This window comes from Trichechus manatus, unplaced genomic scaffold (assembly GCF_000243295.1).
Source record: "Trichechus manatus latirostris isolate Lorelei unplaced genomic scaffold, TriManLat1.0 scaffold00027, whole genome shotgun sequence".
Taxonomy (NCBI): domain Eukaryota; kingdom Metazoa; phylum Chordata; class Mammalia; order Sirenia; family Trichechidae; genus Trichechus; species Trichechus manatus.
In genome coordinates, this window is record NW_004443963.1 from 22,320,200 (window position 1) to 22,391,087 (window position 70,888).

A 70,888-nucleotide genomic window follows, 5' to 3' on the forward strand; every position below is an offset into this window, starting at 1 on the left:
GGGAGTTGGGACACTCAAGTTGTTCCTCGGTCTGTGGTCTGGCTCTTGGGCCAGTGGTCCCCTTCCAGTGCTCACAGACTTCAAGGAGAAGTCACTTCTTTTTCCCTTGGGAACGACTAGTGATGGGGGAATTACTTTCTTGGTCTAATATCTCCCTTTGGTAGGGAGTTAGTCCTCATGGACAAGTGTTGAGAAGGGGTGGACATCGGGGCGGGGTGGGGGGGCATGTTCCTGCCCAAGGTGTAGGGTGGTTGGGTAGAGCAAAGGAGACTGATGTTTACTAAACACCCTGTAACTATTTGTCAGCCCCCGCATACCTGACCTCACCCTAGAGGTGAGGGAAAACAGGTCAAGAGAGACTAAGTGACTTGCCCAAATCATAAAGTTAGAAAGTGGCAAAGTTGGAATCTGAACTCTGATATGCCCGAAGACAAATCTTAACCCCTTTCTGTTGGCTGTACACTTTCTGAAAAGGGAGAAGGGACTTTCTGAAAGGGGAGTTTGGTATATACGTACCAGGATCACGGGGTAGCTAGAAGGTGGGGGGGTGGGGAAGAGGCCAAGTGGGAATTTTTCAGTTAGGAAAGACTTCCTGGAGGAGGAAAGTATAGATCAGGATTCAGATAGGAAGGAAATGAGGATAGAAAGTGGAGAGAAAGAAGAGAGTCCCGTGTTTGCCAAGGAAGGAGAGGAAGAAAGGACCCATATAAAGGCTGGATGAGGGCAGGGGATATGAATCAGATTTGTCTTGGATTTGCCTTGTTTCCACCAAGTAAAATTAGTTAACGTTTATTGAGGGCTTACTACATGCTAGGCACATGTATTAACTTATTTAATGCCCACAACAACCCTGAAAAATGGCTTTCTTAGTTTTATTTCCAAAAGAGTCATTTGAGGCTCAGAGAGCTTAATCCCTACTTAAGGTCACACAATTGGTAGGTAGCTGGGTTTGCCTGACACCAGAACCCATGCTTAGCTTAGCATCCCTGGCCTGGTCTTGTCTTCCATTCCTATTTCAGGTCACCTTGTACCACCACATTTGTAGCCATACCTAGTGACTGGGAGAAAGGGGATAGAGAGTGGGGTAAAATCAATAGAGGGAGTGGCAGGTTGGTGATGGGGACAGAAACTCTCCTCATGTCCACATAAGGAAGATGGATAGAAAGGTATTCTCTCTGAAGGGAGGCTTCCAAGTCATTTTGTTGGGACTGCTGATCTTTGGAAGAATGGCAGGCATTTAACTGGGGATCACACATTGTTTTCTGAGTTGTAGACTCTTTTTTCCCTCCTCTGGGAGGGGAAGAGAAAGAGGGCAACTCAAGCATGGGGTTTTTGGGCCCAGGATTAAGACTGCTAGCTGTCCACTAAAATCCATTCTTCTTTTGTTGCGTGAGGGTAGAGTTATCACTGGGCACAGAGCCACCCAGCTGGAGACTTCATTTCCCAGATGTCTTTGCTGTCTGCCAGGTATGGCCAGAGGGGAATAGGAGCTGAGTGATGTGATCAGAGCTGTAGGACATTGAGTAAGGTCTCCTTTTTGTTCTTTTTCATGAACTGGAACCAGATGTGCCTGAGACTGAGCTTTGACCATGCAATTGTGGAGAAATCTCTAAGATGGCAGAGTGACAATATGAAAGGAACCCAAGCCCCTGACTGACCAGGTGGATCAGGCATGCCTGCCATCTGGGACTGCTCCTTTCCAGACTACTACGTGAAAAATAAACTTCTGTTTTCTACATGCTACTGTGTTTTGGAGGCTTTTTTGTTACAGCAGTTTTTCCATTTTTCCATCATCCTTACTAGTATACCTTCTCACATCAGATTTGTCAGTTCAAACTTTCCAACATGGTTACATCAGAGTATAAACCAGTTGCTGAAGAATTGACTCTGACTCATGGTGACCTCATGTGGGTCAGAGTAGAACTGTGCTACACGGGGTTTTCAATGGCTGATTTTTTGGAAGTAGATCGCCACGCTTTCTTCTGAGGTGCCTGTGGGTGGACTTGAACCTCCAACCTTTAGGTTAGCAGCCAAGTGTGTTAACCATTTTCACTACCCAGGGACTCCATCTGATCATAGAATAATTATAATAATAACATTTATTGAGTGCCAGAGAAGATGCTAAGGACTCTAAGCACGTTATTATGATTCTCATGACAGTCCTCTGAGATCAGTGTTGTTATTATTTTAATTTATAAAGGAGAGCTGGAGACTGAGCACAGAGAAAATAAGTAATGTGCCAGTGGACACACAGTAAGTGGTAGAGCTGGGATTTGAACCCACGGAATGTGCTGAGCTTCCATTCTTCACCATGGGGCAAATCCCTTCCTAAGGACAGAGCTGGAAGGGACCTTGGAGGTCATCCTGTACTTGGCTGAGTCCCTTCACAGTTACCACAGGGGCCTGGGCATTTGGGGCTCACATCCTCACCCACACTTTAATTCAAGAAGCTCAGCAGGGCACCCGTGCTATATGTTGGGCTGCTACATAAGATATTATTAGAAGAAAGGACCCCACAGCTAAAATCAGTTTGAAAACCCCTGATAAGTTTAATCCTCTTATCTTAGAGATGAGGCCATTAAGGCTCAGAGAGAGGAAGTGACTTGCTTAAGGTCACATGATTTGTTTTTCTGTCAGTTTTTTATAGATCCAAGACATGTTCTCTTGCCATCACATCAGGCTGCTTCCACAAGCCAAGAAGTACAAAAATAACCAGCTCCAAGCAGAGGGACACATGTCTCCTCTATTAATGCTTTGTGACAGCCAAGCCACGTTTCTCTAACTTCCCCTCTGTCCTTTCCATCTATGTTGGATCTCAGCTTGGGAGACCTGCCTCCCTTGGGCCTGGGGAAAGAGTGGGCTGCACATTTTCTCCACCCCTCTCATCATCCAGATGGTCAAAAATGCAGAGAAAAAGGAAAGCTGGAGCCAGAGCCAGCAAAGGAATGTCTCTGACTCCCTCAAGTCTTTCCACATTTATATCTGAAATCTAAAGTCCCTCTTCTCTCCAGGCCTCTTCCTAGTAGCCCACCAGGGAGGAGAAGGGGGAAAACTGACATAAATTTCCCTTATTTATACAAGAAGACAGAATGTTTCTTGTGCCAGAAAAAACACAGAGAGGGAGCTGTCAGGGGAGAAGGGACCCAGCCCCAAATCTTCTGGGGTCAATTTATCTTCTCAAACCATGGCTTGGGAGGTACCATAATGTTGCTTGTATGAGATGTAGGTTTTGGCTTGGGGGGCAGCCAGGACAGACAGGCCTGGCCTTTGTTTCTGATCGTGGCTTCCTGCTCCAGCTCAACTGCCCCTCTTCCGCTTTATTCTCGTGTCTCTAGGAGCCTGGACCATATAGAATGAGGCTTGTGGGCAGGACTGGGTGTGTCTTATGTATGGAAGCGCCCAACACCCATGCAAGCAAGGTCTTAGGATATGTCCTCTTTTGTGTTTATTACATACATTAAGCTGGAATTTCCTCCCTCAATTACAGTTACTGAGGCGGGATATTCTCTTCTTTATCAATTCTCTTTATCATTGTTACTTTTGTCACTTTTCGTTTTGTTCAGATTTAAGGACTCAGACCTTTCTCCTGGGGTTTCAGAGAAGCCAGAGTTGATGAGTAGATGTCTTCCCACTGAGGAAGAGATTCCCTGAGGCTGGTCTTGAGTGATCCTCCAATATCTCACAGCTGAGGGAAGGCCGGTGGAGGCTCCAGGGTCAAGGGAAAGTGATGTTCTTGGAGGTGTAACTGGGCCCAAACCCAGGCCTCCTGCCCCACCTCCTTACCTGGCCTATTTCAATCTTGCAGATATGCTTTGAGCTCAGTCCATTCACTCGCCTAGCAAGTGTTTACTGAGCATCCGGCGAACCCAGCTGACACTGTTCCTGCCCTTGTGAACCTTGCAGCTCTAATGGTGAGAGTAAGACAAATACAAGTGAACAAAATAATGGCAAGTTGTACAAGCTCTGTAAACACTTAGTGAATGAATGAATAAGTGAATGAATGAGTACTTGCTATGTGCTCTGGAAAGAAAATGTGAACAAATCACAGCTATAAGTCACTTTCTGTTACTACCACATTTTTGAGTCTGGAAGTGAGCACCTCACCAGCCCTAGGAGGGGATGGTGTGCAGATCACCCAAAATACTGGACCTTGTAATAATAGCCACCATTTATCGGACGAACCAATATACCAAAGGATTTATGTATCTCGTTTATTTGCCCTCTCTGAATTAGGCATAATTATCTCCCTTTTAAAGATGAAAAAACTGAGGCTCAGAGAGGTTAAGTAACTACTCCAACTCACACAGGTAGCAATAAGTGGCAGAACATTTGTACTTGACTCTTGGATGTGTATTTGTTTTTATGTCTTTTGTTCTGGGAATGTCCAGCCTTTCACGATAAATACTGACATCTCTTTCTGAGGCCCCGACACAGAAGGAGCTGGCCACCCTACCCTCCTGCTCCTCTGCCTCAAAGACAAAGCCGATTGAGGAAGAGGCACCAGCCCGCTGTCTCACAGCTTGCTGTCCTGTGGCTATACCTGCCTTGTGGTAGGAAGGGAAGGGCCAGTTTTACTTTCCAAGACCATTTCCTTCCAGCCCTTGCTAAGCTGCCCATTATGTGTGGGAGGGACCATGAAAGGCCTGGATGTTGTCAACAAGACACTTGAACAAGCCAAAGAGCAAGTGATGTTGACAAGAAGGGGACCTCAACAAGCCAGATAATCAAAAGTTGATGATTGACAGCCTTTTAGCATCCCCTCCACTCGCTGCTAAATGAGGCCTCTTACATGATCTTGATGACAAATAACAAACTGTAACGCGTTATGATTTTTGCGTACATTGGCTCACTTCTCACAGCAAACCTAAGAGGCATCTAAGGCTGGGCTTATTACAGAAAAAGAGTTTGTGGGACTAGAATCCAAGTGTCTTGCTCAATTTTATGTAACAAAACCTACGTAGGGCTTACTATGAACCATGTACTCTACTACATATTTCTTGACTATTAACTCATCTACTCTTTTCCACAACCAAACGATGTAACTATTAGTATTATCCACATTTGTTAGGCGAGGAGACTGAGGCATAGCAATCAAGCATGTTGCCCAAGGTCATACAGCCAGCAAGTAGTAGAGCAGGGATTATGAACCCAGCCACCTGGACCTGGGGTCTGTGTGCGTAACCACTAAAGCAGGTGGGCTTGGCATAGTGACTACACTTGGGAACCCTAGTTGGTTTTCCTGGTGATCCCCTTCCCCTTCCCCCTGCCTCCCTCAGTCTTTATGGCCCATTGGAAAAAGCCAGCCAGAGCTGTGGCTCCCAGGGTGACGATCCTTCAGCTGCCTCCTTGGCACTGTGACTCTCTCCTCCCATCTCTTGCCAAGGGCTCCAGCTGGGAATGCCAAAGACAGTTTGCAATGGATCAAGATATCTCCGGAGAAAGAGCTCACAGGGAGGCTGCTGTGAAAAATGAAGTAACTTGCTGTTCCCCCATCAAGAGGAGCCAAATGAAGTCACTGTACATTTGAGCGGGTGCTATCAAAGCACAGCCTTCCGGCCAGTTTGGAGACATACATAGGCTCGTGTGGCCAGGGACTGAATGGCTGCATGGAAAATCTGAGGTAGTGGATGACTGAAATAAAAACTTCTATGGGAGTGTTGTGTGTCATTCATTGAATAGTGTTCCTTGATGTGGCCCGGGGTTTGTGTGCACATGAGCTTTGAAGGGCTTGTTCATTCATTGACTTGTTTATCCATTCACTTATTTATTCAATAAATTCTGATTATGCACCTCAGAGGCCCTGTGCTAGGTGTTGAGGGAGAACAAGACAAAATCTTTGCCCCGTAGGGGCTCATAGTTTAGAGAGGAAAGGCGGGAGCAGGGCTCACGTGCTTTATATCAAATGCTGAGGAAGGAGAGTCATTTAGCACGGCCACTGACACCCCCACCCCCAGTGTAGTCCTTCTGTTTTCCTCCCCATGCTGGGAGTGAGCAGCCCCATGCGTGGGTGCATTCCTACATCCCTCAAGCTCCTCTTTGCCTGGATCCTACCTTCCTGTGAGCTGGGTCGTTTGTGTCAAAGAAGGAGTCTCAGATCTCCTTCCTTGGCAATCATTGGTTGGTTGCAGGCAGGACAGAGGTGGCAATAAAACAGCAAAGGTAAAGCTTCAGTGATGGAGCAGGGAGACACAGGGGTGAGGTGGGATGGGGATTATTTACCATTTGCCTTCCAGACCTATTCTCAATGCTGCTCCATGCCTGGGAGGCCAATCTGTCCAGACTGTATCACCCAGGTTCCCCACCCTTTTGCTTCTAGTGGGGTTTGGCCAAGGGAGATCCTGGCAGAAAGGGAGAAAGAGGAATCAGGGTGTTTGTTTTCCCCTGCCTCCCTTCATGTCTGGCTAAGGTCCTGGCAGGGATCGTGGTTTCTCTGTGGCCGCAGCTTAGCCGGCTGTCCCCTTTCCTATGACCCCAGCTGTCACAAGGCTCTGGTAGCACCATTTCCATCTGTTGCCCTCTTGGAGCTGCCTAGCGCCTCACTAGTCCTTACTGGTTCCCTTAATCCTGTCTGCAAGGTCCCTGGGTGGCACGGTTTGCACTTAACTACTAACCTAAAGGTTGGCATTTCGAACCCATTGAGCACTGCCATGGAAGAAAGACCTGCCGATCCGCTTGCATAAAGATTACAGCCAAGAAAACTCTATGAAGAAGTTCTACTCTGTAACACACGGGGTCGCCATGAATCAGAATCGACTTGATGGCAACGGGTATTTTTGGTTTTGGTAATCCTGTCTACATCTTTTTAAGTTGTCATGTCATCAAACTCTTCTCAGTGAAGCCCTTTTGAGTGTTGTTTCCTGTAGGAGCCCTGACTGGCCCACTTGGGTGCAGAGGTGGGGGGATGGGGCTCTGAGTTAGTGCATTACCCCTCTTCTCCAGGGGATTCCCAGAGGAAGAGAGAGGATTTAGAAGAATGCATGAAGGACAACTCTCTACTGAGGGTTTCCATTAAGGGATAAGGAATCACTGCCTCTAGCTCCCTTGAAAACAGAATAATGAAGAGGCAGTGTGGGAAGACTTGTGGTTGGGCCAAAGGGAAAGAAACGGACAAGTATGAGGACCTGCTCTGTGCTTGTGACTTCGACAAGCTTTCTCTTTAAACCTTCCTAGTCCCTTCATCCCTCCAGGTACACTTACCCTGATTTTATAGGTGAGAAGATTGTGGTTCAGAGAGGCAAAAGGGGAGCAGAACAGGAGCTTCACGCTGTCTCAGTTTCCTACTCTTGTAATCTTGTAAGAAAAGCCTCACCCCTGTGATCAAGGGATTGGGAGGGTGATGGACATGTCTTGGCTTAACTGGCAGCATAGCACTGGAAAACTGGAGTCAGGCTGCATGGATTTGAATCCTGGATCCACCCCTTACTAGCTGTGGGCATGTTACTTGACCACTCTGTGCCTTTGTTTTCCCTTTGTAAAAATGGGGATGATGATAACAATAATAGGGTTGTGGAAAGGGTTAAGTGAGTTCGTGGTTATGAAGTGCTAAGGAACAGTGGCTGGCACACAAAACCCACTGCTACTGAGTCAATCCAATTCATAACGAGCCCATAGGGTTTCCAAGGCTGTAAATCTCTACGGAAGCAGACTGCCACATCTTTCTCCTACAGAGCCACTAGTGGCTTCCAGTCGCCAAGTAAGGTTAGCAGTCGATTGCTTTAACCACTGCGCCACCAGGGCTCCTTAGTAAGCACTATATATGTATTTAAAAAAATGGAGCCTATATACCACAATGGAGTTCCTGGGTGGTGCAAATGGTGAACGTGTTCGGCTGCTAACTGGAAGGCTGGAGGTATGAGTCCACCCAGAAGCCGCTCAGAAGAAAGGCCTGGTGACCTACTTCAAAAAATCAGCCATTGAAAACCCTATGGAACACAGTTCTATTCTGACACACATAGAATTGCCATGAGTAGGAATCGGCTTGATGGCAACTTGTTTTTTTAAAACATATCACAATAAAAAGAAAATAGAGCCTCATGCACTTTCTACCTCCCCCCACCCTTTGCCCTCTTATCTCCCACCTCTCCTGCTTCTTTCCAAGCCCTGAAAAACGGTGAATGACCGGGGAGCCCCTTGACAAGTATGTTGATCTCCCAGCCCTTTGTGAACATGATTTGCCCTACCCTGCCCCCAGGCATCAGTTTGGAGAGGGCAACAAGGACCAGAGACTGCTAGCTGGGTCACCAACAGTAGAGCCCTATGCTCAGTGGGGTTAGCCTCTCTGCTTGCAAAATGGCCTTCTACCTCTAGCCTCCTCAACTTCCCGGAGCTGCAGGAGGCCTGAGAGCTCTTGGTAACAGCACATTAAGGCCCTGTTTGTGGGAACTTTAATTTAAATACAAATTAGAGGCGGCAAATGACCCTGGCAGCCAAATAAGCCATCCCGGGAGAGCAAGGAATAAGCCAAGAGAATCAGCAGAGATAAGGCCTGAGTTTAAACTACTGTAGATATCCAGAAACCTGGAACACGTGAAGGTTGGGAGTTTTGAATGAAGAATCCCAGAAACCCCACATCCCCAGAGGACTGGGAAAGTCACTCTTACTGCCCAGCTGCTCTGTTCTGGGCTCCACGTGAGCCCCTCTTCTCCCCTCAGTCTCTATATTTCCTATCTTTTTGCCAAACTCCAACCTGATTCCTGACTCCATCCCCCACTCCCCTACTGTTTTGGATAACTTGATTCCTTTACTTTGACTCTCATCCTTTTCTGTGATCTACCACTGAGAAAGTTCTACTTGTTATCTAACCTCCATCTACTCTACTACAGTTGTAGCCTGATATACCCTGCTTGTTGGTAGCTCAGCGGGTTTCTATTCAGGGGGCAAATGTGTGTTGTAGTGAAAATAACCTGAATGCTAAAAGACCTGGGTTTACTTCTCTGGGTCTCAGTTTCCTCATCTGTGAGAGAGAGGATCTCTAAGCCCTTGTGAGCTCTGTGAGGACAAGAGCATCCCAGGAAGTCTCTACCATCCCATAACCCAGGCATTTTCCACTGTTCTAGAAACATGCTTGGCTGTTTTGGGGGGAACGACAGGCAAGCCCATCGATTCCTTTGTGGGAAGGGTCTCCAGGCTTTGCTCCTACCCCTCCACACATAGCCCAAGCCCAGGCCCAGGAGACAGGCTGCTTTTCCAGTTCTGCCCGAGCCTGCTGAGCTGAGCTCTGTGGGGCTGTGGCTGCCGAGATGTTGTCACTGTCCTCCGGAGTGGGAGAGACATATGTTCCCTCTGTCACAGCACCTGTGAGAGTGGCTGAGGGATGGTAACCCCCAAGAGGACAGAGTTCCACCCTCTCTGACTTAAAGTGAAGACAGAGGGGGCATGCCATCACAGCCTCAAAGCCCCCATGGGATGGGAAGCTGCTGTCCTTCATAGTGTGTAAACTAACACACCTTGGCCTCAGCAAAAGGGAAGAGGGTCAAACCACAGGCGGGATTTTCAGGCTGGGTGCTAGAGCAGACTGTGGCACCGAGAGGCCATCCAAAAAGAAAATCCATGACTCTTGCTCTTAAAGGATGTCTGTGAGTCCTGGGCCACCGGCAAGGGTGGGGGTGATGATTCTGTGACTCAGGAGTCAGAAGGTCCCTGTGACTGGAATATAAGGATCTTGGCATTTTCCCTGGCCCATGGTTCTTAGACAGAGGTGGGCAGTTGCCATGAGGGCCCAGGGCCCAGCTGCGTCCCTATCATGCCTGCTTTCCCCCTCCCGTGTGTCTGGCTGCCCCTGGAGCCCCAGGCCTGCCCGCCATCTGGGCAGCTCAGAGGACAGCCCACTGCCAAGGGGGTGCCAGCATTGATTTATAGCCTGCAATGTTGGCAGGCTTGGGCTGTGTGCTGGGAACCTCCTTTGCTCAGGGAAGAGGCACTCCTCTTAAAGGAGCAGCGTAGCCGGACGCAGGAATGTCCAGGATGGGAACTGAGGTGTTGAGGGGGCTGGTAAGGAAGGCCGCCCACTCATTAGGACTCTGGGTGACTGTCATTTCCTGGGAAGCTTCCTGACCACACATCACACTCCTCATAAAATACTTCTCCTGCAGCCCAACTGTAACAAATTAGTTTAATATCAGTCTCTTCTGATAGACTATAAACTCCATGAGGGCAGGAATCAGAGATGTTGTGTTCATCACTGTATATTCAGCATCCAGCACAGTGCCTGGCATATAACAGGCTCAATAAGAATTTAAGCATAGGAAAAAAATAAATAACTGAAGGTCGTTACCCATGAGATTCAGGTAAGACCATGTGCCTTCTGACTGCCTGGCTTGGTTTTCAAAACCCCTTAGTACCTGTCTCTTTCCCCAGGACCTGTCCTAGGATCCCTTGCCCATCCCTGTCATATCAACTTGGGACCAACGGGGCCAATCTGTTATCCAGATTTATTTGCCCCCCTCCCACTTTCTTTGGGTCACTTCCCTTATCTCCTCCACACAATATTCTTTTTCTTCCCATTTTCCTTCCTCCTAGAAGCTTCCTCGGATTGCTTAGGGCCCCAGTCCCTGATTCATACAACTCGTTCCCCCACAGCTTCTCAGCATGGAAGTACTTCATTTATTAATTCATTCTTTCAGCAATATTGACTGAGCATCTACTACGTGGTAGGCACTGGGGGCTGAGGATTCACTAATGAACGGGCAGGTGTGATGCCTGAGTTCAGGGAGCCTACATTTCAGGGTGTGAGACAGACAAAAACACCAGTAAGCCAACAAGTACATACATAAATGCAAGTTGTGACGCCTGTTATGAAGGGGGCTAAGGAAAGGGTAGAGAGGGTAGGGTGGGAATCCATTTTAAATTAGGTGGTCGGAGAAGGCTTCTCTGAGGAAGTGCCGTGAGAGCTCAGATTGAAGGGTGAGAAGGAGCCGTGTGAAGACAAGGGGAAGGAAAACAGCATTCCAGAAGTGGCTGTGTCACCTAACAGAATCAATCCCCTGGGGCGGGGGGAGGTGGCTTTTCCAAACCACACACTCCCTCCTACCTTTTCCACATTCTGAAAATTCCTAGCAGCATCAGCATCACCTGGGAGCTGACAGCAGTTTCGAAATGCAGACTCTCAGGCCCTGCCCTAGATCTACTGAATCAAAATCTGCTTTTTAACAAGATCCCCAGGTCATTTGTCTGCACAATGATTTTTGAAAACTATCAATTTAGATACATTTTAAAGATGGAACAGGGTGTAAAAATTTGAAGGAGATTTGTAGGGGGGCTGGGTTGCAGGGGGTGGTTGCTGGAGAGTTTAGATGGGGTGTGAGAGTGTGCATGAATTTGAGTATGTGTGTGTGCATACCCACACAAGCACACGTGTGTGTGTGTGTGTGTGTGTGTGTGTATCTCCAGTCCTGCTGACTGTGAATTCTTTGAGGCTTTACATCTCCAGGTCTTTTCCTTTCCGTGGATGTGGATTACCAGAGGATACATCTTCACTCTACTGTGACAACAGCCCCACTTTGACCTGCAGCTGAGTCAAATGGAATCTGCCAGCTTCTGGGTGGTGGGGACACCTCTGAAGTGAGGCAAGGCAAGGAGATCCCCTGTTCCTGACCCCTGGCAATCCATTTATCTGACCTGAGTCGCATAAAGGCGTTCTGATGAGCCCAATCGCTGGCTAATGGTTATGAGCTAAGACCTGGGGATTTATGGCTGAGGCCTCAGTGGCCACGGACAGGAGCAAGGCTGTGCAGCAGGAAACCAGGCTCTGCATGGCTTCAGTTCAGGAAAGCCTGTGCTGGGGACCACAGTGGGACTTCCCACCCTACCCTGCATTTCTGCATTTGGGGCAAAGAGCAATGCCTGGTGGAGGAGGTGGGGTTCAGGAGAGAAAAGATCTCTGGCTGCAGATGTCCCAGGGCTGAAGGGAGAATGTCTAGGAAACTGGTCAAGGGTCCCTGGGCCCGCCCTGGCTCAGGGGCCAAGCCAGGGGTTAGGGGACACTGGAGAACCGAGTAAAAAGGAGCACTGGAATTGGGGCCAAACTGGGGTTCAAATCCTGGGTCTGTTATTTACCAGTGTGTGACTCTAGACAAATGATTTCACCTCCCTGAGCCTCAGTTTCCACAACTGTAGGTGGGGACTGTAATACAATCTCATAGGTCTGTGAGACTTAAATGAGATAATGTTGATGAAAGGCACTAGAATACTAATTGTGTGTATTTAAGTGGGTTGAGAGATGGATTCTCATTCCAGCTCTGCCACCATTTTGCTGGGATTCCAGCACTGACTCTGTTACCAATGGCTTTGTGACCTGGGGCACATCACATAGCCTTTCTGGGCCTCAGCTGCTACATAGATAGATACTAAAAGGGGGCTGGACTCGATGTTCTTTTCGCCTCTTCCAGCTCTGCTATTGTGTGCTTCTAATGAGAAGTCCTTGGGTTGGAAATGGAGAGTTAGATGGTGTGGGCCTCATCCTGCCCATGCAGAAGGTATCACTGCAGCTTGGGATAGGGGCCATGGTTGGGGAGGAGGAGGCTGAGTCAGAGCAGCCCCTCCCTCAGTGGTACCATCCTGTGAGTACAACCCTGGCCGGTGCTGGGCACACTGTTGGGGAACTCTGGGTCAGCAGGGGTGATCAAGAAACGCCCTGTGGAGGGGTAGGGAACCAGCTGGGCATTGATGGAAATGCCAGAACCACTCGTGTCTTTTGCAGGTGGGTTTTCAGCCCACCCCCTCCCCAGCCTGCCCAAGACACACACACACACACACACACACACACACACACACACACACAGCAGGACCCTATAGTCTAACCTGATAGGAGAAGTGAGCCCAGAGGAGTAGGAAAACACTCCCAAATGATACAGGTAGAGACCTGAGGATTTCTAAGCCAAAGAGCAGAACAGGATCCTCAGCCTTTCCCTTATCTCTTTATCCCATTCTGGGAATCTCCTGAAGCCAGTCACTGTGGGAGACAGACATGGCTCCCAACCCAGTCCCCACAGCCCCCACTCCTCTTCCATGTTTTGCCCCAGTCTACCCCTTATATGCTTGCATCCTAATCATGAAACCCTGGAGACCTCTAGGGGCCCAGACAACAGCCAATTCAGTGAGGTTTACTGAGCACATGCTATGTGCCAGGCACTGAGGCAGGAGCAAGGTATAAGGAGGGAATTACGCCCAACCCCTGTCCTCAAGATGTCACAGCTAATGGGGGACACACTTTAAATAATGACAACACATTTCTAAGGGACAATAGGTAGCCAATCTTTATGAGGGAGGGAGGAGTAAAGAAAGATGCTTGTGCTGCTTTTTAACAAGTTTTGTTGTAGAAAATTGAAAACATACTAAGACAGGCCAGTATAAGAAAGCCTTTTGTCCTCACCACAGAGTTCAGCAGCGCCCGGCCACCCACTCTCCACATGCCAGCATTAACTTTTGATTGAGCTGGGCTGATTATGAGGGAGGAACAGCAACCCCATATGTAGACAAATGATGGAAGGACACTTCAGGCAAAGGGTAATGGTATGCCCAGAGGCAAGAAGCAATTCTTGTTGCTGCTACATCAAATCCAGACTGGGGGAGTGGGACAAGATGCCGCCCCCACCGCACAGGTTGGCCCTTCGGCTATCTTTCACAGTCTGACTTGTCACTCTTTGGAACTCCTAGTCTTTCGGGCAACTCCGCTGCAGAGTCAGGGAGGCATAGAGCAGGCCTTTTGAGAGCAGCGGGTGAGGCGTGCTCAGACGGAAGGCCCCGCAAAGGCCGCGGGCGTCGGCAGGCCTGGAGGACGTGCGCCTAGCTGGCTGCAGGGCCACGGGCGGGCGGGGTGGGGGGGCGGAACGCACAGGCCCTGCCGGGCACCGCGGGCGCAGTCGGGCCCTCTGCCCAGCGTCGGCGCGCGGCCTTAAATATTACTCCGGAGTTTTCAATTATCTCTTCTTAATGGATTTGCAGGGGCTCTTTCATCAAGCGCGGGATGGCTGGGTGTGGGGGTGTGGGGGTGTGGGGAGCGCGCGCGGCACGGGCTGGAGCTGGGAAAATGGCCCATATTTCAATATTAAAGCCCTTTACGATCGTCAGCAGCATGAAAGATGCTGCAAATAAAACGGAGCCGCCCGCGCCAGCCTCTCCATCTCGCAAGTTTTAATTAACGTTGAGGGGGAGGCGGCTGCTGGGCCGGGGTCGGAGCCCTGCCGGCGGCGGATCGCGGGACCTCCTGGATCCCCGGGTCCCGAGCGTCAGGCACAGGGATCCTGGCGGCCCGGCCTGGCGGAGGGGGCGCGTGGTGGGTCCGGAGTCCAGGATGAGGCTGCGGAAAATGCCGGTAAAGGTGGCGCAGGCGGGGAAGGTAGTGGAAGAGGCTGGAAGGTTTCTGAGTCTGACCGGGAGACAGACATTGCATAAGTGAGGGAAAATGGATACTGTTATCAAAGGAGAGCAGGCTTCACCCCAGCCCTTCCTTCTGCCTTTCTTCTTCCGCTAACAGCTCTCCCCCAAATACTCCCATGGGCTACTTACGCGCGCCCGCGCGCGCGCGCAGACACACACACAGACACAGACACACCCCCACACACACACCCACGCACACGCACCTCATCCCCTCCCCCCCACCCCCGCCCCATGGCACCCTGCGGCCCTTGTTGCGAGGAGGCAGGCATATTTCCTGTGACCTCAGCAGCTGGGGGTCCCCACCTCTCGTGGCTCCTGTCCTGGGCCGTCTGCTTTCTCCATCATGCCCTCGGCCTGCCGGCGGGCTGGGCCCCAATCTCCAGGCGCGCTGAGTAGCGCTCACAGAAGCGCCACTGTTCTGCCTTGGCAGAGGCCTGGCCCGACAGCTTGTGCCTGAGCAGCAGACCCATCCGTCAGGCGGGAAGGATGGCGCGACATCCGGCTGCCCGCTCTGAGGACTCCCCCGGGAGCCACCTCTGGCCTTGGCCCAGATTCCTCGCTTTCCCTCTTCCAACTCCCCCAACCCTTCCCCCAACTGCCAATTCTGTACATACATTGTCTCCAGCCCCACCTCCCCTACACCCACGGCCTGGGACCTGAGACCAAGAAGAACCACCTCCTCTTAAGGGTCACACTTGGAAGAAGTCCTTCCCCTACTTGCATCCACATGGCAGGGCAGAACTCTTCAGTTTAAGTTAGCCAGTTAGCACTCAGCGTTAAATCAAGGACTTTGGGGAAAACCCTATAAAGTGGAGGAATTAGAAAAATAATATAAATAAAAGGCATGGTCTTTATTCTTGAAAATTTATAGGCCCTTTATGCAGTTTATGATGAAAATTGATGTGTTTAGAAACGGTTTTCAGAAATCAAATCCTCTTCTCGTTGTGCTAAAGAACTTTCTATTTGCAAACACCAGGATGATAAATTCTATGTTAAAGCAAAAACAGAAAAAAAATCCTCCTCTTTTTGGTGTATATTTTTTCTTCTTGTCAATTTGTGATAACCATCTATCAAGCCCGCTTATAATAGTGTATGCTTGTGCAGAGTGGTTAGGAAGCCAGAACACACACCCAACACAGTGTAGGAAACGAGTACTAACTGAGTTTGCAAGCGCTGTTGGGATGTTGAGTAATGGGAGAAGGGGGTAAAAATGAAAACATATTTAGTTTAATCAAGGAGGAGAAGAGACTGGATTTGGAAGTAGAATGGTGATATGAACTTTAAAAGAAAGTTCTAGATGGGGAGACTGGTTCTAAAATGGGACAGAATTTATATTTTATTTCAGGTTGAGGAGCAGAGACAATTGGCTGCTGCACATCTTTCCTGAGAATACAATAAGATGAAAGAAGACTCGTGTGATAGCAGGAAGAATTGAGGGTGGACAGTGGGAACTTGGGTAATGCTGGAGATTGAAGTCAGTGGGGAGGAGCTCTGAAGCACTACTTCTCTGGAGGAGTTCTCCTGTAGCTGGGACAGGGAGGGTTGCCTGGGCTCAGAGACTCAAACACGCTTTCTGTTGTACCATGAGAAGATTTGGGTGTATGGTCATCACAGGCAGGAAGGGCCCCACAGCACCAGCCACCAGCCCTGTTACAAGTTGGAGGAGGAGGGAGAGAGAAGCAGGGATTCTCTCCTACCTACCTGAGGACCAGTCACTCAGTTCAACAAATATTCATTGAGCACCTACTATGTGCCAAGCACTATAACAAGGCACTGAGGATCCAGAGATGATCAGGGCGCAGTCTCTGTCAACAAGGTGTTCACAGCCTAGCGGGGGACAGATTTCATTCATTCATTCTATCATTTGATCAAAACAAACAAACAAAAGCATCGAACACTTAACTATGCATCAGGAGGATATCAGGTGCTAGAGATGCAAATATGAACGAAACAGGCTCCGTCCCTGCCCTCTGGGAGCACACTGTTTGGTACAGAATGCAGGTACATATACAGGCAGTTATAATGCAGGGTGATGTGTGCTGAGAAAGGGAAAGGACAGTTGTCATGGGGATGGCATCTGAGGGGCACCCATCCTAGTCTGTGAAAGGGGAAGCAAGGATGATGTTGAAGAGGCAACACCAAATCTGTCTCAAGGGATGTGCAGAAGTCAGTTGCGAGATGCTGTGGGGAGGATATCTGGGCCCAGAGTTCGTGTGCATGCTCAGCATCCCACCAGGAGCTTGGGGCCAAACCAGGCCCAGGTCGAGCTTCCTCTCTTTAGTCACAGGATGGCACTGGCCTGCGCTAAAGCAGCTCTTCCAACACCAGCAGGGAAGCCAGACAATAATCTTACCAGAGCCAGACCAGGGAATGAGGTTATCAGTTTTCCTTATTTTGCTGGGAAGCTTCTGCCTCAGGGCTGGGCTACTTGGGGAAGCTAGGGTGGGGGGAGGGCTCTGTGGAGGGTCTTACTCTTTCCACCTCCCCCTCGCTGATAACAGTTTTGAAACAAACCAGATTTTAAATAAAAAGAAACAGGTGATCTGTCTTTCTAGCTGCCGCTGAATACAAACCAGTACAAAAAAGAATCACCCTCCCCAGAAACAATTCTGCCTCCCAGGTCCACACTAACCATCCCACCACGACCCAAACCATGTCCCTGTAGCTGAGTCTGGAAATGAAGTAGCAAAGCAGGAAAGGGCATTCAGGAGAGGGGAACAGGCACAGAGGCAAGGGAGACTGTGGCTCTTTGGGGAACTTCAGTTTAGAGAGATGAGGCTGCAGAGGAGGTTGGCACATGCTCATAAAGGGCCCAATATTCAAGGCTTAAGGAGGTGGAGACAGTGATGGACTCAAGGGCTTTATGGTTTAAATTTTGACAAGTTTTCCTACAACACAGAAAATACAGAGAATCATGTAACACTCTTGTACCCATTGCCCATACTTGAGGTTTTGTTAAACTTGAGGTTTTGTTAACATTTTGTCAGCTTTGCTCTTGAGGTTTCAAAATAAAATAAACAGGTCATTACAGATAAAGTTGAAGTTTGTCTCCCTCCCCAGTTCTACTTACCTCCCTCCCCAGAGGCACCACCATCATGAATTTAGAGCGATTCTTTCAGCCTCTGTTTTTATATTTTTACCACATACATAGATCCATGAATAACATAATATTGCTTCAATGCTTTAAAGAAAAAAGATGTTCAACTGTTATTATATCATTTACAACTTGCTTTTTTCACTCCATTTTTTTTTTTTTTTTTTTTTTTTTTGAGGTTTTTCCCTGTTGGTATACATCAACCAAGTTCATTTGAACTTTTTGGCAAAGTAGTGACAAGGGCAGAACTGGATTTGGAAAGATCACTCTTTTGTTTTTTTTTTTTGATTTTTTTTTTTTTAATTGTACTTCAGGTGAAGGCTTACAGAACAAATAGTTTCTCATGAAACAGTAGTACACATCTTGTTTTATGACATTGGTTAACAACCCCACAACGTATCAACCCTCTAACTTCTCAACCTTTTTTTTTTTGGTGAAAATACACATAGCCAAAGATACACCATTTCAAAAATTTCTACATGGAAAGATCACTCTTGCTGCCAAGTGGAGGATTCCAGGTGACAGGGGAGGACTGAAGATGGTGACAGTAGGGAAGAGGGTCGGAGGTTAATAGATGGTCAGAAGGTAGAATCACATCATAGTCACTGATGGCAAGCCCCATGAGGGCAGGGACTTGTTCTGTACCTGCTGTTCTTCAGCACCATGAAAAGGGCGTGGCTTGTTGAAGATGCTCAATAAGTATTTGTTGATCAAGAGAAGTCGATAGAGGTGGAGGAATCCAGAATGACTCCCAGATGTCTGGTCAGTGTGACTGACTGGGTGATGGTGCCAGTCTTCAAGATGAGGGTCCCTGGAGGAGAAGTCAGATTGCAGGGAAAGATGCATCCAGATGCCGTTTTCTGGCCCAGAAAAAACGAAGCTGCATTGCAGCAGGAGGGATCAACGTTAGAGAGCAGAAAGGACTCCCAGTTCTCAGGATTAGAAATCCTAGAGCTGGTAGTTGTTGCAGGCTATACATCCTGAAGGATTCTCAGGGACCTAGAGGTTTCGGAGGTGGAGTGGGGGTTAGTCCTGCTGGGGGCAAAGGGATAGTTGAAAAACAACAACAACAAAAACAAAAACCAGTTTCTTCAGAAGTCCGGGAGGGCGAGACCAGGCTTCTGCATTTCCTACAATGAGTGCCTTGTTGCTCTTTGTGCAGTGGGTACCCACAGCTCATTAGCCAAGGCAGAGGAGGAGGAAGAAGGTATAATAAGTGATTCTAGAATCATAAAGACCTTGTCAGATGCCCACACTCTCGACTTTGCTCCCACTCCATATTCATCAACAAGATGGACGTGCGGGGTGCTCACAATCACTTCCTAAGGACTTATTCTTGGCCAAATTCAGTCTCTTTATTCAGCAAAAGATGTGAAATATAACCTGATTTTCTGCTTTTAAGATCCAGGCTTCTGGCCCCTCACCTGGCAGGGCTGCCCTCTGCAAAGAGCTCCCTCTCAGACCTTCAAAGCGACTGTTACCCCCCTCCCTTCCTCACCCCACCACCACCTGCCCCAGGCCTAGCCATCACCCCACTGTCTGCTGCTAACTCACCTTTAAACAGTCTCTTGCCTTACACCTCCACTCAGCTTTGTTCCTCTTCTCTGACACACTCCCCTCCCCTGGATGCCTTCCCTGCCCCATCCTTGCCATTTCACCTGGCACTGATTTCCAGAACTGAGTCTCCATGCTCATAGTTCTGTCCTTCTCTATCTTAGTCTCTCTTTTCAGCTCCTCATCTGAGCCTTTGATAGCTCTGCTGCAGAGTTCTTTTGGTCCTGGGTATGGTTAAGTGTCATTTCTATATTTCATCCCTGGATTCAGGGGCAGGAATGCTTTTGCCATTCGTAATCTCTCTCTCTTGGGGGAACCAGAAGAGTCACTTCCGTTTTGTCTGATCTGGCAGAGTAAGGCATGCCCTTCTTTCAGAAATGGAGCTGCCACGGATCTAAGCCACTTGGCTCTCTTTCCCAGGAGTACTTGCGATTTTGATTTGTTCTTTATTCAAGGAATTTTAAATATCATGGAACAATGGAGTAAGTGGAGGGAAAAATCTTGGAGGGGCTGGTGAGGATCTGGTCAGATCACCTCTCCATGAGCCTCCACTTGAAGGGGTGATGGGATCCATTGGAAAGGCCTCCTGTCCTCTGGATCCAACCCTGAGAGTCACCAAAGGACCAACCTAATGGTCCTCAAACCAGGCTGTGGCCAATCCCCTTCCACCCCAAACTCCTGAGAATTTCTGATCTTTGTCAGAGCAACACAACCTGCAGAATCCCACCTCCCTAAACCACCATACTGAGCAGAGCACTAAACCATAAGAGAACCAGACTATGCAGATTTCCAACTTAAATAGGTGTTGACTCAGCATGGACCTCAAAGTCATGTGACTTGCCCAGCTAACCAGGGTTCTTCCTCTTCCTTTTTTGCCTATTTGAACTGTTAGCTTTCTCTACAATTAGCATATTTTCATGGGTTGAATAGTGTTCCTCAAAAATATGTGTCAACTTGGCTAGGTCATGATTCCCTGTATTATATGGTTGTCCTCCATTGTGTTATCTGATGTGATTGTCCTATGTGTTGTAAATCCTAATCGCTGCCTATGGTTAATGAGGCAACTAGGTTACGTTAAAAAGGATTAGGGTGGGATGACCTGATTAACACCCTTACTCAGGTCACAGCCCTGATCTGATGTAAGGAGAGTTTCCCTGGGATGTGGCCTGCATCACCTTTTATCTTACAAGAGATAAAAGGAGACAGAAGCAAGCAGAGAAGTTAGAAGGACCTCATACCACCGTGAAAGAAGCGCTGAAGTGCTGGGAGTGGAGTATGTCTTTGGACTCAGTGTCCTTGAGCTGAGAAGCTCCTAGACCAGGGGAAGACTGATGACAAGGACCTTTCCCCAGAACTGATAGAGAGAGAAAGACTTCCCTGGGAGCTGGTACCCAGAATTCAAACTTCTAGCATCCTAGACTATGAGAGAATCAATTTCTGTTTGTTAAAGCCACCCACTTGAGGTATTTCTGTTACAGCAGAACTAGATAACAAGACACATATATTACTTGTACTTAAAAAAAAAAAACTGTGGAAAGGCTAGCAGTTAGGAATGTGGCTTTAGGGGGCCATAGTGATGGACACTGCCACGTTAGGTAACGGAGGTCCAATTAAGCGTCTTCTGTGGATGTTTTAATGAGACAAGGGCCCTTTATAAACAGGGAAGCCTTGAGCCCTGAGCAGCCTCAAGGCTGGGCCGACAGGGGACCTGCAGGACAATCGAGGGGGGTACTTTAAAAAGAGGCAACTAAAAAAAGCAAGACTTTGTTCAAAAAGAAGTCAAAAGCAAGGCCTGGTGATTAGATTCCCTCCACAATAATAAAACTTAAAAGTATCTAAGTCACAGGCAGCCTTTAGATTTTTCCTTAAGAATCCAACCAGTTGTAAGCGTTCTGCTGTGTAGCCTTCTGTAAAGTGTGACTATTCATCTGATTGATGATTAGTGGTTTAGTTAGTAATTATTAAACAGGAAAGAATTAGAAACAAATTGTCACAAATTTAAACTGAATACACCATGTTCTTAATGCTAAACTTGAAGGTGAAGCAATGGGGAGTGGTATACTTAGTGTTATTTGTTTGTTTTGTTGTTTTAAAGAGCGAAGAAGTCAGGAGTTCGGGCTCTTGTCCAGGCTCTGACCCCAACACACAGATTCTCAAATTTTTCTGCCAAAGTCCTTTTTTAAAAATTTTTTTTATTGTACTTTAGGTAAAGACAGAACAAATAGTTTCTCATTAGACAGTCAGTACACATATTGTTTTATGACGTTGGTTAACAACCCCACGACATGCCAACACTCTCCCTTCTTGACCTTGGAGAAACCGTTTTTTTTTTTTTTTTTTTGGTGAAAATATACATCATTTCAAAAATTTCTACGTGTACAATTCAGTGACATTGATTATGTTCTTCCAGTTGTGCTGCTATTCTCGCTATCCTCTTCCAAATTATTCCATCACCATTGTCTTCAACTCACTGTCCTCTAGGCTTCCCATCAAACCTTGAGTTGCTGTTGTCAATTTGATCTCACATAGATAATTCTTTTTGTTGTTGTTATACTTTAAATGAAGGTTTGCAGAACAAAATAGTTTCTCATTAAACAGTTAGTACACATATTGCCCTATGACGATGGTTAACAACCCCACGACATGTCAGCACTGTCCTTACTCAACCTTGAGTTCCCTATCACCAGCTTTCCTGTCCCCTCCTGCCTTCTAGTCCTCATCCTTGGACTGCTGTGCCTCATTAGTCCCATTTTGTTTTATGGGGCTGTCCAATCCTTGGCTGAATGGTGAACCTCGGGAGTGACTTCACCACTGAGCTAAAAGGGTGTCCAGAGGCCATACTCTTGGGGTTTCTCCAGTCTCTGTCAGGCCAGTAAATCTGGTCTTTTTTTGTGTATTAGAATTTTGTTCTACATCCTTCGCCAGCTCTGTCCAGAACCCTCTGTTGTGATCCCGGTCAGAGCAGTCAGTGGTGGTAGCTGGACACCATCTAGCTGTACTGGACTCAGTCTGGTGGAGGCCTTGGTAGCTGTTGTTCGTTAGTCCTTTGGACTAATCTTTTCCTTGTATCCTGTTCTCTTCATTCTCCCTTGCCCCCGAAGAGGTGAGACCAGTGGAATATCTTAGATTCTGCCAAAGTCCTTTAGATATTAGGGAAAGGAGAGTGAATTTGGACCTCAGGGATCTGGGGACGTAGCCTCAAGGACCCTCATCAAGACCAAATTCCTTCGAGGCCTTAAGTGTTAGTTTTAAAATTATGAAAACTTTGCACTTTATTACATAATATGTTTTATGTGTCTTAATATAAAAATGATGCTTTAAACTATTTGCCATCAAAAAATCTCTGTGGTCCTCAGAAGTCCTTTTGTACCTTGTCACACCCTCACCATGCAGCCACTCTAGTGTGGCCCTAGGACACTTGCACCCCAGGTGAAGAGTGCCACAATTGTGGCCCCAAGTGTTTTTTTTTTTTTGTCAAACTTCCCTGCCACTCTCCCATGTTACCATTACATCTTTAATGATAACCATTAAGTGAGAACTTGCTATGTGCCAGGCTTCACGCCAGATGCTTACTGCATCATGGCATTTAAATTCTCACAACTACCAGAAATTCAGAGAGGTGAAGTGACTTTCCTAAGGGTACACAGCTATAAAGTGGCAGGGCAAGGGTTCAAATGCTAGTCTGTTTGGCTCCAAAGCACATTGTCACCACCTGCTGCCTTTTGGGGAGCCAAGGCTGGAACACCTGGCTGAGTGAGCAGTGGCCTGTTGGGTAAGGAGACTATTGTGGTACATCTAGAAAGAGCATGAGTGTAATACAGGAAGAGTCAGAAAAGCTAGGTTTAGGTCTAGCTCTGCCCTTGACTAGCTATTGGTTCTTGAGGGAATCCCTTAACCTCTGGATCTTCATCTGTAAAATGGGATGAAAAAGGTCTATGAAGGGACAATGGGAAAGAAATGAGCCTTAGAGTCAATATCCTAGGTTCCTTCTTGCTCTGCTGCTTACCAGCTATGTCATCTTAAGCAAGTCATTAAGTCTTTGAGCCTCTGCTTCCTAATCTCAAAAATGTGGAAATAACACCCATCTCACAGGGCTGCTGTGTAGATTAAAAATGGTATAAGTAAAACACCTGGCACAGAGTTTGGCACATAGTAGTTGCTTAATAAATGCTTCCCACTAATAGTTGTCATCATTGTAAATCGTGCTATTAGCAGTAGAACTCATATTAAGAAATCGTGACTATTAAAATGAGAGAAATGTGTGAAAGAAAACTACAAAGTAAGGCAATCCCCTAAAAATAAGGAACTGGAGAAAGGTCTACCTTAAAGCATCCCAAAATAGTTCTGCTGGCTGAAGGCCTGGAGTTCCCTTTTGTTGAGAAAACTCTAACATAAGTTGAAGCCAGAGAGGGAGCCACAGCTCATGTTCTTTTTTCTACCCTTTCTCCATGGCCCCAGTAGGAACATTCCTCCATCCCATCCCCACCTGAGCCAGTACCCGGCATCCAGAACACATCTATGTTAAGTTCTTCTAGGAAAGAAAGCAAACGTCTCCTGGAAACTGAGGTTGGCCTAGAGAAAGGATGCCTGGGACAGGTTGAGGTGGGGGCCAGGGGATGAGCAGGGAGGATCAAGGTCCCTCTGCCAAGCCAGTTTGGAGGACAGAACCAGACATTCCACGAAGTGAAACTCAAGGTCCCCTCCAGCTTTAACGTTGGTTAAGTCCGAGTCAGTGACTCAGCCAGTCTGCCCTAGTTCCTCGGTCCAAAAGACCACCCAAGGCAAGACCAGCATCTCTGTGAACTTGTGTGGTCTCCACCTTGGCAGCCACACACAGGCACTTGCCAAAGTCTCAGTGATGGGGACTCTTTCTAAAGGAACTCTCGGGATTTGACAAAAGACCACTTTTCAGTCTTCCTGTTGGGGCCTGGAGTTCAGCCTGGAGGGAGTTTTTCAAAGCAGGTGGACTTCCCAAGTGACCAAGTTGCTGTAGGTGGGATAGGTTCTCCTCTCCCTGGGCCCCTTTCTCCTAAGCTGATGTCCCAGCCATCTTGTCCAGTTTGGAAAGCAGATTATTTATGGTTTATTTTTGACACCAAATCATCGCTGACCAAGTTTCATCAATTTGTCACTGTTTTTATTGTCAGCAATTGCCCATAACTGGAGCACATTTAAAATGTCATTGATCTTGGTATTACAGTGTCATAATCTGACAGTAATAGGTGTAGCCAGCACAGGAAGCCCAGGCCCTGAGATTGATGGCGTTCAGCACACCAATTATATTCTGTCCATCTGAGTGATAAAAGAGTACGTAGGAGGCATTCAATAGATAAATTAGATATCACTCCCAATTATGTCCCTTTATTTTATGGAGTCACATGCTCCCCTTAGAACTTTTTTCTTCATTTGGCCTATAAAGGGGGCATTGCTTGATCCCCAAAGACCAGGGCTGCCTCCTCCGCCCACCCCACTTTGAGTTCAATCCTGATCCTTCCCTACCTTCTTGTAGTCTCACCTGCGCTCTCCTTGGAACTCATCTGGCAGCCTCCCCAGTGCAATGAGTGGGCACAGGTGTGGAGGAAAGGAGGTACAGATTCCCCTGTGTCTGAGAGGGATGGGATCTGGCCTTTGAGAAGGACTAAGAGGGCTGATGATTCCTTTTCTCATGTGGAACTGGTGAAAGGAATGAGATTGGGGGAGGAGTCATTAAATGGGTTAAGATCCTCTCGTCCCAAACACCAACAGAGTTTCCAAAGTAGGACAACTGGTAAATGGCTATAGCTGGGGAGGAGGATGATGATAAAGTTTGCAGTCCTCAGGAAAAAAATTCATCCATCTGCCTGCCTCTGCTCTAGCTTGAATTGAGCCAATTCAAACCTTTCCTCAGAAGAACCTCCCAGAACCTCCCACATACCCATTCCAGTCTGGATCAAATTGACTTCCTTGACTTCTAGCTCTGCCCTTGTGGTAGCAGCATGATCTGGCTTTCCTGGGGAAGGAAGATGGCTCCCTGCTCTGGACAGCAAGCCCCAAGAGCTGCTCACATTTACAGAAGGGAGCTCACCTGAGGCAGGGATGTACTTAGCCAGAAATGAGAGAGAGGGAATAGAGGTAGAGTGAGGGGGTAAATTTATTTGAGCGCTGGCTTATAAGCCCCTTAAACTCTGAGGACACCTTGACCTGGTCCAGACCCCTGTCCCCTCATCTTCCCAAGTCCCCCTGAATCCAGCAGGAAACACAGAGGAGGCCAAGACACCAGGTGGTAAACGGTGATCCAGATCCATTTATTGAACTTTGAAAGAGAAAGTGTCCATGGGTTTGGCTGTTCCCCATAGTCTGTTCCCATCACAACTGTTATAAGTAACCCTGGCACTAAGTGCCCTGTTACACTGAGGGGAAGTAGCTCTTATAGTGTGAAACCTGAGAATATGGGTCGGGGAGGAGGGGGGATGGGAGACCGGGGAGAGAGATGGGGAGCCATCCCCCCAAGGCTTCTTAAGTATTCCCCTGAGCTGGTGATAGATGAATTTTTCTGGAGCAATGGATGACATTTCAAGTGAACTGTTTATAGGAAACGAGTGTGATTTAAACAACGTCTTGGCCGATAAACACCGGCCTGATCAGGGGAGAGAGCAAGGCGAGGAGTAGAGGAATCAAAGGCCCGGAGGCCCCCAGTCCAGTGTTAAGTAGCTCTCTGAAGCTCTGCTCAAACACACATACTAGCTCTGGTCTTAACATGTTTTTAAGAGCTGGTTATGATTTCCTTGAGGGTGGCTCAGATTAAGACTAGAGTGGAGCCCCCAGCTGAGAGCCTTCAATAACTGTCCATCACATCCTCTTTAGACACAGCAGACTTCTCCCCTTGGCTCAGGGAGACTGTGATTGCTGCTCTGTTTGTCAGCCTGCTCCCAGGTAGCACTAGGGCCTGTCTGCCCTACATTGGTCCTACCCTGGGTGCTAGAGCAGGTCCTAGGGACAGGAAATTATCCTCCACCTCACAGAGCTCTCAGTCTTCAAGGAAAGAGAAAACACACAACTAGAAAAGAAGAGAGAAAGTGAAGAGAGCAAAGGGATGGAAGCCAATGAAAGGAAAACTATCACTAAATTTTGTTGGTTCTACTTTCAAAATACATCCAGAATCTAAGCCCTTCTCACCACGTCCACTGTTGCCATCCTGGTCCACTCATCTCTTACTTGGATTAATGCAATAACCTCTGAAAAGTCTCCCTGCATCTTCCCTTGGTCCCTGAAACCTATTCTCAACAAATAAGATAGAATGACCATTTAAAAACTTAATTCCAATCATGTCTTTCCTCCCTGTTTCATTCAGAATAAAAATCAAAGTCCTTAAGATAGCCTACGAGGCCCTACACAATCTGGTAACTCCTTACCTCTCTGATGTCATTCCCTACTGTTCTCCACCTCGTTCATTCCACTGCAGCCATACTGGCCTCCGGTTCCACAAACTCTCTAGGCCTGCTCCTGCCTCAGGGCCATTGCACCAGCTATTCCCGCTGCTTGGAATAGTCTTCTCCAAGATATCTGTGAGGCTTACTTACTCTCTCACCTCTAAGTCTTTGCTTAAATACCATCTTCTCAAGAGACCCCCTGACTACCATATTTAAATTACAGACTTCTCTTCCATCCTGATCCCCCTTTCCCTGATTTTTTCTGTGTAGCGCAAATGTTTAAGTGCTTGACTACTAGCCAAAATGTTGGTGGTTCAAACCTACCCAGAGCCGCCTCAGAAGATAGACCTGGCAATCGTCTTTCAAAAGGTCACAGCCTTGAAAACCCTATGGAGCAATTCTGCTCTGCACATACGAGCTCACCATGAGTCAGAACTGACTCAGCAGCAACTAACAACAGCATCACCTTCTAATGCACTAAGTAATTTACTGATTTAGTAAGTAAATTATTATCTGTCTGTCCCTGCTAGAACATAAACTTCACAAGGGCAGGGGTCTTTGTCTGTTTTGTTCACCAATATATCCTAAGAACTGGGAATAGAGTTCAACAATAATTGCTCAATGAGTAAATATAAAGGATGAGGTTAATGAGGGCAGGGTTTGGAGGCGAGTGCAAGGGAAGGTCATCCCAGGCTTGGGGTTAACTTGTGCCTTATCTCACAGCAAGCCATGTGTGAGGATCTGGGGGCTGGGGAGATGAGCACAAGCGCAGGCATTGGGCTAGGGCATCACCAAAACTGGGGAGATTCAATCAGCAAAGGGGTCAGCCTAGATTTACCCCCTGATTTGGTGGTAGACTAGGTTTTCAGTTGGGATTTCAAGAAAAGAAAAAACACACAACCTAGGGAAAATGAGAGAAAGTGAAGAGAGCTAAGGGATGGAAGCCAAGGAAGAGAAAAACGTTACAAACTCCCGTTGGCTTTTCTTTCAAAATACAACCAGAATCCAGAGCCTTCTCACCATGTCCACCATTCCCTGAAGTCTTGTGGAAGATGGCGGAAGGGCTCTTCCGTGAAGCTGTCATACTCCATGACCGAAGTGTGCTGTTGGGTAACAATACAAAGGGATATGACAGGTAAGAATGAGGGTTGGAAATGAGGTAGTGGACAAGGAATTCAGAGGCCTTTAAGGTAGAGGGAAGGTAGCTGAGACAGCAAAGTGGTCACGGGTCTTCTAAGTCTGGGAAAAAAAGAGCGAGGTGGAATTATAGGGCCTGGAAAAAGACTACGTATGTAAGTCAGGGGAGGGGAAAAGAGTCATCAGAGGTTCTCATCTCAAAGACGATGCTCCATCTCCACCCAGGGCAGAATCCAAGCCACAGGCTGCACCTAAAGTAGAAGGAATTGGAGTTTTAGGCATCATGAAAGACTTCTCAACAGTGCAACAGGTGGTACAGGGAAGGCGTGGAGCCTTGTTCTCTGGAGAATTTGAGCAGGACCCAATTGGTTGCATGCCTCAGCCAGGCTAATGCTGAGGGCCCTAGGGGTCTTCTAGGCCCTAGGATGGAAGTGTGGGGGAGTAGAGCCCTGGAGAGGGTTCCTGCCTCAGCCTGGCCCCCAATCCTATCCTCTTACCTGCGAGGTTTCTGAGCTCCCAAAGTGTGCAGCCATTTGCCCTCTCTCCTGCCCGAGTATTTCTGCATCTTTTTAGAGTAGGAAGAGGAAACGGAGACTATTTGGTACTCCAAGGTCCCACCCACCAGTCTAGGTATGTTCCTTTACCACCTTTCCTCAAAACATCAGTGCTCAACTAAGCTTGTGATGCCTTCAGGGCATGAGCTAGGGTAAGTATAAATTACCTTTGGAGGGTTATACAAGATGCTCGTTACTGTGGTTACTCTGGACAGAGGACTCAGATGGTCTGGGGGTCCTGAGGATGGGAGGGAGACTTACTTGTCATGTGTAACTTTTGGTGCCTTTTGAGTTTTGAACCATGTACGTGTATTTCCTATTTGAAAAAAAAAAAAATTAAAATCAGACAACAGCAATAACAACAAAGACTAGATCCAGGGAAATGGGAACTTGATGCCTACAATTGTTATCCTGAGGACACTGGCCTCAGCCTTCTTGCTCACAAGCATTTTCCTCCTCATCTGGCATCTTCATTCAGTACAGGTTCAGAAGGGGGGCGTGGCTGGTCTGATGATGCAAGGGTTAGCAAAAGTCTGGCAGTCAAGTATCTAGTCCCTTGGTGTCAGCTTTCTCTTCTGTTCTTCAGTGGCCCAGTCTCCCCCTTGACCTCTTAAGTTATTTGTAGGACTGTATATGCTATAAACCAGCCTTTAATGAGAAAATTTAAAAGCTGCATGGTCTCAAATGCCATCTTTCCCAGGAAGTCCTCTCTTTACAGAGCTCTCCTGTCCCCTGATGTGGTGTCTGGTAGTTCATCCTCTCCTACCCTGCCTCCCTCCTCTCCACCACCCTCCAACACAGTGTGGCTCTCCACTAAAACTTGACCCTGTCCCTGATGAGACATGTGACTTTGAGCCAGTCATTTAACCTTTCTATGACTCTATTTCTGCATCTATAATTGAGGATCATGACCTTCCTCCCATGGCTCTTCATTCATCTATTTGTACAACAAGCATGTATTCTGTACCAGGTGCTGAACCCAGCACTGAGGATCACATGAGATAATGTATGTGAAGTTAGTAGAGAAATACAGAGAATTATTGCCAAGGCCTCCCTCCTTGGATGCTTTCTGGGCTGGGTACTCCAGCCCCCTCATCTGGCATGCCCCTGGAGGAACTATTTCATAGTCTACTACCAGCCTCTCAACTTCTAGCACTGCTCTTGGGGTGAGGCTGACATCCTGCTCAGGACAAAGTGTCAGGAGCTGCAGAAACAGCCTTTTTCCCAGACCTTTTCACTGGTTAGATCCCAAGGGCATCACTTTGCCTGCAAGAAGGAATAATGCTGACATTTGTCTGTGGTATTTAGTCTAGGACTTCAGGAGTGTCTACCTCTCTTGCTCCGTGGAAGCCCCATCCCTGGTGGTTGGGACTGGAAGAGGGAATGGAACCCGTTCATGTCCTAGCTCTGTTCAGGCCTCTGCGCTCTCCTTTCCTGATGCCCATGTCTCCTTGGGGAGGCCTGGTGGTACAGTTGTTAAACTCTCAGCTGCTAATCAAAAGGTCAGTGGTTCGAACTCACCAGCCGCTCCTCAGAAGAAAGATATGGCAGTCTGCTTCCGTAAAGATTTACAGCCTTAGAAACCCTATGGGGCAGTTCTACTCTGTCCCATAAAGAATCGACTCAATGGCTGTTGGTTTGATTTCAGTTATACCTCTTTGGGGACTGGCACAGAGGCTAAGATTCTGGGACTTAAAACTCTCACATTTGCCTTCCTCCAAATGTAACTTGGGTTGTAGAGGAAAAACAGTCGTTTCTTTAAAACAACAACAACCACCTCAGAGTATATAGGAGCTTGTTTAAGATAGAGGAAAGAGAAATTTCCAGAGCTCTTGGAGGATGTTTCCACTCCCTGCCTGGCCACTGAGGAGGGGTATTTGTAGAAAAATGTGCTGTTTCAGCCCTTGCTATGACAAAATCCTGAGTCAAGGTGATGATGATAGGCCACGTGCAGTGAGGAAGAATCAATTTTAGACATAGGGAGGCACTTTCTGATTGTCAGGGAATGTGTTTAAGGAAAGAGGTCATGGAGGGTTAGATGGAACCTCTCAGACACAGTCCTCCCGGAGGCAGGAGAATGGGTGAGATGATTTGGGAGCTGCAAGGGATTCAGGGATTCCATGATGTTACAGGCGGGCACTGACTAGGGAGGAAGCCAGAGAGATGTCAGTTCATCTATGTCTAGAGCACAAACCCTATGGGCAGGGCCCAGGTTATCTTGAGCCCCCAGTATGCACAGCACACAGGCCAGATAGGAGAATCTGACTGGAGAGGACTTGTCTTTCCCTGGAAGATGGTACCATCTCCACACTTGGGAAAGCACAGCTGCTTTAGTACAGCAAAACTGGTTCCAGACTATAGGCCCTAAAATTATTTCTTCATATCCAACCTCAACTCTGCTCACTATGGCTCCATGTGATCTCACTCCAACCTGTGGGATTTGCTCATCCCCAGAGAACAAATCAAGCAAATAAGGGCCTTGCTTTCAGCCTAAAGTGGTGGCCATGGGAGGTAGAACAATTTGGCCAAACTGTCAAATACCTGGTTCAGCTCCAAGGTAGTCCCACGGAGGCCAGGGAGAGGGGGCTTTTCCACACACTCCCTGAGGATATTAAGTAGAACAGCAGAGTGCAAGGGGTGTGTTCATGGCTAGGAGAGGTAAGGTCAGGGAACCAATCCTGGCTGAGGGTAAGGAAGTGCCTCTAGATGTTAGGAACCTCTACCCTACCCCACCCCATCGCCAACCCCCAAGAAAGACTGCAGCTTCTGGAGGGCAGGAACTGATCCTGAGCCATCTCAGCAGCCCCAGCGCCCAGCACAGAGCAGATGCTCAGCAAAGGTGGGCTGAAAGAATCCAGAAGCCTGGGGGCCAAGAGCTGACTCAGCTAGTAGCTGGAGTGGGTCTTTGGAGCAGGGATTCCCCTTTCTGGACTTCAGTTTCTTCATCTGTAAAATGAAGGAGTTGCACTAGATTATCTCTAAGGTTTTTCCATCCCTGATAATCTATGACTTTCTATTTCCCTGTTCTCTCGTCTTTTCCTTTCCAATTCTCTCTCCCTCTACATTCTCTCTTTTTTTACTCCTTTAAATCCTTCTCTCCTACTTAACCTATATTTTCGTCACTCTCCTTCTCAGTCTCTTCCCTCCCAGCCCACTTTCTCTTGTTTTCCTCTTTACAGGTGTTTCTCTTTCTCCCGGGGTCCCTCTCTGTTGCCTTCCGTGTTCTGGGTGTCCTCCTCCTCGTTGCCCGCTTCCCTCCAGTTCTAGTGCGCCCCGCATCGACCTTGGACGCCAGAAGGGGGAGATTGAGGGAAGAGGAGGGGTCTCGAAGCACCCTCTCCCCCTACCCGCGCAACGCCCTAACGTCTGCTACCCGTCCCCCCCCCCCCGCCCGCCCCACGCCCCGCGCGGGGCGGGACGGGACGGGACAGACGGACGGACGGAGGGCCCCCCCGAGCAGCGTGGCCAGCCCGCCCCTCTGGCAGCAGCGGGAGCCTCACTGCGCCCTCGCCCCACGCTAATGCGATCTGGAGAGACCCCGGCGGGCGGCGGGCAGTCTGGGCCTAGCGTCCCCGGCAGCGCTGATGGATGGTCCCCTGACAGTAATCACAGAATGAGGACGCGCTGACGACGCTTTCACCCGAGGCTCCGCGGCTGCTTGGCGAGCCCCAGAGTCCCTCCTTTCGCAGCGCTTGCCTCCTGGGCACTCTCCCATCCCGTTCAACTTTGGGGAGGCTTGAGACCTAGGGTAAGGGCCTGTGTGGGAGCTTTCTCTGCTGTCTCCCTTATGGCACTGGTTTCTGTTTTGGACCCTCCTCCTAGGTTCCCACGCTCTGTCTGTGATTCTGAACCAGTTACGTATCTTTTTGAGCCTAGTTTACCGTTCTGTAAAATGGGAAATGGTCTTTCTAAGCCTGGAAGGAGAGTGTTGGGAGCCAAGGAGAAAATACTGAAGAAAGTTACCACTCTCCCTTAAGTAAAAATCTTTACTTTTAGGTTATAGTGCTCAGAATAATCAGGGCTAAATATATAAGGCTGAATAAGAGCTGAGTGGATATATGCACACAAAATATACACTTATACACATATCATAGTGTTTGTAGGTTGTCTAATAAATACATCTGAACATAAGGGATGCAATATCAGTACTGCTCAGACTGCCCTTAAAAAGAAGAACATCAGTGCAGATATATCTCCAGGGAGGTGGCTGCCTCAAGCAGGACTTTCTCTAGTCTACTAAAGCACACCGCCAGTCTAAAGCCTCATCCCCATCCAGTGGTCCCCTTCAATCCAGGGATAGGCTGACTAAGGAGTCTGGTCTGAAGAAAGTTCCTTCTTGGAGAAGTGTTCCTGGACGATTTCCCAACCCCTCACCCACTTCCAGATGACTGAGTTCTAGGGCTCCCCCTTCCTCCACACTGCCCCCCCCCCCCGCCATGCCCAGGATTCCCCTTGGGCATGGGCCCTATGGAAGGGCTAGGGGCAAGGATCCAGGACCAATTACAATTCTAAGAGCACACCCAGACGCCTCCTCATTCCCTTTTAACCTTTCCCTCTCGTCAGAAGCCAAATTGAGTTAGCCTTGAGTTTTGATTTAATTCCCGAAATGGAGTCATAATCTGCTTAGTGTCCTTTTTCCCAAGTCCTGGGTACTGAAGTGTGTGTGAAGCAGGGGAGGACTTAATGAGAGAGCAGCACTGTGGCCTCTGGAGAATCCTCATGCACTGTCACCCCACAACAACACTACAGAGAAGGAGACACCATGACTCTGAGTCACTGAGTGCCGCTAGTGGCATGACGGTGATGGTGATAATGAAGATCACAGCTAACATTTACTGGGTGCTTACTATGTGCCAGGACTAAGCTAGGCACTGTACTTACTTACGGTATTTCTTACTTAATTTCACAACTATCTTCCAGGTAGGTACTGTTAATATTTCCAATTTACAGACAAAGAAACTGAGGCTTAGAGAGGTTAAGTACCTTTTGCCAAATCCTACAGCTATTAATTAAATGGCAGAGCCCAAAACTGAACCTACATAGACTACAGAGACCGTGCTCTTAACCACTTATTGGCTGTATGAGCCTGGACAAGATTCTACTACAGATACTACTATGTACCTTGTTCCCTCATTTACAAAAGACAGGTACAAATGGAGATAGTTATATACCCGCTTCATATGGCGGTTGTGCTGATTCAGTGAGATAAGACATTCACAGTATTCCCAGTAAGCTTTCAGTTTTTGGTTGCTGGTTTATCATCATCCAAATAGGTGCCCTAAACATTGGGGTAGGGTTGGGCAAGAGAAGGTATGCAATGCAATGCAATGCAATGGGTATTAATTATGAATTGTCACTGCTGATAACAATAGTTATCATGTATGGAGAGCCTACTAGGCATAAGCAATTCTACAAAGTAACTATTGCTATGCCTGTTTTACAGATGAAGAAACTGAGTTTCAGAGAAATTAAGGAAATTGACTAAAGCACACAGTTGGTAAGTGGAGAACAGAGCTTTATTCAAACACTGAGCCCTTGGACTCCATAACTTGCTGCTCCCAGCTCCCCCAGGGTCACCAGAGACTGACCTCTCCTGAGGGAGATCAGGGCTGAGGCCAAGTAACACCCTCTCCCACCTGTGACTTGGTTTTCTCCAGGTGAGCAATGTTTTCTTAAAGGAACAGGAGGAAAGCAAATAAAGAAGCAACTAAGTTTCTCCTTCCTCCAAAGCCAATGCAGAGCCCTCCCTCCCCCCTCACCCACCCTCCTTCCCCCTCCTCACTCCCCTGTTTCCTCTTTGCTCAAGTTTGTGGCCATTAAATAGAAGAGAAGAAAGTTTGAACCAGGCATGAAATATTTATCAGTTAATTACAATATGCAGATTCTGTTCTAGGGGGTGATTTATCTTTTTGGAAATATAGGAAAAGATCCTGGAGACTTGTATCCTAATTGCTTGGCCCGTTATTGTATCAACTAGGTAGAAACTCTATTTACTATGTGACTACAAATTTTCCCAATACTGGGGGCAGCTGGTGGTCTAGGGACCATATGCTTGTCTGAAGAGCTAGAGGCCTCTGAGTGGTCAATTTTTTCATTCCCCTGTCTATTCTCGGAGTGGCCCCTTTGTAAATCCTAATTGTTGTTGTTAGATGCCTTTGAGTCGGTTCTGATTCATAAATGACTCACAGTGACCCTAAAGAACAGAGTAGAACTGTCCCATAGAATTTCCAAGGAAAATTGGACTTGATAGCAGCCAAGCTCTTAACCACTATGCCACCAGGGTTCCTTATAGCTATAGAAAATAAAAAGAGTGAGAGGCTCTGAAATTCTAAGATCTCAAAAAAAAAAAAAAAGACTCCTCTATAACACCCTACTGAAGCAATGTGGCTGGTGAAGGGGTGCCCCATGTTGAGAAGAAGGTCTCAGCTCTAAGTCTCCTTCCTGTTCCTGCTCTTCAGTCATACACAGGTGAGGAGCAGAGGTGATACCTTCTCGGGCACAGATTCTTATTCCCTGGCTGTACATTAGCATCACCTGGGGAGTTGAAAAAAAATCCAGAATGCCTAGGCCCTACCCTAGACTAACGCAATTAGAACCTCTGGGGGTGGGACCCAGGCATCAGCATTTTTAAAGCCCCCCAGGGTGTTCCAATGTGCAGCCCAAGTTGAGAACCTTAGTTCTAGAATTAACAGAAGAATATAGCTGCCTGGTAAATGGGCCCTGCTTATTGGCAAGATATGTAATTTTTATTGTTCCCTTTCAGGTGCTAGAGAAGGCAATTCCTTCACTTTTTTTGGAATCCAAAGAGCATCCCTTTCTCTCCTCACAAGAAGCGTCTAGTATTAATAATTACCATTAATCAAGCCCCTGTTGAATGCTTGGATCTATGTAAATATAATTTGATCTACACAACAACTCTAGAAGATCAGTGGTTTGTGTCCATTTTATGGATGGCTCAGAAAGGTTAAGTAACTTACCTAAGGCTGCACAATTAACAAATGACAAATCTGAGATTTGAATCCAAAACCTGTACTTTTAACCATATGGTCTCTCAGTTTCTCAAGACTGGAAGGGAAATATTTCAAAGCCATTATCCGAAGGATGTAGGAAACATCTTGGGAGGAGGGAAAGGAGAAATGAAGCAAGGAGCAGTGTAGAAAGGCAGATAAGGGCTACAAGTAGAAGACAGGCATGGAGGAAGGAACGGTGGTGAGTGGCAGAGACTGAAGAGGGTGTGTCAGGATGAAATGTGGTACACAAAGGAGGGTATGTCCAGTAGGGATCTGTGTGGGAGTGGTGTAGTGCCTGTGGAGAAAGCTGGGGAATAGGGTTCAAGAATGGGATCTCGTGGCCAGAATGTCAGGAACAGCGAGTAGTGCCCACCATGGGTTGGGTAGCTGGGGAAGGGGAGGGGCCTTGTGTCAGTGGAGTGGTCTTTGTGAGGCAAGCAGCAGTGAGGAATGCCCAGCCATGAATACTAAGGGCAAGAAGAAGAGAAAGGGCCAGAGGGGGCTGGGTGATGTTTAGCTGCTGGGGTGATTAATGGGGGTGAACTGAGGGTGAAACTCAAATCCTTCGAATGGAGATGGTGGGGAATGGTTGTCCAAGAACAACAGTGCACTGTTTCATCAAGAAAGCCAATGTCCAGAGGAGGGGCGGGTGGGGAGGATGCCTGTTGAAGTTGCTTCTTCCTTTTTTTTCCCAAGATCTCTTTATTTACCATCAAACAGTAAATTAAAATATACTCGCCAGCTCCAGGGGACTTTCTGGACTGGCTTTCTACCTACCCCCTGGCTTGGGGAGGGGGGGAAACCAAGGGATGCAGAGAGGTTTGGGATGGAAGTTGAGGTAATTCCATGGACCACCCCATTGGCAGGGAGGGAGCTGGTGATAGGATGGCTGGGCTACTGGCTTTGCTTTGGACCAGACAGGCAATGAAAGATGCATTGGTTTTGGGTCCCTGAATGTCTCTGGAAGGTTGTGGCATTTTTAGAGCTAAGTTCTTAGAGCAGCCCCTGCCTCAGGAAGAGGAAAAGGACTCCTTTTGAGTAAGAGAGAGAGAGTTGGGGGAATGAGCAGGGAAGGTTTCCAGTGGTCCTGGTTTCAGGGTGTTGAGCTGGGTTTGAAGAATGGAGGTGAAACCTGTGGGATGTAGCAGAGAGCCCTGGTTTGATTCCCTCTCTCACTTCTACTTCTATCTCTTTCTCTAGTTGCAGCTGTCTGGAGCTGTCTTTCTCCCCCTTGCCCTCCCCACCTGTATTTCCAGAGGACAAGAGAGGGGGACAAGGAGGATGAAAAGAATTGTTTCAGTGCTGGGGGAAGCAAGCTGCTGGTAGGGATTTAGATGGAAATTATCTCATGGGATAGGAGCAATTTTCTCTCTCTCTAGGCCTTTACAGATGTGAAACACCTGGCAGATCCTACTTCCCAACCCCCAACCAGCCAAGGATATGGTGTGTCCTGAAGCCTGTGCCTTCCACAAGGGGGCGGGATGAGGGAAAAGGGAGATCAGGAGAAGGAGCCAGGTGTGAATTCAGGGGCCCCCAGGGTGGCTGAGGGAGACTAGCAGCTCCTTAGGGTAGAGGAGGCAGAATGCCCATTCTTGACCCCAGATTGCTTGGGTATTGAGCTTGTTATCTCTGCTTAATTCCTATTTTTACACAGAGCTTGGCCAAGCTGCTTCATCTGTTGGAGTCTCACTCCCAGTCCCCACTCTCTCTCTCTAGAAGACAAGTCTACAAAGCACTTTGAAATCTGAAGTTAATGGGAGGTGGTTGTATTGAGCACAGATACTTGACTAGTAATGAGACAACCATCCCACACAGGGACAAGGCCTCAGTTTGCTTGTGACAGAGGGCAGGGGCTAACAGAGGCTGTCCTCTGCCTCAAGGAGGAGAAGGAAATAAATGGTCCCACTAGAGAGCAATGGTCACAATCAACAGTTTTAATTATGAATTTTTAATTCATAATTATTCCAGACTTGCAGATAAGCACAAGCCACTGAAATTATTTCCCAAGGAGGAGCACAGTCAGAAGGTGAGGGAAGGGGATTTGAGTGCAGTCATTACTTCTAGAGGCTGTTAAATTCATTCCTCTGCTTCCCAACCAGAACCTGGAAGAGATTCATTAGCTTCCTTGGCCCACTCTTCCTAACAGCTACCCATCCCACCCCACCCCCTAAGCTTTTAAACACAGTGCCATACTGCCTCTCTGTTGTTTCTGAGGCCAGAGGGCTATCCTTCTCCCTGCCAAAATGACCTCAGAACCCAGACTATGGCTTTCTCTCTGTTGCCTGTTCCTCATTCTGCTGTGTATGCGTAGAGTGCCCCACAGGAGGGGCTGGCGCTGGGTGTACGTGCATGGGTGGGTTCAGCCATCTTCCTGGATCTTTTCCCTCTCCCTCCTCCCTTCTTATGGGCATTGCCTAGGAGCCATGATATTGCCTTAGAAGACCTCTCCAACTCTACACTGCAAAAGAAATACGGAGTGCCCCTTCTAGGGGTCTGGGCTTGAGGGTCTGGCTCTGACCCCCTAAGAAGAAGAGTACTGGCATCAATAATGGAGATGGGAGGGCCCAATAGTTGAGGTCAGTGAGGCATGCTCAACACCAGACCCAGTTCTCTGCTGCTCCCCTCCCATGCACCCGTAATCCCAAATTCTCACTCCAGGGAATTTGAAAATGTTTTAAAATGTCTCAAAGAGTCACTCAGATCCTCACAACTCCAGAGGATCTCCTTCTATCTCCCATGCTCATTTCTGTCACCCTGTTTCTTCTTCTCTTCTTCTCACCCTCTGGTTACTGAGGTTTCTCTCCCTTCTTTGACTCAAAGGCAGGACATCCCAGAGAGTCCAAAAAATTATGATGCCTACCCAACACCTCTCATCCATTGGGAATCTGAAAAAAAAGGGGTAAATTCTTGTTTTCCAAGTATTCAAGGTCTCAAACTACAAAGGAGCCTTATCATCTGGCCATTAGGAGATCCCTGACCACCATCTCTGCTGTAGCACCACCTTCTCCAAAATGCTAGGAGGAAGAGGGACTGCTCATGGGCCAAGGGGATCTGGGATTAGAAAGGACTGATTTCCAATCCCAACTCTACAACCATCTCAGCAGCCTTTTAATTTGCATCAAATTTGCATGTCAGCCTAGGTCTGCAAGATGAAGAGAACTAGAACACTGGAACTAAAAATACCCTTGCTCAAATCTGTGGGTCTAAGAGTGTACCTGAAAAGTGGCTACAGGGCAAGGATAGACAGCCAAGCACACCCGTAGACACGCACTGCCATGAAAACAGCACACATTCTATCCCTCACCCCAAACTCTCTCCTTCCCCAGGACTCACTTTTGGTTTCAAGAGGAGGATCAGTTGGGGGCATGACACAAGTTATCCAGATAATTAACTGTGAAAGCACAGATTTTTTTTAAAACAATGCCACTCCTATGGCCTTCAAATACGAGAGATTGAGAGATTTAAATCGCTTTCCTCGCTTCCTCCTATTCTCTACCCACCTCCCCAATATACACTCCCAAATCCTAGCTACAAAAAAAAAGCCCAAATGTAGGGAGGTAAACCATTCTGCCCTGCCATTTTTCCCCACCTGCAACCCTTGCACCCCCCCCCCCAAATTTCTCTCTCCTGAGCCTTCGCTCTTCGCTTCTTGAAAAAAAAAAAGGAAGAAGAAGAAGAAGGAATTTTCAATAGTCCCACTTGTCAAGCGAAGACCATCTTTTAACCTTCAACAGCAGCGAAAGCCGTGTGAACTCTCGGTGAACCAAGATTGAAGTCATAAATCACGCGTACAAAGGCGGCTGCGGAGGCTGGCGCGGGCTGCTGCACCTTTAACGCTTTCTGGGGCTGACAGGCGGCGGCCCAGCTAAAGTTCACAGCGCCCGGGGAGGACCCGCCCCCGCCTCCCCTCCCCCAGGCCGGCCCCGGCCCCGGCCCAGACCCGCCCGCGGGCCCTGCCGCCCGAGCCAAGCCGAGGCCCCACCCGCCCCCGAGCTGTTCCAAAGGGTGGGGGGCGCGGCATTTCTTTCCTGCCAACCCTCTCTGTCCTGGCAGTTTATTCCTTGCTCTTCCCTCCCCAGGTTTGCTGAATTTAGATGGGCAAATAGATCTACACGGACACAATAATTTAGCCCGTTTTGTCTTTGGCATTTTCTACAGGACCCCAAGAGGTGGGCTTTCCTCTCCCTTTCCTCCCTCTAGAACCGGCAACCATCTGTCTGTCTGTCTGTCTGTCTATACAGGTCCAATTATCTACATTCTTGGGCCTCCAACAGGGTCCGAGTCACTGGAACCAGTACACCTGGTTGAAACACGCCAGATAATTAAAATAATTTTCTTCTTCTCTCGTTTTTCTTTCTAAAGAGGGAGGGAATTAGGCGCCCCAACTGGAGCGGAGTAGCTGGTGTGGGGTGGGGGGACAGGAAAACCTTCCTCCAATGACCCAGTTTTCAGCTCCTCAGAGAGATCTCCAGGCTCTTGGCGTCAGAGCCGGGACTCGCCTTCTTTCCTCGGCCTCTCGGCCTCCTCCTCCTCGGATCTTTTTTTCCTCCCCCACTGTTTTCTCTTCGGTTTAATTAAAGTTCAGCGACTCAACTTGCCTCCCCTCTCCGATCTCTCGGAAAGCAGAAACCAGACAGCCAAGCGGCCTCGGGCCGAGAGGCTCCATCACAACCCCGGCTTGCGGTCCGCGGGGCCTCCCCTCGCTCGCCTCCCTCCGCCGGAGACTGCATGGCCTCCCAGCCCGAACCCCCGGCCCCTCCGCCATTCCGCAGGTGTGCGGCCGTCTTGGCCTAGAGGATCCGAATAACCGGGGCTGGGGTAGCAGTGTCCTCTTCTTCCCTCAGACCCCTCGGCTTGCTCAAGAAAGTTTGAAGGGTTCACCTCAACCCAGGCACCCCGCTCCCCCAAACTCATGGCTGACTCATCTGATATGACAAAAGCCCGTGATGGATTTGGTATATGCTAATTCACAATGCCCTTTCCTACAGAATTTAACTATAAGTTAATACACACCGGAAACCACGCGCATACACGCTCGTTAATGGGCTTAGGTATTAGCGAGTCCTAACGATGCATACAAATGTGTTCTGCGCTCTGTAGGCCCCTCAAGATTTATGGGCCTGGAGCTCTCTGAAGCTGTAAACAAGGAGAAAAAAAAGAGAGAGAGAGAAAGCGGGAGAGACTGGGGGAGAGAGACAGAGGCCTGGCTCGTCCCTCCAGGTTGTGGGAGAGAAGGGATCTCTGCAAGTGGGTTCTTACATATTTTCCTTTCCTTGCAAGCTCGGTGCGTGTGGGTTTTGGCATCGGTCTGGGGGCGGGTGTTTGCACCTGAATGCTGCCGTGAGTGGGGAGCTTGTTGCTTGTGTGCTGGGGAGGGAGGACGCCCACCTCCTGTGAGTTGTTGTGGAGGGGCCTGAACATGGCAGGCATTTGTGGGTATAGACGTGTGTGTGCACTGTGCAAGATGTGTATGTGTATCTGTGTGAACGTGTGCAAGCCAGGCCCCCCTCTAGGCCAGGCCGCTGTCCCCTAAACCCTGTGAACAAATCTCTAACAGCAATGATAATAACAATAAATAATAATAAAAGCAGTAGTTAACAGACCCTTCCTAGCAGGATAATAATAAAATGCAAGAGGAGATATTTTGAGGAGGAGAGTGAGACACAATCCAGCATCTGAGGGGAACGCAAAAAAGGAAGAAAGAAAGTTAGCTTCTTTATATGCCCTTGGAGGGCTGGGGTTGGAAGCCCCCTCCCCAGACAAGGTCCCTGGCTAGAGGAGGGGAAGCTGAGCCAGGAGCTGGCTCTTTCTTGCTTTTTTTTTCCCCCTCTGGTTTCTTGCTTTGTGCGATCAAGGGAGGGGTCTCCACATATGGGGTTGGTTAGTGACTTTGGGGACTCTCTGAGAATCCCCGTTTTAAAGAGGAGGCCAAGAGTGCAGGGTCAGGCCGATTGGAGATGGGTGAGGCGATGGCCGCAGCCTCGATCCTGCCGGTGGCGTAGAGGTGCCGGGGATGACGAGCCGCGGAGCCCGGGGCGGAAGCAAAAAAGCATTTATGGCCGCCCAGGATTAGGGAGGACGAGCCCCCAGGCTCTGGTAGGCCTGGGAAAGTTCTCTTCCTAGGGCCTTTTTAGAAAAAAAGAAGGAGTGGTGGTGGAGATGAGGCGCCTTGAATTTTCCTCTCCGGGCTGGGGACGGAGCTGATTTCAGTAAGGAAGAAAGACCACGGTCCCGGATCCTGCAGCGTCCTTATTCTCTCCAGGTACAATTTTCTGCTAATTTTATTAATTTATTTATTTCGGGGATGGAGGAGGCGGAAGGTGTAGGGATACGACAGAATAAGCCAGAGGGAAAGTTGCCTTACAGTTTCGGGTCTAACGAAATCCCTCCTTTAAAAACAATTGTAAGAAAAAATCAAAGAGGAAAGTATAAAAACAGAAATTAGCCGACTTTTTAAAAGAAAAAAATGACCATAACAAATGAGTATGAGAACTTTTAAAAAATTAAGTCACAAACCTTGTCAGAGGTTTGGATTCTTTTTCAACAGCCGGTGACCCATTTGGTCTGAAAAGAGACGGAGAAATGCGTTTTCCACTGAGTCACTTTAAAAACAAACACACAGAGAAAGTCCTGGCATTTGAACACAACATAGAGTGGACTATGCCACGATAACCAATCGAACACAATAACAATGAAATAAAATAGGATAGGTTGAAGCGCTGAGCGCAGGGCGCGGTGAGAGGGCCCTGGTTTTGGGTTCCAAGCTGCGGGCGAGCGAAGCAGCTGCCCCGGGCGATGGGGCGCCAGGCGGCCTTGGTGGGCTGGGAACCAGCCTTCGACCGCGCTTCGCCTCGGTATCCCTGCAGCTCCGCCTGCATTCTCTTCTCCCCAGCCACGGCGCCCCTCAAGCCCTCCCGGCTGCGATATCCCTCCGGGCTTCTCTGTGCCAGGGTTTTGGGCCTGAGAGGGGCCAAAGTGACTCAAGCAAAATTCTGCCTGATTTTTCTCCCCTAGGCCTCTCGCACTTGCTCAAGTTCTCAGCCACAAGGAAACTGACCAGGAGACTGACCGAAGGGGCTTCTGGGCTGCGTTGGGAGCTGACACTGCCCCCCACCCACTCGGAACGTCCAGCTTCCTCCAAACCTCCTTAGAGAGAAAATACCAGTCCCAGAACATCTCTGCGCCCTGTCAGAGGTGACTGTCCTCACTCCAGGAATATTTTACAAAGGAGAAGAAGAAGAAAGGATAGCGTTGAGCCGTGTTTACATGTAGTTCTACTGATCCCTTTACATCTGGAGAGTTTATTTATAACTCCCTCTATAACTCTGCACTGGTGATTCTATTGACAGACTGATATCTAGAAAATATTGCTCTATCTCTAACCATACCTAAATGTGCTGTGGTTGTATTTACAGATTTATGCTCTAGGAAAATATAATTATTTCTGGTGTATTTGTGCATATACAATAGTTATAGGAACAGATTTGTATATGGGAAAATATATGACTCTTGTATAGTCATCCAGCTTTATGGACATTTGATACTCTGACAGATTTATATCTCTGAGTACCTATATAGATAAATGTGTATCGTTAGAATTATGTATCAGGAGACATACTCTTATTGATTGTGATATAGAGTAGGTAGAGCATACATTGAGAGCCATACATAGCTATGGAGATATTTCTATCTTATCATCACTATATATAGGCATATCTATTTATAACTACATCGTTATAAAAATAGACGTAAGTAATTATAGTCCTATATGTACATGTAGCTATCTCTCTAGAGTTATAGACACTTGCAAATAGAGATATCTGTATGTATATAAGGGTGTAATTATCTTGTGGTATGTGTGTGTTGGGGCTTAGGCAAGTCTATCTCTGTATAGACATATTTATAAGTACGGTCTGGGAGAGACTTGTTCATGGAGATATTTCCAGAGGGCCAACTGAAAAGCTCTATCTGGCCATCTAGGAAACCAGCTAGCAGAGTTCTTTACTTATGGAGGGGTGGGGTTACAAAAGGGTAAGCAGAGCATAGGAAGCCTCAAGGAGAGGAGGCAAACTGAGAGTGACTGGGGAACACTGACACAGACAAATACAGGGGTAGGGGGTAAGCACGGCACCAGAGGCATGAACCGGTTTCTTGAGGGAATAGCACAGAAGGACGAAGGGATTAAAGAAGGGCAGGCAGTGAATAGTCCTACAATCCAGAGACACTTGACCAGAGAGCCGGCCTCCAGCTCGGTTTTTAGTATACTACAGGTCAGTGACTGCTTTACCCCTCCCGCCTTCCTAGTGCCTTTCTCTGGACTCTAATGTTTGGGTCTCAAAGAGTGGACTTCAGAAATGCAGCGGTTTGGGGAGGAACAGAGCAGGGAGCGCAGTGCACACTCTCTCTCGCGCTGCTGCCCGCTGGTAATGAGGTTTGGAAAGCCAGGTGATGCTGTTAAATAAAGCTTGCTTTCACGGCGGTCTCCTGTGCCCCTGGGGGGCTGTATCAGGGATGGGGCAAGGAGGCAGGTGGATTGAGGGGTGAAAGTGCGAGTATAGGGCCTGTTCTGATGGGGGCTTGGGAAGGCCTTCCTCACCGCCCTTCTCCGAAGCGTGGGCCTTAAAGATTGGAATTTTGCTCCACTGGGCCGCTCCTTCTTTGTCTCTCCCCAGATTGAGGTTCCTTCTTCTCTGGGTACACAGGGGCCCCTCCAGCTCCCTAACAGCCTTGCCCAGGGCCTCAGCCGGGAGAATTCGACTTTAAGGTGCAGAACAGAGACCCGAGCCTCTAAGATCTCCCTTCTCCCACTCGCATCGACACTACACTTCTGCCACCCCCCATCCGGGCAACACTGGGTCAAGGCTCTGTGATTCTTCCCCTGCCACATTCATCCGTTTTCCTCCCCAAGGGAAATAATCACCACTCCTCAGTTCATTTTTTTACCAGGGAGTCACACATCTTTGCTGAATGCTTTGTGCCTGGAGGAGTTTCTCCGCACTCGTTCAGCGACCAGGCCTCCAGGCTCTCTGGGATGCTGGGAAAGGAGTGGAGGGAGACCCCCCCCCCGGCACCACGCTGGGGTTAAATGCCAATCACCACCCTCCCACACTTTTGCCCACAGGACTGGGAATTCCTCCAGGGCAGGGACTGTCTGCTGCCTGGCACAGAGCGGTTGCCCAAAACATGCTTGTTGAGGTAAACTGAATGACAATCAATCCAAGCTTTTGGCAGAGTGAGTCTCACCCACGCTCTGCACGCCGCTGACCAGCAGGGGCCCGCCTGGTACTCAGCCTACAGGAGCACAAGCGTGGCTGGGGGCCGCCCAGCTGGGAACCATCAAGGATCGCTTGGGGGCGGGTGGCATAGCTGGCTCTGCCTGGGCCAGTGGTTAGTGCTGGGGCAGGAAAGTAGCCTGAGTCAGTGATGGGGGTGAGGTGGAGGGTGGGGAGGGTGGGGGTAAGGCGAGATGGGGCATAAGCCTGAACCTGGAAAGCAGGCCCTCGGTCCCCAGTCTTCCCTGGCTCCTCAGACCCCCATATAAATGAAACCCAAACCAAAGCTGAGACCTGGGCTGGGAAGGAGCAGCCTGTCGGCCTGAGGGGCCCACAGAGGAACCACCACTCGGTCCTCTAAAATATACACAAATAAAACAAAAATAAAACAGCGTGAGACAGCCAGCCAGCAAAGGAAAACGCTGCTCCAGGGATCCTACAAAACTGTTGAGGTTTAATGTTCAAAAAAATTTTTTAACTTTAAAAATCCCACATATTTTCCAATCTGGTAATGCCCCCAGTCAGATTATTTTATATATATATATAAAACATATATATACATACATATGTGTGTGGGACCTCTTTTTTTTTTTTGGCCGCTGAAGAGTAGTTCCTTCCAGGAAGTTTGGGATGGGCGAGTCACTGTCAGTGAATGGGGTGAGATGGGCAGATTTGGAGTCTCCCACTTTGGGGCCCTGGTAGCGCAGTGGTTAAGTTTGGCTGCTAATGAAAAGGTCAGCAGTTCAAATCTACCAGCTGCTCCTTGAAAACCCCGTAGGGCAGCTCTACCCTGTCCTACAGGGTCGCTATGAGTTGCAGATCGACTCCACGACAACGGTTTTTTTTCTCTTTTGTTTGTTTTGTTTTGTTTTACTCTCCATAGTGAAGATCTGGAGTCTGCAGGAAGGGTCTGCCTACCCTCTACCATCAACGGTTAGAGCAGGGAGGACCTTCCTAAACTTGGTTCCTTTTTTTCCCTAAGGATCTTCAGGGGCCATCTGCCCTCTGCCTGGGTGAGGGACCGAGGCCCAGAGAGAGATTGAGATTTGCCCAAGGGTGCTCAGCTGCCAAGTTAAGCCTAGAATTCCATTTCCTAGTTCCCCAGCCTTTGACAGTTTCTTCCTCAGACACCCAAACCACCCCCTCCACCCCCACATCCCCCCACCCCCATGTCCACAGGGATGGTTAATGCTATCCCTAAGGAAATGCAGCGAGGAAGAACCGAGGGTCCAGCATTTAAATATCTTTGCCTAAGAAAGATTCAGGGCAGGTGTCTGGGCTCTGGCCAGGATTGGAGTAGGGGGAGTATAGTCGCTGTAAACGTTAGAACCTTCAGGTTCCTAGGCCAAAAGGCAGGAAACCAAACGACACCGGCCGCACATTTCTGAGCCCAGAGAGTCCTGTGTTTCTTCACCTGGGCTGGAATGGCTCTTGGCTGTTTTTGAGACCCAGATCTCTTTGTGAAACTGACAAGAACAATCAGCTCTTTCCCCAGCAAAATGCATATACACATAGTGTTCTGACAGTTACTGGGGTTGCACAGAGTCCTAGAAGCCCGTGATCTCCAGCCTGAGTATCCCTTATTTGTAAACATTTCCTTTCTTTATGTCTGCCTTTGCTTTTGCTCTCTCTGAGCCCCCTTGCTTGGGAGTCTAGAAGTCCTTCCCTAGGTATAACCCCTGCCATTGCTGGCAAAGCCCCTTTCTGAGTCTCCTTTACTGGAGCAGGCACCAGGCAGAGGCTGTGCCTGCTTCTATCAAGCTCCAGATCGCTCTTCTGCAGAAACCAGGAGATGGCTGCTGTCTGAAGCCTGGTCTACATTGCCCAGTTACTCAACTAATTTCAGAGAGTAGGGGAAGCCTGGGGGCATGTTGGCAGGAGTGGAGGCCTAGCTGTAAGGGTACCAATTCCCATCTCTAGTGGAAACGTGGATGCAAGGAGCAAGTTGCAATTGCTATAATAATAATAATAACAATAATAATTTATTTAGCATATCATTAGATGTGTATTTACTGTCTTCCCTCTGCTTTTTTATAAGTGTCTCCTAAGGAATTCTCACAACACCCAGGGGAAACAATAATAAGCTAATTACCACCCTTCCCTCCCTCTCCTCCTCCCCTCCACGAAGTCACCCTCCGAGAGATGATGGAGCTTTTACAGAACCCCTTCCTGTGTTTTACACCTGCTTAACACATCCCCCCATTCCCAAGTCTCCTCTTCCATTCTGATTTTTTCTATCCCATTAAGGAAGTTTCTTCCATAATTTGGAGGAGGGAGTAGCTGAGGCCCAGGGAGACCTATGTCGTTGTGGTTTGTGGTAGATATTAGTATTGTTTCCCTGATATCACAGCAATATTTAGGACATTATGGGAGGAACCAAATTCTTATTTCTCTGGCTGTTCCTTTTGGGGCAGAAACTACCTATGCAAGGTTTAGAGGCAGACCAGGTTAGAGAGAGGACGCTTGCTGCCATGATGTGTGCTGGGTGAAGTGTAGAAGAATGGCCAGTCCTGCAAGTGTACCATCCACACTGGTGGCCTTCCAGACCACTCAGGTCAGACTTCAGAGATGCCAGGCCCTACCTACGTCACTTTTAGCAATAAGAAAAAAGGAAGGAAGGAAGGGAAGAGGAAGGTGTGGAGGGAGGGAGGAATATATGTATATGTATGTGTATGTTTATATACATATACATACATAAAAAAAACAAAACATTGCCATTGAGTCGATTCCGACTCAAAGCGACCCTATAGGACAAGTAAGACTGCCCCATAGAGTCTCCAAAGAGCAGCTGGTGGATTTGAACTGCTGACCTTTTGGTTAGCAGCTGTAGCTCACATAAGTCTTAACCACTGCACCACCAGGGGTCTATACATACATATCCACACATATTTTTTCCTGAGTGTGTAAGCATGACAATGGGTATGTGTTTCAAGATATTCATTTTTTTTTCACTTTTAAATATAAGTTTGTATCTTCTCAGAGATTACAATTAAAACACAAACCAGATACAAGATTTTGGATGATGAATTCTGGGTGGACTTTTGGACCACTTAAAAGGCACCTGGAGTCCCAGTGATCTGCACAGTACACTCTTAGTTACTCATTTCCTTGGCCCCAGCCCAGGGTGGAGTGCTGTAGCCAATGTCGTGATGGTCTTGGTCAGAGATAGAGCTGCTTGGCCTCAGTCACTGAGATCCTAGGGGTTGTTGCTCAAACTACCTGGACACTGGGATCAGCTCTCCACCTCTCTGCCCAAGTACACAGTTGCTCCTGGGAGGAAGCAGGTCTGGATTGGAGGGTACAACAGCCAGATAGAATCAGTATTAAGGTGAATGGAAAAGTTAGAATTGAATTCACTTCTTAGCTCTCCAAACCATGTATGGTATAGCTAACATTCTTGGTTTCTATGGCTCATTTGGTGTCTTTTCCTCTTTCTATATTCCCCATGTTTTTCTGCTGCCCGTACTTTCCACTTCTCTGCTCATCAAGTCAGGCCTGCCTTCTGGAAGGAAGAGGCCTGAGACCTCTCCTTTAATATTCCCAGTCCTATCAAAACTTACTCGTCCCAGGTCCCAGCCATTCTTCTCTACTGAGTAACAGCCAGAATGCCAGATTAGGAAACCCTCAACAATGGGCTGACATGCATATTCTTCCAGGCAACTGTGTGCTTTTTGGTAGGAGTCTTCAGGAGCCATTGCCCAGATAGAAGGAAATAGTTATAATGATGGAATTTCAGACCCATGGCAGTGGCATGATATAAACTTGGGTAAGGTTGGTTTATGATTTTTCTTAAATCATATCATGGAGGCAGCCACCCATCCTGTTCATGGGTGAAGCCATCCTTGCCCCAAACCTAAGGTTTCCAGGCTGCCCAGAGGAATCCAGAACTCTTTCTGATTCCTTTATCTTGGGACATAAAATAGAGTTGTGAAGAGGCTGGATTCATTCAGGTAAGGAGAAGTTTATGAATGAGTTATCAGGATCTGGGCTCTGAATTGTTCCAACCATGGTGGTCATTCATTCTATGACTTAGTTCCAATTCATGGATGATATTCTAAAGCTCCCTAATACTCATCACTATAATAGTTTCCATTTATGGACGATTACCACATGCCAGGTGCTTTATATGGAATTTGATGAGGAAATGTAATCTTAGAAAGGTTAAGTCACCTGCCCAAGGTCACATAGCCAGTAAGTAACAGAGCCAGGGTTCAAACATGTGTGCTTCCCCATCTGCTAGGTTTCAGCACTTCAAAATCATGCCTCCTGGGCTAGATGAACACTAGCACTCTGGAAACTAAACTGATATTTTTTTTTTCCTGAAGTAGTTTTACATCCTCTGGACATACAGAGGGGACTCCACGAGGCGCTTCTACGCTGGCTTCGGCAGTAGCTGATCCAAGTGCATGTACACTATCAGAATGTTCATTTCCCTGAATTAAGTTTTACTGGCAGCCCCTGCGATTTTTCAACGTGATGCTTGCCCTCACCACTTCCAGTCTACACCTTTCCTAAGACTAGAAATACACCCATAGTTGCAGGCATTTGATTTCTAGGGGAGTCCTTGAGTCCCCACTTCCACAGACAGAGTCTAGCTTTTTCATAAGGGTCAGCCAACGTGAAACTGAAAAGTATCTAGCGATTAATCTTCAGAGCCCCTCATCTCCCTGAGCGTCCCCCCTAAGCACTCCTTTCCTGGTTCTATCTTTGTTTGATAAAGTATCCCAGTGGTGCTTTTATATTTCAAAGGATGTGATCTGTAGAGGACTGTACTTAAAACCGTGTGCTCTAATGGTGAAACTTAAGGCATTTCAGTGGCAGGATAATTGGGGTGGCGGGGGGGCGGGGGGAAGAGAGCCTTCCCAGGGGCTTTAAACTTCATCACCGCATAAGGCTGATCCTGAATCTCATTATCCATTAACTTCAGATGGAAGCTATAAAATTGGATCCCTTTATTCTGGTCTTTGAAACTAAGCAGAGAGTGGGCTGATTCCTCCGTTTTTACCTGGCTGCTGGCATCACGCTGACATCCTCCCCATCTTCCTGCTCCAAACCTTTCTCTGCCTCCCTCCCCTCCGGGGCAGGGTCCTCAAGGGAAACAGCTCCCGGTGGTATATCTGCAGGGGCCCTGAGGAAAAGGTTGAGTTGTCAAATGAGGAGACACCACAGCTAATACCCCTGTTCCCCCTACCAACTCTGGAATGAAGATGGAGAGTTTTTTGTGCCTGGTTTGGTTCACAGAGACACATAGTCCATCATTTGATTTGCTACAAAGAATATTCTTTCTCCCTGCCCCCCAGCATCCTCCAGTCTTTGCTTAGAGTCTCAGAGCTAGAAGGATCTTAGTGATAACCTGGTCAGCCCCCTTCATTGTGAAGGAAGGGAAACAGGCCCAGAAAGAGGCTAGGATCTAAGTGTTCTGATCACCAAACCAGTACTCTCCCCAATACCATGTGGCATATGATTCTCTTTCTCTGCATTTCAACTAGACACTTTTGGAATCACTCCCTCCAAACCCCAGGATCCCAGCTTGCTTTCCATGGCAGAGAGCACAGGCACCACTATCACAGTGATACCCCCTCCCCATGTGCCTAGTTGTAAGTGATGCTGTGGCCACTTTTTGGCTACTCCATGCCACCCACCCCACTCCATAATCTCACTGGAGCCCATTTGTGATTTCTGTGAAATTAGAAGGCCTCTCCCTTCCCCCTGACTGCACCACATTACATGTCATGTCACCTCAATCTATTTCGTAGAGTTGGCCAGGGCCTGGTGAGGGGATTGAAGGTCTGAGGGCAAAGGGCAAAGGGGTAAGGGCAGATCTTTTGCCTCTGACTTCCCCATCCACAGCCTCAGTTGAGGAGAGAAAGAGGTTGTTTTTAATAGAAAGTTTTCCTTAAGATGTCAAGCTTTCTTCACATTTCAAGGAGAAAAACTCTCTTACTGGATAGGGCTTATCTTACTGTCCAATTTCCTTGAGGACTGGAGGCAAGGGAAAGGGGTTGAACTTTGCTGATTACACATAAGGAAGAACTTGCCAGTCATGAGAGTTGCCAGACACCTGTGTTCTCTGAATATGCAAATAAGTTCTCATCCCTCTGAGATGGCCAGGTTAACCTCACAAGGTTCCCCCAGCCCAATGATTTCTGATCATAAATTTCCTTTGCCACTGGTTAGTGGTCTGTCTAGCCCCAAATTCCTCAGCTGGTGCTCACGCAGTTTCCTATTGGGCCTTGGCTCCAGAAAACATTTTTCAATCTCATGTTGGCCTTAGACAACAACTTCTCCATCCCTAAGAAACAAAACAAAACAAAATTGAACCAATCCAGGAACAAAATCCATCAGATCACTTATCAGTATGGCTTAGACAGAATAGCACTGGACTGAATCTCTAGATATGTCTCACTTATTGTATGACCTTGGCCACTCACTTATTGGCTGCTCACTGGATCTCTAGATATGTCTCACTTATTGTGTGACCTTGGACAAGTCATTTGAAACTCTCCAAGCCTCTGCAAGGGGCCATCCATGGCACAACAATTGTTCTCTCTTCACCTGGAGCAACAGCAGAAGGAGAGTCAGGAATAGCAGGAGGATATGGAATGTGTGGCTAGTTGCCTCTGTGAACAACTGCCTTCTTTGCCATGAGACCAGAAGAACTGGATGGTGCCCAGCTACCATTACTAAACATTTTGGTCAAAGATTCCGTAGAAGAATCCTGATCAAAAGGGAGAAAATACAGAACAGAATTTCAAATTCTCATGGACTCTAGACTTTCTGGAGCCATGGAAGGTGGATGAGCCCATGAAACAATTGCTCTGAGATAATTTTTAAATCTTAAACTGAAAATAGCCCCTAAAATTATCTTAAAACCAAACAATAGTTTAGCTTAAGAAGTAAAAAAAGGTCTTCCTTGAGCATCATGCTCTTTTAAGAACTATCTACTTGGCATCAAATTGACAAGAGTATCTCGAAAGATTAGACAGAAACCCTAGGGGTAGTGAGTTTATGTTATTGAGGGAGGAACAACTCAGAAAAGGAGGTTGAAAATAGTTGCACAACTCTAAGAATGTAATCAGTGCCCCTAAATTGTACATGTAGAAACTGTTGAATTGGTGTATGTTTTGCTGTGTATATTCTCAACAACAACGACAAAATAAATAAAATTTAGAAGAAAAAAAGTGTAAAAAAAAAGTAATAACAACAACAACAAAAACCTCTCCAAGCCTCAGTTTATCCATGAGCTCTAAGGTTCCTTCAAAACCTAACATTCTGTGATTTCATATAAAGGGAAAGCTCTAGTTACACCACACAACTTTTTAACTTTCTTACCAATGAAAAAAACTAAGTTAGTTTTTAGCAGACACAGTTCCAGACACATATACTCATGCAATCACATACACAATCTTGTATTCCTACTTGCAAATGCACAGTCAGTACCCTAAATGCCAGTGTAGATCCAGCTTTCAGGGCAAACATATGTGCATTCCCTGACTCTCAGATGCTGTTGCTGCTGCTTCATCTCACAAAAATTGGTTGAAATGACATTTTAGTCAGTTGACTGGTTGTTTGGTAAAGACTGTGCTAAATAGTCTCATTGGTTTATCTCTACTTAATTGACTGATCTTGTTTTTAAATCGTCAGACTCTGTTCATCCTTTTTTACTCAGAATCACTCTATGGCCATGCAAGGTCCAGTCAATGCCCTTATCTAGTCATTTCTATCGCCTTTATTCTTTGAATTGACTGATAAGTTCACTCAAAAGAACCAACCCTAGACGACTGACACAGGCTTACTCAGGCCCAGAGAAAGCACCCTCAGGCTGTGTCTATAACATGCCAAAACACCCACTTGGGTCAATCAATTTAGTGAAAAATCAGGGAAGGCAAAGCAGTGTTCCCTTGCCAGCCTGCGGTGACTTGAAGTCTGTACATGGCCAGTGTCCTCCCCCCTCCTCACCAAGCTGACCTATTAGGACAAAGAAACATGTGTCCATATGGACACATACACACCATACCACACTACTTTTATTACTGCTTTTTGGGGAGAGAGGGGACTGGAGGACGGAGAACTTGTGCTGGCAGGGGCAGTGAAAAGGCCTTAGAATGCCTTATCACAGATGAACATTTGCATGACCGTGACGCAGATTGTAGCTTTGATCAATATTTGGCCCATTTGATGGGATGAGAAGGAAGGATCCTGACATACTTGGGGCTTGACCATGTTTACTGGTAACGATTAAAAACAGTCCAATGTGTGCTTGTATGCCTCTGGGTCTTTGAATTTGGTTTTGAGACTTGCAAGTTTGTATCCCTGCCTATTAACATATGTCTGAGTGTTTAGGTTTGTATCTCTGTGTTTTCCTACATGCCTGAGTTTGCTGATGTGTACTCGTACATTTGCAGCTGTTTTTGAGTATTTCCATGTATTTGTACATAGGCTATGTATAAGTGCCTCTGTGCATATTTCCTTTTGGTTTTCTGTACGAGGATGCTATTACGTGGATCTGTATGTCTTTGGAGATTAGTGAAACTCCAAAGGGATTTCAGACATCTCTCAAATGCCTGGCAAGCCAGGGTTGAAATCTGATGCTGCAGAACGATTGGGCAGGACTTCTGCTTAGATTCCCTCTAGCTCAACCCCTATTTTCTTCCAAGATGAGGTCTCCAATGTCTTCTAAGGGCTCCCTCTGACTGCTTCCACCAAATCTAGATCTCCAGGGTCCCCTCTCAGCCCATTTCTAATGGACCTAAAGAGTAGAGAGGAGGAACTGGAAGTGGCCTGGGATTGTAGAGATGGAAATGAAAAAAGAACCAACTTCATCCTTTTCCCCCCATTTTCCCTTATTGACCTGCATCAACTCTGAGCATAAGGTGCAGTGGAGCCAGCTGCTCTGCACTTCTTAGGCCTTTTTTTACTCTTTAAAAGTTAAAAAAATTAGGTGTCATAATCATATTGTGGTTATGTTGTAAAAAAAAAAAGTCCTTATCTTTTAGAGATACTCATTGAAGTGTTTATAGAAGAAATGATGTGAGGTCTGTGATTTGCTTCAAAATGCATGAGATAGTGTTGGGTGGGGGAATAGATGAAACTAGATTGGCTGTGGGTTGATCGTTGTTCAAGTGAGGTGATAAATATATAGGTGTTTGATTATCTTATTCTCTCTACTGTTTTGTTTGGACTTTTCCACAATAGAAAAGAAGCACATTCACTCAGGCATCTCCTACTATTTTTCCACCCCACCCTGCATCCTGAGAGGTAGCTAAAACTGCAATTATTCCCCACCTCCCCATTCTGTGGATGAGAAAGTGGAGGCTTTCACTGGGTAACTGATTTGCTTAAGGCAACTGGGAGCAGAAAAGCTCCAGCTAGAATTCAGTCAGCCTGACTCCCCACTGAGTGTTCTTCTCATTGGATTCTGCATAAACATGAGCCTCATACAGCCATAAAATATAGAATTTGTGAATAAATACCTATCAGATTAATGAAAGAACTGAGACTCCAATTGCCTATACATTTGCATGGGGCTTACCTAGATAGATATACGAATACCCAGGGGTTCCACATTTGCATCTGCAAAGACACGCACACACCTCAGCTCACACAGCTGTGCTTTCCTGGGTTGGACACTTGCAGATCACTTATTTTGGAAAGGTATGTTAGCTGTATTGTATAAAGGAAAAAAGGAAGGGATCAGACTGCTACTCCCAGGTATTCTGTGTGCTCATGTAAGGAGCTGGACTATCTACATACCGTCAGTGAGAATACACCAAAGGGAATCTGAAAGGAAGGAATCTTCCTGTCAATTGACACATCAAGCCCAGGACCACAGACACAAGGAGAGTTTGGTGAAAAAGGAAAAACATTGACAAGTGGCATCTTGTACTGCTCAGCAAAGCTGTAACTTTGCATGCAGGAGTACAGGATTTTTTTCCCTATCATATATAGCTATATTCAGATAAATGCAAACAACTTTCATATGTACTTCCATAAACAGTTTGTACACGGCACTCATCCACTTTTCACATGCATATTATAAAGTCGTGTCTCTAAAGACAGAGACTGAGAGATTGATCACTGGTCTAGGAAGACAGGAGTTCTAGTCTACTGTCCACCACTTGCTGATTATGTCATCTTCAGCAAGTCATATCATCCCTGTTTAGCTCATTTTCCACTTCTGAAAAACAAGATTGATAATAATACCTGAGCTGCCCACCTCAAACAATGTTAAACATATCAAAGCTATTATATCTATGTTGTTGTTGTTGTTAAGTGCCTCTGAGTCAATTCGGATTCATGGTGACCCCACGTGTACAGAGTAGAACTTCCCCAAAGGGTTTTCAAGGCTGTGACCTTTTGGAAGCAGATCACCAGGCTTGTGTTCCAAGACACCTCTGCATAGATTCGAACTGTCAACCTTTCGGCTAGTAGTTGAGCACTTAACTGTTTTACTGTATATATTCATGCTCTATATAGTGAATACTATACCTGTGACACACATAACATACGTCTCTCTCTCACTATCTAATCTGTCTATCTACGGGATATAGAGATTAAGTAATTTGTCTAAGATAACATAGCCCATCATGAAAAGATGATGGGTTTTGGAGTCAGGAACACCATTAAAGAGCTAAAATGGTGTCCAGTTGAATTATTATAGAATGGGTTCTGCAGGTTATCTCAGTTGGTTAGATCTGTGGTTCTCAAAGTTTAGTCCAAGAAACCCTAGGGGTCCTGGAGACCCTTTCAGGGGGTCTTAGATGTCCTTCCTTTTCAAACTACATATCTGCATGAGGTTATGTACTTCGTATATGTAAACCAAAAGAACATATCAAAACAGCTTGAATGCAGAAGCAGATACAAGAATCTCACTGCCTTCTACTAAGCTAGGCATTAAAGAGATTTGCAAAAATATAAAACAATGACATTGTTCTCATTTTTTTTGGAAAATATAGTTATTTTTCATTTAAAAAGTTGGTTATGTTTAATATGTATATTAATTAAATATTTTAAAAGGTTTCGGTTATATCCAGAATAGGCAAATACACAGAGACAGAAAGTAGATTAGTGGTTGACAGACTGGGGAGAGGAAAGAATGGGTAATGACTGCTTAATGAGAATGGGGTTTCCTTTTGGAGAAAAAAAAAGTTCTGGAACTAGATAATGGTGATAGCTGTACAACATTGTGAATTTGCTTAATGCCGCTGAATTGTACACTTTATTAAATGGTTACGATGGTAAATTTTGTGATGTGTATTTTACTACAATAATAAAAAGGTATTAATTGTTCATCTCTAATAAGGTAAATATTGATAGGTACAACCCATATAAACAAAATCTCTTTTAAATTCTAATAATTTTTTAGTGTAAAGGGGTCCTGAGACCAAAACATTTGAGGACCACTGGGTGAAAGCATGGTGTTGATGAGGACAAGAACCTGCCAAGGTTAGACCAAGTCAAATAGCAAAACTCAAGTTACTCTAAGTCCTACTTGGCCTCCGGCTGGTGCTGCCCTTATGTTCTCACCAGTATCTCCTTGTCAAACTCAGTTCTGTTCTAACAGACAATGCCCAGCCCAGGTCCATCATGAGTGAAGAATCGGAGTGGTTCAGAGCACCCACTCTGGGGTCAGGCAAATCTGATTGGAGTCCTGGCTCTGCCAGTAGGGTGCATGCTTAGCCCTTCAAGCCTCACTCAATTTCCTCTTGTGTAAAATGGGGCTATAATTTCTTTACTGGGTTATTTTAAGGTTTGAATGAAATAATGAATTAAACACAGTGCCTGATATGTAGTAAGCACTTATAAAAATGCCTATTATTGTTAATAATAATAATACATAGCACTCCCTGAAAGCTTACTATACACCAAGCATAATCTAAGTGCTTTTCATATATTCATCCATTTAATCCTCCCAATACCACTGTAAGGCAGTTAGCAACCATAGGAGATAGCTATTCTGCTGTTGCTATTGTTGTGATGGTGGTTGCTTGGTAGGTCCTTCCTATGGGCAGAATAGTGTAGATTGGAGGGTTAGATAAATGTTTGTGGCTTTCATTTAACTGTGACACTTAAGTCAGGAATATGATCTTCCAGGGAATCTTCTGACTCCCACCTCCATTCTCTGTAGCCACTCCTCTGAGTCTAAGGAACCAAGTCATGGAATCAAGGGTGAGTCCTCAGGCCACACAGTCTTCAGCAAAGGGGCAGGTCTTTTAGAGCAGCTAAGTGGAAGAAGGGACAGCAAGAACCAGTGACAGCAGCGAGAAGCCAAAGAACCCACTTTATAGGTGCTTTGGTTGGAATGTTATTATCTGTCACTCATTGCCTCTATGCATACATGCGCGTGCGCACACACACACACACACACACACACACCCCTCGTCGTTAGCAAAGTCATCTACCAATGCAGAAGAAATTAGTGTGTTGAGGTCCTTGCATGAATGTGTCATGTGTGTTTAGAGTTTGTGCCTCTAGGTAAACACATGTGCAGAGAGAAAGGACTGTGTGGAATTATAGACTCTAGGGAAGGACTCTCTCCCCTAGTCATCCTTCTTCCATCCTGACTAATTAGTAAAGATGCAATAACAAAATATAGGTTCCTATTTCCTGTATCTTTCTTAAGTCAGGTTCCCCCAGAGAACATCCTGGCTAATCCAGGTCTGTCCAACCAGTGGGTGTGTATGTGGAGGGCTGGAGGGAGATGGTTCAGTTGCCTCTCATTGTCATGGAGACTGAGTAGCAGAGCAACTGCCAGCATGAATCTGGGGCTTATGGCGAACAGCCATGACAGAGTTGGAGGCAGGATCCCAGGCAGGGAGGGGCTGGATCCTAGGAGGGAGCTGCAGGGAAGGGAATGAGGAGAGTTTTCTCTTTACCAGTTTTCAACTATGGGCAGTAGGGCAAGGACCTTGGAATTATTTCAGTCTGCTACCCTGGAGATATAAAGTGGGTTCTTGCCAAAGACGGGTTTACTAGGCAGAGTTCAAGAGCCTTGGGCCTGAATTATCTGGATATAGACATAACTGGATTGACTAAGAGAGGAAAAGACAGGCTATGGTCTACCCTGACTGGGCTTACCGAACTCTCTTCCATGCTTTGGAGACCATATATTCTCTGAGTATGAGGGAAGGAGGATGTAAGGGACTCATTTTTTTTTGAAGGCAGAGAAAAGAGAGTCTCTAATTTGCACTGTGTGAACACTACCTTCCTCTCTTTAGTTTAGATTAGGGACTTCTGGGAAGGATTGGGGGCTTTCAAATTGCTCAGAAAATGACTTTGTAACCAAGGGGAGGGGCATGAGAGGATGAGAAAAGAAATGGCCAGGAATAGAGGTTAGAAAGGCTCTCTCCCGTTTTATGGGACAATTATGAAGACACGTTCAAAATCCAGGGCCCAAAAAATCCCAGCAGAGAATTGAGGCAATTATCTAAATAATCCAGCCCATATCCTCCAACCTCAGATTCCTTGCTTTTACCTGAATTTAATGGACAATTGTCCCAATAGGGGAAGAGGCTGGCCCCTGGGGGCCAAGACTCAAATCATTCAATTCCAGGACCCTCTCCAGCTGGGAGAATGAAATGAAAGTGATTGGGGGTTGAGGAGGGGCCTCAAGTATTGGCCTCAAAAGTCTCTGGGCCCTGGGGTAGCTGAACAGGCCCAGAGGCCCTGCATCTGGGGGCTTCTCTTACTGCCTAAGCTGGTGGGAGTTAGAAAAAGGAGGGAAGAAGGGCGTGGGGGGGTGGGCAGGGGCAGGCAGGAACAGATGCTTCCAGATCTAAAGAGACAATTTGGGGGGGAAAGGCAGGATCAAACAGAGGAAGAGGAAGGGGAGGGGTTAAAAGGAGGAGAGAACAAAGGTACAGCTGAGATTGGAGCCTCTTTGGTGAAGGAGAGATAAAGGGGAATCCGGGTGAGGTGGCTAAGCCAACATCTGTCCCAGGCTATAAAACCATGTTCTCTTTGCTGTTGGCCCAGGGGCCACTCTGGAGTGGTCAGATGGGCCCCTGAGGCAGCCTGGACTGGAGGCTCAGCCAGCAACCTTTGAACCTCAGCTGTCCCTCCGGATGGCCCCTGCCCCTACCCTTTGGTTCCTCTTCCTCTGCTTTCACAGTCGGAGGGCAGTCCAAGGAGGGGTGTTGGGGCCCAGGGATTGTCCTAGGAAATTACTGCAGGATGAGAAAGGAAGGGGAGCAAGGATTTGAAGAAATATGGACCACAGCAAACAACACAAATGCTAGGCAGAGACCCGAAACAGCCAAGCAAGACAGACAGATGAGTTGAAGGGGGGTGGTCACAGTCCGAAATGGTCTGTTATCCTTGGAGAAGTTTCCAGCTAGAAGGCCCACACCTCCCCCTCTTACCTGAGAGTAGGTCAGGCCAGGGCCTGCCCTCTCACTAAGGTATGGGGTGGAGAGGGAGAAGTCTACTAAAAGCTGTGGAAGCCAACATACCTTTCGAATATTCCATACCTCCCCTGTTTTCTCCTTTCTGGAGAGGAGAAACCAAACTCCCTGGCTGCCTTGTTCCTCTGGTTAAAACTCAACTCCCATTCTGCAGCCTATTTTCCAAAGTCTGGTCCAGCTGAGTGGAAAGTCTACACGTGTACAAGTTACAAACACTGTGCTGCCCAGTCACAGGGGCAGACTCACAAAAGGAGCCACGGGATCATTGGGGTGGGGGAAGACGGAGCGAGAGAACACGCCAACAAAAAGGAACTAGTTTGGGAGATGTCGCAGCCCAAGTGACTCACCTCCTCACCCCACCCTCCATCAGTAGCCCAGCCCTCTCCCTGCCCACTGGATTTGAGAACGATTTCCCCTTTTATAAGAGCCTTAATCCTAGCCTGGCATCAAGGGACAAAGGCCAGAGGACAGAGGGAGGTCATTCTCCCTATGATTTGGGAGAAACCCATTCTTGGCCCAAAATTCTTCTGATGAAGGGAACTGTTGGTCGGGAATTCTTCTACTGATAACCAGATTTCCCCTCTCCATCCCCACAAAGATCTTGCTCTTGTAACTCCGAGAAAACTATCATTTCTAAAGATATCTCCTTATTTGGTGGCAGAGGCATTGGGGTATTGGTCGAGGAGCGTCCTAGATTCCGCTCAATTGTCCGCGAAATAATGGAAGGTGGACTAGGTGAAAGAAAGGGGAGGCTGGGCTCTAAAGGGTGAGACCCCGGAGGCTGAGCGGAGTTCACTGCGCAGTGAACCCGCTGGCCGCCCACGCACCCCGCGGCCCCCGCCCGCGCCCTATTGTCCGCAGTCCGAGCCCCGGGTCGTGACCCAGCCGAAGGCGACACTGCGCCCGAAGCGGACGCCGTGGCTTGGAACCCGAAGGAGCCCAGCCGCCGTCGGCCTCTCGCGCCTCGCCTTTGCCCCGCTGGCCCCACTTTGCGATCTCCAAGACCCCGGCCACTCTGAGAAGGGGAACTGAGACCCCCCCCCCAAGGCAGTTGCATTGTGTCCCATTCTTTCGCGGGTAGTTTCCCAGGAAGACAAGGCCCGGGAAAGGGGACCAAGGATTGGGCCGTTTGGCAGTGCTTTGTACACGTTCTGTTTTAGGGTTTCTCCGCCAGGAAATTCAAATATACCCCCCTATCCCAAACTCTGATGCTGGGAAGAGAGGGAGTCAGAAGGGAGAAGGGAGATGAGTTTCTTTCAGCTTGACGCAAACCCCATCACAGGCGGGCAAAGCAGACCCTAGAGAACCCTATCTATTAGGGAATCTGGCAATTGCTGCTGGGGACTGGACGTTTAAAATAGTGCTTTGCCTTGTATTAGACTCTGTAGCCTTATTCCCCCTCATACATACTCTGAGATCCTCTATACAGGTAGGACCCATCCCTGTCCCCCATCCTCCTGATTTAACAGCTGAGCCTGGCCAGGACCGTGAAGCAGGAAGATGGAGTTGCAGAGGTCTTTATCCCCGCTTGCATGGACTTGGGCTGAGCCAGATACACCCTTGTGTTGGAAGAACCTACAGAACTGATACCAGAAAGAAGAAAAGAAAAACCTTGAAGCACGGAGGGCGAGCCAGGCCTGAGAAGGGACTTCTGGCCCTGGAAGCCAGATGAGAAAACCTCAGGATTGCCTTTAGCTTCTCTCTGCCCCCCAAATCCAAAAGGAATCCCAGCTCCTTGAGCTGCACAGGTTTTGAAGTCGGCTGAGGGACTCCTTCAGGTCTCTGGTTCAGACAGCACACCCCATCATTTTTAATCCTCAGGAAGTAGCTAAAACTCGGACATCCGGAGCAAGCCACACGTTGCAGGGAAAGAATCAAAATGGGAATTGTGATTCCGGGTGCAGAAAAAACAGGCTGAGGGCAGTGGTCAGTTCTATCAGAAAGATTGGTCAGAGGCAAAGACTTCTTTTTCTGCCAAATCCCCCAAATGTTTATTTTGGGCCCCTGCCCATCCAGATAAATCAAGCTAACAGATTAGGAAGTTCATAAAATTGTATTCTTAGGTAATGACATCCAGAGAGGTAATAAATATTCCCTCTGCTCTGGTGGCCGCTGGGGTGGGGGATCCTCCCTCCCTTTTTCCCAGCCTGGGAGAGGTCTCTTGGAAGGGAAGCCTTTAAATTAGAATTAACTCTGCAAAGGTGGGGTGCTGGCTAGAAGCTGTGAGAAACCCCAAGAAGTAGCTCTGTGAGGGCAAAGTCATGCTCCTCCAGGACTCGGCAAAAAGCAGAGAGAAAGATAGTAGACTTGTCCCAGCGTGTCTCCTCCCGGTCACAGAACCCTGGATCTCAAGAGCTACTTTCAGAGCCAGTCCCCCATAATCCCAGGAAGAGCAGACAAATCGGGCCTAGCAGAGGGCACCCTGGCCCAAGTTCCTGCAAACCCCTTAATTGTTTTACATTCCCTATGACCCTCCTGATAAATACACACACACACATATCTAACAGCAGGCAGATGTCCCTGGATTCCATTCTGCCAAGTCCACACACAGAGAAGGCTAATGGCACGGCTCGCCGAGCAAACTTTGTAGGAACTTCAGACAAACAGCAGCAAGAGGCCCTCAGGAAAACAAAGTTCCCCAGACCTCTTCCCCCAGTCGCTCTTTCCGGGCTCCCTCTCTCTCCTTTCTTGAGCCAAGTTTCTTCACTACCCAGGTACGTGGACTTCATTTCCCCTAAGTTCCAAGCAGAACCCCAACGTTCACAGCTAGATTTCTCGCCTTCCCTCCCCGAATCCCCCAGAGTTGAGATAAAAATTGAGCGGCAACAGCGATAGGGTTTAAACTTTCATGCCTCCTCAAGCCTCGAGCAGATGGAGTACTAACTACTTACATGTCAAGAGGATTTTTGACCTGCGGGGATCTCCGGGTGCTTGGTGAGAAGGACCTTGGAATATTGGTTGCCGATTCACCCTGTCTTCTTTTTATTTAGCCATTGGAGAGAGAGAGAGAGATACAATGCGCTAGCAGGCATTCACTGTGCCTTGCCTCTCCCATTACTCTGGGCAAGAAACCCGCAGCTCTACAAAAGCAGTGGCATCCTATCTGGAGATCGGGGGCCGGCTTGGGAGGGTCGGGGTTGGGGGTGGGGGAGAGGTCAGAGGCGCCGCCGAATATAAAGGCGATGGGAGAGAAAATGCTGTGTCCTCCCCGTGAACCTGGGCTGCGTCCTCCCCCCAGCCTTTCCCCACTGCTCAACCCAACTTCAATAAAAACCCCAGTCCTCTGCTTCCCAGTGAGGCTGTAGCAGTATCAGGCGGGGGGTGGGGGTGGGGTGGGGGGTGGGAGATGAGGAGGCTGAAGCTAGGGGCCCCAGCCTAGGCTGGCCCCCACACCCACCCCTCCCCTGGCATCTCACTCCTGTTCTGGGTGGTCAGGTCCAAGGCAAAGCAGAGCTTTGGGGAAAAAGGAGAGAATGGAACTTACTGGAGGGAAGGCCAGAGGCCAAGATATTCAAAACTTAAATGTAAGAGGTTTTGGTTTTATTTCATTTGTCAAAACTTACGGATTTCTAATGTTTTGCCTTTTTAGATGAAGAGGGAAAGAAGGAGACACAGAGAATGTGTGTGTGTGAGAGAGAGAAGACCCCGAGAAACAGAGACCCAGAAAGAACGGGAAATAAAATAAATGTCCCAACACTTTTATGCTGCTTTTTCTGAGCTAAAGAGTGTCCCTTCAGCAAGTTCAGACAAAAACTGAAGAAATAAAATGTAATGATTTCCCCTTCTTCGCTCTTCTCTCTTCCACTTTCAGTGAAAGGGGGGACAAACTCCCCAAAGCCAAAGGAATGAACTTAGGAAAGGACTATGGATTCTAATTTCCTTTTTTATTTTTTTCTCCTTTCCATCTCAGCTTCCTTACAGACTTGAAAAGACACCCCAATCCACCCCTCAGACCTTCCCTCCCTTTCCTCAAACACACCTAGACCCCCCCTTTCCTGCCCCAAAGTCAATTGCCTCAAAATAATAGGGGCTACAGTCAGCTTTGGCCCCTAATTCACTTGATTACATGAAATAACTCCAGATAATTGTTGGCCCTGCTTCCTCACACTGTAGGCAGCATGTTTTGCTGTCTCCAGGGCACCATTGAGGGAGGAGAAAGTAGACCTAGAGGACCAAGTAAATTCCCCCCAACACAAACACACACACATACACACACACACACACACACACACACACACACACACACACACTCCACTCCAAGTATCAACCAGCAAGTGGTTTCAAGAGGAAACAAACCCAAAGCACACCAACCAGATTTTCACAACTAGGTCTTGCTCTTTGTTGCCTTAGCTTCCAGAATTTGGGGACAGAGAAAAGGGGTATTCCTAGCTCCCCTACACATCTCAGATCTCCTCTCCCTCTCTCTTCTACTTCTGATATCCCTCCATCCTGAAATTTGATACATTGCCTGAAATGAGTTTCACTGACTCCCCTGCCTTCTCCCCACAAATAAGAAAAATTTTGAGCAGGCATTGCTTAGGGTCTGGTCTTCAGAACCAGAATTATTTGGGAGTCTTTGGCTTGAATTAATTATTTAGGTAATCCAGGCCAGTTTCTTTCTTTCTTTTTTAACCCCAAGGAAACAATATTTTTTTACAGCCAGAGAGCCTTGTTCAGGCTGTTCGCAAGCCCTATCGGGACCTGTGAGGTCAGGGGATGAGGGGATAGTCACAGCCTCTCCCCTAGTCTCTTCTCAATTCCTGGCAGGTCCACAATAAAAGTTAGGGGTCAAAATAAAAGTGCTGCATTATCTCCCAGCACCAGGCTTTGAGGCCTACCTATGCAAGGGGGCCTCCCAGGCCTCTGGCCGCCACTTCACCCTTCTCTCCAAGTCTAAACAAACAGAGAAGCCATCCTGACAGGTCACTTTGCTGCTTCAGAATCACCAGCCCAAAACCTTTTTCTTCTTTTAAGGAGAACTTGCATGTTGAGGGGGCATCTCCCTTCATCCTTCATCCCCAAAGAGCCCTAAAAGATGAAAACTCTTCTCCCTCCCACTCCCTAAACTTGCCTTCTTGTCTGGAAATTAGGCAGGACTGCTCAGCAGAAGGAAGGGAGAAGGGAGGAGAGGGAAGGAGACAAAAAGAAGGGATTGTGCCTAACTACAGAAAATGCAGACCACCCCCCACCCCAGCTCCACTATAAGTACCCCCAGGAGAATCTCTACAGACTCCAAAGGAAGAGGACAGGGAAAATCAGCCCTACTCTTCCATGTTCCTCTTCTGAGGGTCCCCTACCCAACCCCTTGCTGGTTCTTCTAAAGACATTGGAAAACTAGAGTTAAGAGTTAAGATTTGTGTGTTTGCTTAGAGTAAACTTAGGCAACTATAGAGAAGGTGGGATGTTACCAGGCCAGAAGGAGGAGGGGGATAAAAAGAAACCATCAGACATTGACATAAAACTAATTCACATCCACTGGTTTATTATTGATCACGGGGCATTTCACATCAACACTAAAATTCTTTATTGCAAGTTTTACAATAATCAAGTAAATTCAGTCCAAAAACACAATAACCACGATGGGGTGGGGGTAGGAGGGTACGACTCTACCTATAGACTGCCTCTCTGAACTGAAAGTTCATTTTGATTTTCTTTTGGCTCCTCAAACTGAACAGCTCTGAGAGGCTCTCCAGATGCATTTAGCTTTGTCTGTTGTCTTCTCCCCTCTCCTCCCCCCCCAACAATGATACAAAAGAACTTCATAGCTTTGTTCTCCTTAAAATGACTTCCCCCTCACTAACCTCCTCTGGTGCATTTTCAATGCAAAAGGCCTAAGGAAAGAGGGGGGAAGGAGGAGGAGGAGGAGGAGAAGAAGGATGAGAATTGACTTAAAAATCTCTCTCTTTCCTTTTTTCTTTTCCTCATTTCCCCTGAAATTCACCCAAACCAGACCATCACACCTTGCAATATATAATTTTTGCAGCTTTTTTTCTTAAAAAATAAATAACCCCCCAAAATGACCTTAAAAAAAAAAAAAACCCAGCAGGTACCATGCTAAGACAACATCACATGCTTAAAAGGGTTCTTTACAGTGGAAGGTAGAGAGAAGGGCAGGGGGCTTGTTTGTTTATCTGTTCTGTCTGTTTGGAATCGACAAGGGACAAGGTGGGAGGAAGAGAGAACAGAACCAAAAAATATATATATATTAAATTCTATAAATAAGAGTCAATTTGTGTGTGAGGGAAGGGTCGGGGCCTGGGGGTGGGGGCAGGGGTGTGAGTTATGTTTTATAACCTGGTAATGTCCTCTGCCCGTTGCTGCTCCGGCGGCGTGGTGCTCTGGGAGTGGTCTTCAGAAGTGCCCGGGGTGGCTGCCGAGAGGGTGCTGGGCGCAGCGCCCGCCGGGGGCGCTGACCTGACTTTGGTGTTGGGGAGTCGGTGGTCCTTCTTCCATTTCATGCGACGGTTTTGGAACCAGATTTTGATCTGCCTCTCAGAGAGGCACAGCGAGTGGGCGATCTCGATCCTTCTCCTCCGGGTCAGGTAGCGGTTGTAATGAAACTCTTTCTCTAATTCCAGGACTTGCTGCCGGGTGTAGGCTGTCCTCGAGCGCTTGGGTTCCCCTCCGTTATAATTGGGGTTCACTGGGGAGGAGGGGGGGAAAGCAAATAGTGGGGTTGAGAGGCAGCAGCCCCCCCGAACCCTATCCTCAGCTCTGAGGAGCAGGAGGAGGGAGGGGGTGGTGGAAATAAAGTCATCAAGCCAAATGGGTTATGAAGAAGTTGAAGGAAGCTAGAGACTTTGTAGTGTAATAAGAGGGGAATCCTCATTGTAACGACACTGAATTATTTATGCGCCCTTAGAAAGCGAGCAGAGTTTTCACACATACATAACAGATCGTAGCACATGGCTCAGACTGCCCAGAGTAGCTAAGCCATAAAATTTATGGGGGATGTAATTACCCATTCTCGCTCGTAAATCCAGTTCAATTGTGCTAACCCAGAGTCGCTCCTGGATAGAGAGGGGGAAGGAGAGAAAGGAGGACGGGCCGGAGGGGGCCGGGAAGGGTGGGGAGCGCTGGGGAACCGGGAAGGGAGGGGGAGAGCAAAAAGCAAAGTTGCCTACCCGTGCTAACGTGGATTTTTTTCATCCAAGGGTAGACTATGGGTTGCTTGCTGGCGGCGCTGGAGGGATGGTCAGGGGCTGGCTGGCTGCAGGCTGGCGGGGCTGGGGACGGGGAGGCGGAGGCGCCTGAGAGAGGCGCCGGCTCGCAGAGCGGCTGCGATTTCTCGGGGTGGTGGTGGCCCGCCTGGGCCGGCCCGTGGCCTCGCGAATTGCCCGGCCCCTGGAGACTGGTACAGCTATACTGGCGCTCAGGGTAGCTAGGGCGCGGAGGCGGTGGTGGGTACAGCTCCTGGTGGTGATGCTGGAATCCCGATTCCCTGGTCCGGCCGTAATATTCCGGACTGTGTTCAGGGATGTAGCTATTTTGCGAATATTCTTCGCATGGAGGAAATTTCGGATCGATGTAGTTAGAGTCCATCAAATACGAGCTCATGATCATTAATTTCTGGAGTGGAAAATAATTTTTCTCGCTTTGTCGTTTTTCTGCTCCATAAAGCCCTCCTACTAGCTAGCGACCCTGTAAAGTTACTTTCACCATGTGACTCCGTCGGCCAATCACACGGAGCAACCCAGTCCCCGGATAAGGAACCGAATCGCTTTATTCAAAATGTATCCAATTTTTTTTTGTGTGTGGTGGTGGTGGTGTTGGGGGGGTGATGTGAGGTTAGCTGGCAGGGCCTGGGGTGCCCCCAGTGTACACCTCGCCAGACTGACAACCCTTCCCTGCAGAACCGGGTAGGAAGCCCCCAGATCTCTCCAAAGCCTGGGCATTAGGGGGCTGTCGGGAGGCTGTGAGTCAGCCCCCGCCCAGGATCTCCCTTCGGGCCTGCGGTGGGCCTGGTGGGTCTCGGCTTCTGAGCTTTTCCAGAGGTCTCCATTCATAGCAATCATGTCTCAGTGTGTGTAGGTCACCGGGCAGCGCCCCTCTTTCGCAGGAAGAGGAAGTTGTATGAGGACTGGAGCGGAGGTTGGTTGGGGAGGGGCCCAGGCTGAGCCAAGAGGCTGGAAAGCCTGGGGTGCCCCCCATCCAAGGATACCAGAGTCCAGCCCTCCTCCCCCATATACACTCACCCAACCCTCTGGCTTGGGGCCGGCGAGGCAGAGTCCCAGCTGGACCGGACAGGTAGAGGCAGCGGGATGCAAATGATTCTGACGTCATGCTTGGAGGTCTGGGGGTTGAGCCCCCGCTGAAGAGAGACAGGACGTGGTTGGCAAAAGCAGAGCTCAGAAGCCTTGCCCTCCCCTAGTACCCACTGACCCTCCCGGCCCCCGAGAGCAGAGAATCTCTTCTGATGCTGGCTCAGGTCTCCACTCTCCAATCAGACCGGCCTGCTGCTTTCTGACAACTACCTCCAAGGTTGGCTCCTAAGGAGCTGGGTGGGAGGAGAGCTCCCTGCCAGGAGTCTGTGCCCTTTGACAGTGCCCAGCCAAGGCCCTGAGAGCTCTTCTTTCTCCATTCCCACAGAGTGCAGACCTGGCTAGGAGGGAGGCCTGAGTGTGTAGAGGCTGCTTCCGGCCAGGGATTGTATCCATGTAACACGTGTGTTTACATGTAAATACGCATCCCCAAGGGCCGGCTCCAGGCTGCCTTCCAAAAGCTGAGGGGTGAGCTCACCAAGCTGGGGAGCACAGCAGGCCTTGCGGGTCTCCAGTTCATCCTCCGTCCCCCCCCCCCACCATCTACAGGAATATCTGATGGGGGGGGTGGCAGGGCGCTGGAGGAGGGTGGGGGGCAAAAGAAGGGCTGCTCCCCAAATTCTTGCTGCTAGGGGTGGCTACATCAGGCCGCCAATTCCAATTAACTGCTTGTCCATAACTCAGAGTTGGTGGGGGGGGGCGGAGGGGAGAGCCAAGGGAGGGAGCAGAGTCCCCTTGTTGTACTTGATAACAATTATAGTTTAAAATCATAGCTTGCCGGGGCTCGGCTATATTTTACTTGATAACAATAAAAGTGACACATAAAGTTAACTGTTTATGTTTTATTTATTAGACTAAATCTGCCAGCGGTGGTAGGAGCGCTTGCCTCGTCGCTACAGCTTTTATAGGGCTGTAAAACGTCATAAATCAGTCTCGCGGAATCGCCCGCACTCTTTGTGTCGGCGGCGGCGCAGGACTGGCGGCCGCTGGCTGCCTGCTCCCTCCTTTCCACGAAAAGTCGTAATGTGATTTTTTTTCCCTGATTTTATTATTATGATCGCCGCCGTGATTAGTCAATCTACCTTTAATTCGCCGCCCTGCGCTGCTTGCTCCCAGCCCAGCCTGGTTGACACTTGAATGAGTACGTTTTAAAACGGCATAACAACTATTTGAAGGTTTAATTAGAACATCTGCAATTAAGGGAATGAGAAGGGGAAAGGGGGAAAAAATAATAAAGCCCTTGTGAGAGGAAGAGTCTGAAGGCGGGAGACTCCCAGCCCTTCTCTCACCAGCTTTGGATTGTGGGAAAGGGTCCCCACTTGCAAATTAGGGCTCGTCCTGAGGACTGAATGGGAGGGAAGCGGGGTCACAGGCGATGCCGAAAGGGGCCGATTCTTCGCGTGGGCCCCTCGCCGCCTTCCCTCCTCCTAAGCTCCAGACTCCCACCCCCACCGCACGCTCACCGGCGGGTGCTCAGCTTGGGAGGAGTTGGTGCTTGGGGGTGGCTGGTTACCCTCTTCCCAAGAGGACAGCGCCCCGCCCCCACTGCCACCGGCTGGGTGAGGACTGGAGTTCCCTGGAGGCATCTTTTAGGGGAGACTCCTCAATTTCCCAAGTTGGTTGAGACCCCCTGCCCACTCCTGTCAGGTCCCTCTGCAGTTGAGGACCTGCTGGGTTTTGGATGGAAGAGGAAATCCAGACTGTGAGTGAAGAGCAGGCGGCTGCTTGTTTGGTAGTGGTTTGGAGTTGTGGGAGGGTTGTTTTTGTTTGTTTTCTATTTTTTGGTATATGTTGGTGATGAGTTTGGGTTAATTATAACTTTCTGGAAGAGCGCAAAGGAAAAGCAATGCTGAATCCTGAACTGAACTACATAAAAAGTCTGAACAGCAGCTCCATGGGGAGGGCCGAAGCTTCATTAGAGCTCAGGAGGGTTGATGAAGGGGGAGGAGCCTTCCCACCCCACCCTGGATCTCCCTTCTGGGCCTGCACCTGGAGGCTGCCTGCCCCACCTTATCCCAGCCTGGAATATTCTTTTCCCCACCTGGACAGGTGAGCTTTCGGCCTGACTTCCCTCCTCCCAGCGCTCACATCCACCTTCTGCCAGCCCTGGCCCTGCCTCAACCCCCTTTTCTTCAATTTGCTCATCCTCTTGGGCTTGTTAAGGAGTCTATCCCAAGGTATTGCCCACTGTATACACCCTCCCACCAGGTTTCTGAGCTCCTGTAGGTGGGTTGAAGGCTAGAGCAGAAAACCTACTTCCTACCAGTATGTGTGAGCAGACAAGAGGGAGACTCCAACTAAATGTCAAGTCTGTCTTTGGTTATTATGGTTAACACAAATATATACGCATATATACTATTAATATTTATTAATATATTAAATGCCTCCTTATGCAGCCAGAAATATGTGGAGTTCTCATTCCAGGTTTGCACAGCTAATTCGACATGCACATCCAGAAAGTGAGATCTGAGAGATTCCCTCAAATGTGCCCACACTTATCTACATCATTTTCGAAAACTCTTTGGGATCCTATATAGCTTAATAGCAAAGAAGTCGCCTATCCCATGGATAAAACAGCAAGCAATGCCCCACCGTACACATACATGTAAACATTTCACCTGGATATTATTACAAACACAGAAATAAAATCCTTTCAGAGGGCCTCTGCATTAGCTTAATTGGGATGCGGGTTTCTAAACCCTTGCCAGTGATGAATCCTCGTATCTGGTCCTGTCTTCTTTTATGCTTCGCTCGCTTGCCTCTTGCCTTGCCAGCCCAAGGATCTCTACCACCTCTGCTCTGTCTTCTCGCTCTGCACCAATTTTATTTTTTCTGACCACCTTTTGCCAGCATCCAAACATTCTCCACCCACACCTCCCCCCCCCCACATTCAATCTCCTTTCTGAATCTCGATCTGGTTTCTCTTTCGGAAACATGTTTCAGTACAAAGCGCTTCCCTTCTGACACCGCTGAAGAAAAATATGTGTCCATTGTGTGCAAGGCCTTATTGTGCCCGGATTACCATACTGACCGTTGGATAACCCATATTCCTCCCCTCCCCAGTAACAAGCTGCCGGCTGAGAGACCTCAGCAACTCCACAGATTCTGTGCTGCATTAAAACCTCACCTCTCAGACTCCCTGGATTTTCCTAGGGAGAAAAAGAAATGGGAGAACCAATTCACCATCTGTAGGGAACAGGGAAGGAAAATGAGGGTCATTCTTTTCCCCATCTCCAAAGTGCAGGTTTTTGTTGTTGGATTTGTTTTTTTTAACAATTAAAAAATTGCAACATTTCTCTTTCATCTTGCGCAAATAAATTCACTTTCAGATGGTATGCTACCAAGCAATTAATCTCATTTTTATTTTTCTCTCTTAGCAACTTGAAAATCACAACTAAAGCAAGGCTTTTAACTATTTTTTTTTCTATTGTGTGCATATGTGTGTGTGTTTTTGTCCTTTTCTAATGCCAGCAGGCAGGGCTAATGTATGCAAAAGAATATGCAAATGCTTAATTGATTTTTTCTTAAATCTCTTGTCAGTAAAAGTAATGAATTGGTCTAAAATGATTTTAATAACCTGGACATGTCACCAGAAAATACTCAACCTTTTTTTCTCCTGGAATTGCTTATAGTCTCAAAAAAAGCAATCATGGAATGTTAATTTACCCCCCTTTAAAATATTAAAGATTAGTTTCTCTTGTTTGTTCGGAGACCGTAGGCAAGGTCCTCTCATGGATTTCCCCCGCCTTGCCTTGCCTTCCTTGGAATTCAATTTTTCTCAAATCTCGTTTAAAGTGGCTTTTTAAAAAGTGGCCGCAT

The 70,888-nt window shown here is 47.7% G+C and overlaps 2 protein-coding genes across 3 annotated transcripts in view; one reads left to right on the forward strand and one right to left on the reverse strand.

Moving 5' to 3' along the window:
• Positions 1 to 27,485: 27,485 nt before the first annotated feature.
• Positions 27,486 to 39,928, forward strand: LOC105756170 (basic salivary proline-rich protein 2-like). The gene is made up of 4 exons (XM_012554822.1): positions 27,486 to 27,568; positions 31,386 to 31,726; positions 38,988 to 39,139; positions 39,761 to 39,928. The coding sequence occupies exons 1-4, from the start codon at positions 27,486 to 27,488 to the stop codon at positions 39,926 to 39,928; spliced, it is 744 nt and encodes a 247-aa protein (XP_012410276.1).
• Positions 39,929 to 64,264: 24,336 nt separating this feature from the next.
• HOXC4 (homeobox C4) overlaps positions 64,265 to 70,888 on the reverse strand; it is a 38,602-nt gene continuing 31,978 nt past the window's right edge. Inside the window, exons 2-4 of one of the 2 annotated variants that reach the window (XM_004373950.2) lie at positions 67,004 to 67,119; positions 65,933 to 66,377; positions 64,265 to 65,451 (exon numbers count right to left, since the gene is read on the reverse strand). In XM_004373950.2, the coding sequence (XP_004374007.1) occupies positions 65,096 to 65,451; positions 65,933 to 66,371 (795 nt within the window). In that variant the 5' untranslated portion in view covers positions 66,372 to 66,377; positions 67,004 to 67,119 and the 3' untranslated portion in view covers positions 64,265 to 65,095. Of the gene's footprint in view, positions 65,452 to 65,932; positions 66,412 to 67,003; positions 67,120 to 70,888 lie in introns of those variants that run through there. The other variant, XM_004373949.1, reaches the window with a different exon arrangement.

Excerpts from the sequence above, each read along its gene's own strand:
- LOC105756170 (XM_012554822.1), top strand. The coding sequence starts at position 27,486 with ATGGCGGAAGGGCTCTTCCGTGAAGCTGTCATACTCCATGACCGAAGT. Across the intron at positions 27,569-31,385 it reads AATACAAAGGGATATGACAG|TTCTAGTGCGCCCCGCATCG; the intron begins GTAAGAATGAGG and ends GCTTCCCTCCAG. Across the intron at positions 39,140-39,760 it reads CCCCCGAGCTGTTCCAAAGG|AAACCAGACAGCCAAGCGGC; the intron begins GTGGGGGGCGCG and ends CTCGGAAAGCAG.